General features: G+C 40.4%; 4 protein-coding genes across 7 annotated transcripts; 2 read left to right on the forward strand and 2 right to left on the reverse strand.

Annotated features, from left to right (window-relative positions):
* The first annotated feature begins 1,774 nt into the window (after positions 1-1,774).
* Positions 1,775-8,810, forward strand: znf710a (zinc finger protein 710a). 2 transcript variants are annotated; one of them, XM_005729950.2, is made up of 5 exons: positions 1,775-1,819; positions 3,864-5,390; positions 6,145-6,336; positions 6,431-6,605; positions 7,012-8,810. In XM_005729950.2, the coding sequence occupies exons 1-5, from the start codon at positions 1,775-1,777 to the stop codon at positions 7,179-7,181; spliced, it is 2,109 nt and encodes a 702-aa protein (XP_005730007.1). In that variant the 3' UTR covers positions 7,182-8,810. The 2 variants fall into 2 exon arrangements, with proteins under 2 accessions (XP_005730007.1, XP_005730008.1); XM_005729951.2 differs by having other exon boundaries at positions 3,864-5,360.
* Positions 8,811-8,840: 30 nt separating this feature from the next.
* Positions 8,841-26,825, reverse strand: idh2 (isocitrate dehydrogenase (NADP(+)) 2). Its single transcript, XM_005729949.2, has 11 exons — positions 26,628-26,825; positions 21,766-21,857; positions 17,528-17,693; positions 14,557-14,717; positions 14,321-14,464; positions 11,806-11,942; positions 11,426-11,577; positions 11,198-11,310; positions 10,889-10,986; positions 10,710-10,802; positions 8,841-9,244 (listed from the first exon to the last, which is right to left on the reverse strand). Exons 1-11 carry the CDS (start codon positions 26,743-26,745, stop codon positions 9,160-9,162), a joined length of 1,359 nt encoding a protein of 452 aa, XP_005730006.1. The 5' UTR covers positions 26,746-26,825; the 3' UTR covers positions 8,841-9,159.
* A 103-nt stretch (positions 26,826-26,928) lies between these two features.
* On the forward strand, positions 26,929-41,038 carry LOC102199639 (retinol dehydrogenase 13-like). Of its 3 annotated transcripts, none has more exons than XM_005729948.1 (7): positions 26,929-26,992; positions 31,176-31,316; positions 31,400-31,591; positions 31,939-32,100; positions 32,245-32,361; positions 32,454-32,658; positions 36,804-37,555. In XM_005729948.1, the coding sequence occupies exons 2-7, from the start codon at positions 31,205-31,207 to the stop codon at positions 36,898-36,900; spliced, it is 885 nt and encodes a 294-aa protein (XP_005730005.1). In that variant the 5' UTR covers positions 26,929-26,992; positions 31,176-31,204; the 3' UTR covers positions 36,901-37,555. The 3 variants fall into 3 exon arrangements, with proteins under 3 accessions (XP_005730005.1, XP_005730004.1, XP_005730003.1); XM_005729947.1 differs by lacking the exons at positions 26,929-26,992; positions 36,804-37,555 and adding exons at positions 29,727-29,939; positions 40,791-41,038; XM_005729946.1 differs by lacking the exon at positions 26,929-26,992 and adding an exon at positions 29,727-29,939.
* On the reverse strand, positions 37,851-39,817 carry ankrd34c (ankyrin repeat domain 34C). Its single transcript, XM_005729945.1, has one exon. It carries the CDS (start codon positions 39,712-39,714, stop codon positions 38,125-38,127), a length of 1,590 nt encoding a protein of 529 aa, XP_005730002.1. The 5' UTR covers positions 39,715-39,817; the 3' UTR covers positions 37,851-38,124.
* Positions 41,039-71,807: the final 30,769 nt, after the last annotated feature.

The raw sequence follows: 71,807 nt of genomic DNA on the forward strand, positions 1-71,807 counted from the left end.
ACACACGTGTTTACTAGTAACAAAAAGAAAAAAAAAAGGTAAGGTAAGCACTGGAATAACAGAATACCTGTCTAATTATCAGGATCATCTTTAGTGAAGACTACTTAAGCACACAACCTGTACTCAGCCCGCAGGTACTCTGCCGCACTGTTTCTCAACACAGCCTGAAAGAAATCTGGAAGTTCAATAGTTAATGTCTTCCCTTGCTGTTTTTCCTTTTCCTCACTCTCTCCGTCTCTCTATCTCCTTTCCTCTCTCCATTCCCTTTGCTCTCACCCTCCCCTCCCCACCCCACCACCCACACCCTCCTCCACCTCCTCCTCTCCTCCTTCATTCTGTTCTGCACCCCCCCCTCCCCAACACCCCCACCCACCCCTTCTCTTTTCTCTTGCTGATGGACTCTTCTTTTTTATTTTCACACTCCACCATCCCCCCTTTTTTTTCTTCTCTCTTTTTCTCTCTCCTTTCCTCCAGCACACCACCCCCCCCACTCTTTTCTTTCACTGCGTTTTCTTTCAACCCTCCCTCTATCTCTCTTCCCATCCCCACCCCCTCTCCACCACTCCCCCTCCCCTCTTTCTTTTTCTCTCTTTTATTCTTTCTCTTTCTTTTGCCACATCCTTTCTTATGCCCCTGCCTCCAACCCCCCACCACCCCCACCACCCCCAGTTCTCCTTTCCCTTCTTCCTCCTTTTTTTTGCTGCATTCTCTCCTTCCCTCCCCCACCCCAGCTCTCTTTCCTCTCTCCCTTTTTCTTTCTGTCTCTTTCACCCCCCCAACACCAACACCACCACCACCACTCCCTCCCTGTTCTTCCTCTCCCAGCTTCACTCCCCCTCCCTCTGCTTCTTTCTTCCTTATTCTTTCTCCCCCACGTCTGTCTCCCTCCCTCCCTCTCTCCTTAATGTTTTTTCTCTCCTTTTCTTTCTCCTTCTCTTTTCTTTTGTCACTCTTTTTTTTTGTTTCTGAATTTCTCAGACAGTATACTTCAGGCTGTCTCAATAGTTAATTAGTTTGAATCTAGAAACAACGGCAGCAAACTACACATTCTCTGGAAAGTTACAAATTTGAACATTTCTCAGACATTATCTGTCTGACTGTTTTGCCACTGACAGACACACCTCCACCCATAGTGTCTCTGAGTGGTTTGTGTGTTGCTGTGAAAGTGTGCACATGCCTCTATCTGTGCACGCTTACACACGCGCGCATCTATAAACATGTCTCTGTGTGTGTTTTTCCACGTATATCTGTGTGCATGCACAGAGAGGAACTGCTGATTAGATTTTATAATTGTTTGTGCGCTTGAGCACATACTCATAAAAAAAAAAAAGAAAGAAGGAAATGCAAAGTATGAAGTGTGATCAAGAAACGATAGAGCCCGTGTCTCTGGGTGCCTTAAACAGAAATGTGTGTTGAAGGGTCATGCTGAATTGTACGTAGTGAGAAAGGGAGATAAGATGTGTGTGTGTGTGTGTTTGTAAGAGAAAAGAGGAGAGAAAGAGAAGTGAGATGGGAAGGAGAGGGTGGGAGGAAGAGAAAGAAATGGGGTGATGCTGTGTGTGTGTTGTGTGCATGTGTGTGTGTGTGTGTGTGTGTGTGTGTGTGTGTGTGTGTGTGTGTGTGGGGTGGAGGGCTGTTGGAAGTGAGGGGGGGCAGGCACAGTCAGTTCTGATAACAGCAACAGTAGGAGGAGGATGAGCCGTGGGACCGCCCCACTCTCCCACAGATATAAATAGGAGGTGGATTTTTTTACTCCACTCATTTCTCCTGAAGGATGAGATCCCTGAAACACCTTAAACATCACTCAAGGAACAATGTGGTGAGTTTGTAACCGAAAGATAGGGGAAGATTTTAGAGGGGAGAGGGGTGGCGGGGGGGAGGAGGAGGTGGCGATTACTTGTTTTGCAGTTTGTTAGTGAGCTGTTTGCACTCTTGTCTGTCTTTGTGTGTTTTGAGGGGAAGCAAGATTACTTTTCCCCCTCCACATTCACATGAGTGCTGCAGTAGGAACATCCTTCTTTTTTTAAAAAAAATATCATAATAATAGTTGTGTTTCTATCTCTGTGCTGCACGCTTCTGCTTCTGCTTCTGCTCTGTTTGTCCTTAGGTGTCTTTCAGTTGCAACTTTAAATGTGAAAGTACGGACTCTTGCAATTATTACCCTACCTTCTCTGTCTACTTGTCATTTGTCTTTTTCTCTTTCATTTTGTCAGCCTTTCATTTTGCTGTGCTTTTTCTTCTCTCTACAGCTCCCCCCCGCTCCTCCTCCTTCCCCTCTTTCTCTCTCACTCACTCACTCTGTCTTTCTGTCTTTCTCCGGCTCCCCCCTCGCACACACCCCCTCCCTATCCTTTTCCTTTCTCTCTTCCCTCCTCTCACATGCTCACTCAATCTCTCGTTACCCTTCCCTCCCCTCCCTCCCCTCCCCTCTTTCTTTATCTTTCAGCCCCTCCATCTCATTTCTCTCTCTGTCTCCCTCCCTCCACTCCTCCCCCGCCCACAGCTCTTTCTCCTTCTCTTCAAACCTCCCTCCCTCTTTTCTCTCTCTCTTTCACACACACACACACACACACACACACACACACACACACACACACACACACACACACACACACACACGCGCGCTTTCAAATACACACCCAGTCTCTTTCCTTTTCTTCCTCACAAACACACAGTCTGTCTCTGTCTGACTACTTTAAAAGCAGTAATTATAAATGACGTGGTTATCAGGGCATCCAGGTCTACTCCCCTCTCCCAACACACACTCACTCACACATACACCTTTATTCCTGCTCTCTATCTCCTCTTCCTTTCTCCATCCACTCTTTTCTTTTCTCTCAGTATTGTGTCAGGAAAGGAAGCAGCTCTTATTTATATGGCAGTGTGAAGGCTAGAGTGCTGTCTGCAAAGAAACCAGGGGTCAGCTTCTCACTATACATTTTCCTACTCGTCGGAGCCATGCTGAGAAATAACCTGAAACTAGTGGCATGCAATACCCGCTTCTCTTTTACCACAGAGGGCCAATTCTGGTCATACCACAATTTCTTCCCCATAGTTTCACTGTTCTGCTTTTACAGGCGGCAGGATAAACATGCACGTCTGGGTCTGAAACACATCCGAACCATACAATTAAGTTAGCGAATCTTATGCATTGGTCTGGAATACAGAATGAGCTCTAAGCTCAATCGAATGTCTGTTATGGATATGAGACTGCCTGCCGGCATATATCATCTTGTTAAAGAAGCCCAGTGTGGCAGGCATTATAAAGTTGGCTACGGCGGGATCTCTTAGTATAGAGTTGAGATACTTTTCAGCTTTATGAATGGCAGAGATAGCTCCAGTGATGAGCTAACTTTGGTCAGCAAGGCTGTCCCAGGACCCCACAGGAAGTGCTGAGGACTGTCCACGGAAGTCAACATCCTGGCTGGACCTGCATCCCTTGTTGTGTTCTTTGTTATTCTAAAGCCTGTCAAGGAAGGAAGCCGGGTGCTAACACAGATCTGTCTTATCTCCTCAATCTAATGTTCTCTGGATTCAGAGCAAAGACACAAGGCGTAGTCCGAACGCAGCTTTCACGGAGTAGCACTGAATCCTTCTCTTAATACTCTCCCCTAATTCCCAGCTAAGGAAGACTCTATAGCTGCTGGGGTCAGTCTGACATGCTGAACCTTAAAGGCTAAATTGTATGGTTGCGTTACCTTTGACCTGATAGATTGCAAATGAGGAAGCGAGAATATGCGAGGAGAAATTGTGCAACAGGTTTTGTAACAACGGAATAATAGAAAGCACACAGAGACACAGATGCAGTTTTGCCTCTAGTTCATTTTGACTTATGGTGTATGTCTGTGTGTGTTTTCTTCCAGGAGGAGGAGAGTGGCCGCTTGGTGCGGACATACCCAAAGATGACTGAGGGCCAAGTAGATGTGGGCACACAGACGGAGCCTGTGGTCGTGCTATCTCTGGCTCAGGCTGCCGTTCTTGGCCTCATCTCCCAGAATGAAATATTTGGGGCGACTATTGCTCCTAATGGCTTTTACACAGGGGAACCCAGAGAATGCCCCCCTCCACCACCAGAGTCAGTGGAGTATGAGTATGCTGACCAGCTGATAGGGGCCAATGGGGACTACCTGGCTGAGCCTGCTGGGGAGCTAGAGCCGCAGCCCCACTGCAGTGAGAGAAGACGGCCCGGGCCCCGTGGGAGAACCAAAAGGCCCAGGATTGATGGGGAATTAGAGGGTCATCCGCACAATGTACCCAGTCCACAGCCTCAGGTTAAAGGTGAAAGACTTGACTCTGATACCCCTCCTTCGTGTATTCACATGAACAGCAGGGGTAGTCCTGGCAAGTCAGATGATCCAGTCATCCAGCAAGGTACTCTGAAAGAGGAGCAAGCCTGTGGAAACTGTCCTTCATGTGTGAGAGACACATCCAGGCCACAAACAGATGGACAGCCAGAGGCTGAACAAGATGAAAGCTCTGGTAGGGAAAGAGTGAGGAAGGAAGAAGAGTTAGTAGTAGAGGAAGAAGAAGAAGAGGAGGAGGCACTGAACCTTAAGACCACCGGAGAAACAAGCAGTCCTGTGCAGAATCGTTATTATGATTCCAGTGAGGTGGCCTATGAGTCTGCAGATATGGCAATGCCAACAGAGTATGAGGAGAACAACCAAGCCATGCTGTGGTCAGACCCAGAGGGTCTCGCAAGACGAATGCAGATTGACCGACTGGACATCAACGTGCAGATCGATGAGTCTTACTGCGTAGACGTAGGCGAGGGCTTGAAGCGCTGGAAGTGCCGCATGTGCGAGAAGTCATACACATCCAAATACAACCTGGTAACACATATCTTGGGCCACAATGGAATTAAGCCTCATGAATGTATACACTGCGGAAAACTTTTCAAGCAGCCAAGTCACCTCCAGACTCACCTGCTCACGCACCAGGGAACTCGACCGCACAAGTGTACCGTCTGTGAGAAGGCCTTCACGCAGACGAGCCACCTGAAGAGGCACATGCTGCAACATTCAGACGTGAAACCCTACAGCTGTCGTTTCTGTGGCCGTGGCTTTGCCTACCCCAGTGAACTGAGGACCCACGAGAACAAACACGAGAACGGCCAGTGCCATGTCTGCACTCAGTGCGGCCTCGAGTTTCCAACCTATGCGCACCTGAAGCGTCACCTGACCAGCCATCAGGGACCCACGACGTACCAGTGCACAGAGTGCAACAAGTCCTTCGCCTACCGCAGCCAGCTGCAGAACCACTTGATGAAGCACCAGAACGTGCGGCCTTACGTTTGCCCCGAGTGCGGCATGGAGTTCGTCCAGATCCACCACCTCCGACAGCACGCTCTCACTCACAAGGTACTGGCAGCGCACGCCCTCCCACTTAAGGTACTGAAACCCAATGATGTGCCTTTGTCTACCAGTTGATGTGTTCAAAATACACTCAGGAGTATGCTAGCTTCATGCAGCAACACATCACTATTTAAAAGCAGAAAAATGTGATTATCAACATGAGCACAAAAGAGATTTATGGGTTAATAGGGAAGTATTTTGGACTCTTTCAATAAGAGTCTGCAGTATGAATTCTCATGGAAAAAAACAGGGTATATGGCATCACATCCTTTTCTCCAAAACCAGTTGCTTTGTAAACATAGCCTTCAAAGACCTTGAGTTTTTGTATGCGTCTCAACCCCCCACTAGCATGTGTTTTGTGTCGTGTGTCATTCGCAAAGCTACTTCCCTTTGTGTCAGATGAATCACTCTAGTCTTTCTCTCCATTTCATTGTATAGTCTACTTTAGACTAAATTTTAAAAAAAAAAAAGCCCTTCTATTCATAAAACACGCTTTGTTGAATATTAAAATAAAAGTCAAAAACATGGTGAAAAACTTTTAGTTTATTCTTCCCATTGCCAGGGTTTTTCATCTTTGTCACTCAACAAGTGGGGGTGGGGAGAAATATAATCTACACGAGTAGGATCAAAAAGCCAGAATACAAATGCTCAATTGCAGCAAACAGGCACACATGTGAGCGCCTTGTGATTTTTTTTTTCCTCTCTGTGACTCATTATTTATTTTCCACCCGACCATATATTTAAGCCAAATTAATTAAAAGGACGCAAACACTTTTTTTTGTGTCCCCAGGGCATGAAAGAATTCAAGTGTGATGTCTGTGCCAGAGAATTCACCCTGTCTGCCAACCTGAAGAGACACATGTTGATCCACGCCAGCGTGAGGCCCTTCCAGTGCCATGTCTGCTTCAAGACCTTTGTCCAGAAGCAGACCCTGAAAACGCATATGATTGTCCACCTGCCGGTGAAGCCTTTCAAATGCAAGGTGGGGGAAGCAAGTGGCACCTTTCGCAAAATCACCTGGATCTCGCTGGGATGAAGCACGGAGCGATACTCACTGTTGTACTCGTGTCTTTCAGGTATGCGGGAAGTCATTTAACAGAATGTACAACCTCCTCGGCCACATGCATCTCCACGCTGGCAGCAAGCCCTTCAAGTGCCCTTACTGCACCAGCAAGTTCAACCTGAAGGGCAACCTGAGTCGACACATGAAAGTCAAACACGGCATCATGGACACCACGATAGATGGACACGGTGAGTGGCTTGGTGACTTTAATTAAACTCTGAATTAAAACAGATGCTATTTGAATTTGTTGATGGGTGATGTGTGGCAAATTTCCCAGTGGGACTGTTTGGGGTGAGCTTCATGTCGCATTATTGTCACTCAGTCTGTCCCTAATGCACTTTGACTCAGCATGTACTATAATCTAGTATTCGAGCATTTTGATGTTTCTGTCACTCTCTCCTCGTGTGCTCAGTAAATATAGCAGTGCCTGGATTAGACATGCCTGTCTCTATCAGTAGAGACTGATACCGAGGAGGGGCAATCTACAGGCTGTCCTAAATGTGGCCATATGTCTTTAGGAAGAGCTCCGCGTGTGTGTGTATGTATGTGGTGAAACTAGAATTATATTTGTATCCTCCTTTGTCCCTTCTTCAGAGCCCCCCCAAGAGACAGAAGGCCAGGAGGACTACGAAGAGGAGAGCTTTGAATTCAGTGAGCGAGAAAACCGGGCCAACAACACCAACACACCTGACATCTCTAAACTCTCTCAAATGGAGTATTACAGCACCTTCGGAAAGGGCGCCGGACGCTTCAACACTGCGTGAATTATTAAAAATGACCCAAATTTTTAATATAGGTGTGACCTAATGAAAATAGGATTGCTTTTTGTTTTGTTTTGTTTTGTTTTTTTGCTGTTAAAGGCAAAGTGCTTGGGCTCCTCTTCAAGGACGTGAAGAAGCCTAGCAAAGCTGCACATCAGTATGCACTGGAATCTAAAAAAATATATACTTTTTTAATCTAATTACATATTTTTCATCTCTAAAACATTTAAAAATAATTACAGATAAATATATTTGAAGGAAATGGACAGCCTAAAATAGGAGCAAAGGATTTAAAAAATATATATATATCTACACACATTTGTATGTGTTGTGAGTTGTTTAACAACAGCTAAACATCATCTGAGCCCAATTTGAAAAGCACAAGCTTAGCTACAGGCATAGGTGCATATGTTGATGTCTCACTGCACGTCCTCATTCAGACAATCCCGGTCCCCCTCTCTGTGGTCAGCTCATGGGTTAAAGAAGGAAACAGGTGTTGCTGTTCATTTCACTTGCCAAAGCTAATAAAGTTGCAGAACTTAATGATTCACTTTGATTTAAACTGTGACAAACTGCAAAACGACTGAAAATGCCACTGGATTTGCAATCTGTGTTTTATTGTATATTATTGTACAGAATGTATCAGCCCTCTAGTACGCTGGCTGGTACTGCAATCAGTGCGTTGCACTGAGGACCACTGTGTCTACTTTTTACATTACTGCATTAACAAGCGTCACCCTGTATTGATCTCTAGTCTATGAATGTAACTGTTTATGTGGAATGTTTTAAGATGCTAATAAAAACGTGAAGAAAAACACTTTTTTAAAAAATGGTTGGATCCCTTTTACCAAAGAATTAGATCAAAATCTCAGAGCTACTGGTGCCATTGGATTCCTTTCCTTGCTGCTGTGTTGAGCTGGGACATTGAATTTCTAGGGGTCCAATCACAGACCTCCAGAAATTACATTCAGGTTTCCCTCCCACCCATCTGTAGATCTTTTCAAAAGATTACCACAGAGAACAGACTGTGGTGCAGCATCTCTTTCAGCAAAACCTCACCGTTTTCCCTGATCCAAGCCTTCACAGGACTGCAGCATTTTTCAAAAGCAAGCCCCGCATTTGTATTGCAGTTGTGTGGTTTTTTTTGTTTTTTAAATGGATGAATCTCAACAAGAATTGTCCTCCCAAAAAACTCGGACAGAAATATTAAGTGCCCTAGTGTGTCTGCACGAGCATGCCATCCATCATGCTGTACACTGGTCTCGAGTGATGAACGACAACCTCCCAACATGTGACAGGGCCACGGACCTTGTGCAAAATGATTTGGAAATGCTCAATATATTCAGTTTCTCCAGTGTTTAGCTTTTCAAACTTGTAACCTGCGAATAAGGTATCCATTTGCAATGTTGATATAGTGCATTTAAAAGAAGAAGAAAGCTCATTTTTGAGTTTTTCAGCTGCTGTGTTCACTCCATCACTTTTTTGTGATGACACAAGTAAGACGCTCATCTTAAATGGCTTTCTGTATTAGACATTAGTGTGGAGATAATGTTGATAGAGTTGTATGTACAATGTTGTGTACCAGGCAATACTGTAAGATAATAAATTTATTTACCTTTAAAGTGGCAGAGCTCTCGTTTGTACAGACGCAAAACACAAACAGTGGTTTAAAAGATTTATTGGCAAATGTGTGTGACACAGGCTTCAGTCTTGCCCAAGGCATTACATAGTACTGAATACTTCACATTACAAAAATAAAACCCTGCAAGTAATGGGACAGACAGTAAGGGAGGCATGAGGTTCAAAGGACAATTCTCAACGATTTAAAAACCTAAGAGAACTACGTAATCCTATAGACAGTACTTTCTTCTCCTTCTGATTAAGTTGCGAGTGGATTTATTGACCTTTAAGTTAAAAATGAGGTACAAAAACAGAAGAGTGACATTGCCATCTTCGTGCTTATCATATTCTTTCAAGTCCTTCACTTTCCGAGGGCCTTATCCAGATTTGTCTTGATGGCGTCGAGGAAGTCTGTAGTATTGACGTAATGCTCGTTCAGCTTGACACTGAAAAGACAGGACGCGGCACATCAGAAAAGTCAACAGAAAAACAAAAGCGTAAAAACATGCAAGCAACACAAACAAGATAATGCTGTTGGTTAGTTACACAGGGATTATTAAAATAATACATTTTACATATCATGATTAAACAGACTACAACTGAGTACTACAAGGTTGTGCCCGTTTCATTTTGCATGTAGCTTTTAGACAACAGCGTATTATATGAAGCATTCATTCAGCGGCAGATGAGAAAACCGCAATGCCTTCAAGCAAACAAATGAGTCAATGCAACAAACAGATAAGTATATACACTAAATGTGCACAAAAGCGTGGAGGAACTAGATGACAAGGCTACAGAAGTCTTGAGTAAACATTTTACAAGCTCGACATAAATCATTCTTAAGCAGATGCACTTGGAAAATCCTGCGTTACATGTGAAGTTTATTTTATTCATTACAAATCAGAAACGTTCACTCAATTAAAACACACTTAATATTCCCTTGATTGACTTTAAAAGCCATCCTAGAAAAAATAAATAAATCTTGCTTTTTGTCAACCTTGAAAGTGAAATTTAAATTGTGTTTTTCTTTTTAAATAAGTTGCTGAAAAATATATAGTAATGAAAACTGGCAGAGGCCTAAAACCTCGCAAATATTCCGGAAGATGAGGACAAGTTTATATAAAGTGCAGGTCAGAATCAGGGCAAAGATTAAATGCTGTCTTGGGTTTAACTTGAGGTTAAATCCACATGATTATCAATAATTAAAGATTAAAGCCATAGCGTCAAACCTTATTCATTTTCTGGCTGCCATCATAGGCTTAATGTCCCAAAACATAAAGATGCACCAAGGCCTGAATGGCAGCATCCTTCAAAATCAATGCAGCAACTGATGACTTTTTGTATGACTGATGAATCTGCAAATTCTCCTGTGAAAATTTGTGTGTTTTATAAAAATGTCATCCAGCGGTGAAAAATGGATGCCACTAGTTCTCAAAGCTCAAGATGATATCTTCAAATTATTTGATGCAATAATAAAAATAACAAGCAGCAAGTCCTTAGATGCTGAAGATGATACACGTTTGGCATTTTTGATTTAACAAAATTAAAAATGGCTACAGATTACTTTTGTTGATCAACTATTTGTTAGGGTAATCAAGACTTCCTTCAATCCTATTCCGTTGTTACATAATAAATGTAAAGGTTAAGCAGTAAACCCTTAATGTCACAAGGTTAAAGTAAAACTAGTTGATTAGATTGGTTGAGTTTAAAATGATTTATCAATTAAATGTGTTCTGCAGTGAACGTGGTAATGTTCATATATATTACTTAATATTTCCAGTGTTCTGAAGCAAAGCAGAACTCCAGCAGCAAAAACTATCTAACAAAATGATTATTGAGTATATATACTGTGATTTCAGTAAGTCTGCAACTACATTGCAAACTAAGGTGTCAGCAGGGAAATAAACTTACTTGGACAGGCCGTGGATGCAACCTGCCAGGTCCTTGGTCATAGTACCACTCTCTACAGTCGCGACACACACCTGCTCCAGTGTCTGGGCGAACCTGCAGAAAAATGCAGACATTTATTAAAAAAGGTCACATTTCACATTAGCATGAGTAAGTTTCCTGAAATATTAAACCTCTCTTACTTTATGAGGTCAGGGTTGCCATCAAGTTTCCCTCTGTGCTCCAGGCCTCGGGTCCAGGCAAAGATGCTGGCAATGGGGTTAGTGCTGGTTGGCCTACCCTGAAAGCAGAGATGGAGACACTGTGTGCATTAAAAACTACTAAACATATCAACTGCAGCATCAAATATTTAATAGATCTGAGCGTCTGCAGACACTTGTCATTACATTCTTCACCACAAGATGGCAATGTAGCTCTACAGATGACACTGCCTATGCAAGCAGAAACTTGAGATTACTAACACAGACCCCACAGGGTTGGTGGTTACTAACCTTCTGGTGCTCACGATAGTGCCTGGTCACAGTGCCGTGGGCTGCCTCAGCCTCAATAGTCTTGCCATCAGGACAGACAAGAACTGATGTCATGAGTCCCAGAGAGCCAAAGCCTAAAACAGGAAACACACCATCTTCTTTTAGTGCAACTACCCAAAAACTGGCACGCGCCTCATATGCTTGCAGGTTTCAGTGTTTTATAACAGTGATGTTTTCCGAATATCTCACCCTGCGCAAGGATGTCGGACTGAACGTCTCCGTCATAGTTCTTGCAAGCCCACACAAAGGCTCCGGAAGACTTCAGCACCTGGGCGACCATATCGTCGATAAGCCTGTGCTCATACCAGATCTTCAGTTTGTCAAACTCTGGCTTGTAATTCCTGCAGAAGACAACACAATAAGATAGTTTTTTTTCTTTTTCTTAAAAAGAACATTAAAGTGATAAAATGGTTATAAATGTTGGACCAAATACTAATTAGATTAATACTAATTAATTTGAGCTTAAATTAAATGCATTTGTTGATTTAACAATAATTGTGCAAATGACACTGGACAAATGGGTCATTGATAAATGTGCACACATAAGCAGAAAGCTAGAAGACACTCACTTTTCAAAGATATCCTGGAAGATGTCTTTAAATCTGCCATCGTAGGCTTTAAGAATGGTGTTCTTTGTGCTCATGTACAGGGGCCACTTCTTGCCAATAGCGTACTGGAAGCAGCTGTGTGCAAAGCCTGTAATAGACTGATGAAGGGAATAAAGAAACAAACAGTTCATGACTGCTGAAGGCTTTATCAGTTGAACAGGGGCTAACAACCTTCCCCTTATCAAGTTGAAAGTCATCTGCGATGACCTCTGATGTTGTAAAATCAAACAGACCCGTGCTGATGAAGGCAAACAAAACAGTAGCAAAGAGAGTTGAAACGACGATAGAGGACTGCAGAGACTGCGGTGTGCATTTTACAACTCAATAGCAGCTTATTTGAGAGTTCAGACAATATGAGGACAATAATACACACAACCCAGATGTTAAATAACTATGGCGTAGAATTAAGCAAATCTTTTAACACCATCTGGATGTTGCAATACCAAATTTTATACAAATTCTATTTTTTAAGAGACCAATGAAAAAAAATATTTGAAGCCTACACCAAAGAGGAAGCAAAGTTTAACCCCTTAGCAGTCCAATTAGTCCCCTAAACCATCCAATGTACCGTGGGCGGTACGTCCGACTGCTAACAGGTTAAAAACCAGACCTGTACTCGCATTTGCTTACACGCCACCCTAAATAGACCCGTGTTCTAAGATATCATCCACAATAATGCTGGTATACATTTTTACATCCCATAAAAAAATCATGTTGCGATATTATTGTATAACCAGTCAAGCCCAGACAGGTCTGACACGCGAGAGCCACGTGTTAGGCTCCAGTAGCAATTGTGCACCTAAAAGGAGCTACTTTAACAAAGTACAGTACTTTGTTGAAATAGTAGCATTGCTACCTTTAGGGGGAACACTCTCTGGCATATTTTACAAACGTGTTTCACTACTTAAGGGGAAAAAAATCCCCAATATGATCAGTAAGGAGTAACTCGTTTCAACTCGATCAACTTACTGCAGTTGTTGTTTAACCGGTGCTTTAAGCAGGCATCTCACACTACTGCTTACATTTTTCAGGGAAAAACACTACTTCTGCTACTCGTGTGTTTATATTTGACTTGTTTCACTAACATGGTACTATAATGCTGCTTTTTTAAAGAGTCGCACTTCAAATTAGGTAGTGTGTCATCAATGACAGTAGCTCATTGAAAATGCTGCTCATTTAAGCCTACAATGCTTAATTTCAAGAACCAATCAAATGTTGTTCTGTATTTTTTCTCTGTAACGTTAGAAATATTGCTATTGGACACTTTCTTAAAATCTAGTGACATTATTGAGGTTATATTGCCTCCAATTTGAAACACCGTCAGCTGTTCTTTTCACTATATGAAAATGTCCATGTATTTACATTGTTTACCTTTTATATTATATTCTTAAAAATAATTAAAGGTTCTCATTTATATGTATATGTTTTATATGTTCCTTTTAGAACTTCTGGGAAAATGTTTAAGAATGTAAAAATATTAAAATGGTAAACATTTCAGTAACATAAAACACTTTACAGGCCAAACATATAATATTGCTTTATAACACCAAATGTAAACATTGTATTTTAAAGTTTATGGTATAGCAGTATTTCTAATATTTTGAACATTTGATGGTTCTACTCTTTCTTTGCATGTCCCCGTGGTTCTCACGTAGGTGTTAGAAGAAGTTCATAGTGTTTAAGCCCATTGTGGAGACCGATGCGCTGTATAATTTACAAAAATGCAGTTTCCAGGTCCGTGCAAGAAGGTTCAAAACCACATTCATGTAACAGAGGCCTTTTTCTAGGAACAAGCTCTTTCCTTTGTCCTTCTTCAGTTTGGACTTTCCTAGTTCTGTCACAACTTCACTCGTCCTGCTGGTATTCACATTTCTGCCTGAACCCATGTGTAAGATTGCAATTGGTCGCCCAAAATATTCAAAAAAATGTTGCCATAAGCAGTACATTTTGCTAACCAAAAGAGCATAATATGACATTGTATTTTGCCACATAAATCTAATATTTTATAGCTCCAATTTAAATTTCCTGCTCAGTCAAACTCAGGGCACAACGTTTGGTAGCCCCTGGCCATCAACAGCAATGTTTCATTAACAGGCAGGAATTCATTAACACCAAGATCTTACTCACATGAAGAAGCTTTTCTCTTTTGTTACTAGTTATGGACACTTGATCTGTTAAAGTTGTTTGTTGTTGTTGTTGATGATTATTTAGCCACACTGGCACGAGTTGGCTGGGTCATTTTTCAAGATAAATGTGGGAACTGTTGTTTATTGTGAATTTTTTAAACACACAACAGGGTACTACTACTGTAAATATTAGCCAGTGGAAAACAGCCCTCAAACAAAACACACATGAATAGAAACAAATGTGGGCTCGTACCGACAGGCCGACTACAGTTTTGTTGTGATTTTCTAAGAATTTAAACAACAAAAACAACCAAAATCTGCGTTTTCTTTAAGTAGAAGTATCTGCTAACCTCATCTGTGTTGTACATGCCCATTCCACAGCCACCTGCAGGGAAGTCAAAGACCTCCCATTCCTTGTTTGAACTGCCATCAGCAGGTGAGAAGATTATCTTGAATTTGCCGGGCTGGTCGACAACAAAGTCTGTTGCTCTGTACTGTAGAAGAAACACAGAAAGTTAGACAGAAAGATATTTAGTACTTCTGGCTCAAAATGTGGGAAAAACAAATAAACAAAATCAAGCCCCACCTGATCACCGAAGGCGTGTCTGCCAATGGTAATGGGCTGTGTCCAGCCAGGAACAAGCCGGGGAATGTTCTTGCAGATGATTGGCTCACGGAAGACTGTGCCGCCCAGGATGTTCCTGATGGTGCCGTTGGGACTCTTCCACATCTTCTTCAGGCTAAACTCTTTATATAAAAAACAAACAAAAATTATAGGTAAGTCAATCATTCACGCATGTGCAGTGTTGGTAAACACCTATTTAGCTTTGCAGTTTACAAGATCATAGCTGCATTCATATGGGGAAAACACCTGTTGCTACCTTTTTACAAAGGGTACTTGTGGAAAACATGCATTAATAAACAATTTAACTGAATTTGTAGCCATCCTGTAGGGGATGATTTTTCTTTTTAATTTTATTAATCCTCTAAAAGGCATACAGGTATGCAAAGTGAAACAGGAGATGCTTGACATTTTAGTCTGTGAAGGCTTTTTTTTTTTTTCAAAGTAATCTGCCTTCTGTCAAAGGAAGGTTTTAATAATTCAACGGCTTTAAAATTAATCACTTAACGTGCCTTATTAAACAACGTGTGCCCATTCACACTGCTTTTAATCTATATCTACTAAGCCCAAAATTGCCACTTTAAAAAGTCATCGACGCAGAATTGTATTGTCAATGCATTATACACTAATACCACGTAAATGTGTTTTTGTACACAGGAAGCTATGGGGGCAGTATCACCTATATCGTCTGCAAAGACTGCACTCAATACTAACGAAGGAGAATGTAGTGGAACGGCAAAAAACAGGGACAGAAGAAAATGGAAATGGAGATTTTTTTATTATTATTTTTTGAACGTGAAAGCATTTCACAGAAAACAAATAAAGTGCAAAGTTTAGCTTTCCTTCCACGACAGCACAACTGCAGTGCACGAGCATTTACAGCGCCGGCAACCTAGAGCTGTTACATTAACACTGAATGGATCAGTTTTAGGGTGTTAAGTGCGTTGGGTTGATACCTTATTTTAATGTTTGTTCAGTAATGCTTATGTTAGCTTACCTGTTGGAAACTCCTCAGGATGATGCTTGCTAAGCAAACACCGTTTCAGTTTTGTTAGCTAATGAGTGAAATGAGTAAACCATTAAATAGGAGTATCTACACCGTCTTCTAGTCCCCCCACCCGCATTATATTAGGGTTTATTCCGAGTACTAAACCTCTTCCACTAATGTTAGATTTTTAATCTGTGGGTTGGAGCATATCAATAATTAATTATTTACTTAGTCATTTATTATTTAATTACTTAAACTTTTTGATTGTCATTGAACACAACACCATCTAAGAAACAATGATATAGAACCAAATTTGTGATTAGTAATTCTGCTTTGTTCTGTTTTACTAGTATTACGGCATACAGATGAGTTTGTGCTGTAAAGACGCTCATGCGCCTCTCAAATGGCTGGAGTCATGACAGAGAGCATCTTTAGCATTGTTATGAACAGCTGATAACATATTCTCAAAGATAAGAGCAAGCTTCACTCCAGAGCATGTCCACTGCAATCATGAATTCATGAACTGAACCATCTGTAAACTTTTTTTTGGACTGGGAAAAAAAATCTTTTTGATTTCATTTGAAGCTTTATTTGAACTTAGACCTCAGCCAACTTTGCTTTCCTACTATCACATTGTTTTTTGTTTAAAATACTACTAGCACAAATACTATTATTTAATAATATTACTTGATATTTTTTATTTATTTCATTTTTATTTTGACAGTCTTATTGAGTGATGTTAAAAACATATCTAATTACTAGGGGTGCAATGATACTCGTATCGAGATTGAACCGTTCGATACAGTGCTTTCGGTTTGGTACGCATATGTATCGAACAATACAAAATTTTTAATTTACTTTATCAACTTTTCTTCTGAAGATGCTGTCTGTGTTGAGAGCTCAGTGGATCTGCACTGTCGAGCGCAGATCCACTGAGCGCAGGGCAAGCTAGCGAGACAGAAGCTAAGCTTGTTGCAACACGGCAAATTGAACCTCCCCCACCCTCATTCAGATCTGGCCTTTGGAACTATTTTGGTCTTCATGTGAAGTATGACCCTGAAGGTAAGCACGTCATGGACTAAAGTAAAACAGTATGTTGGATGAGCCACGCAATGCTCAATTACATGGGTGGGAAGTGGGAACTAGTGTGTTAGCGCAGTTTGCTCGTTAACGTGTTGACACCGTCCAGCCCCACGCACGGGGCGATCTGCGGTAGCTCGTTAACGGAGATTTGCCATGTTGTGGCGTTAACGTCATTTCAGATTAACGCTGACAGCACTAGTGGGAACACAATAAATATGACTGCACATTTACGCTGACATCATCCTAGTGCAGGTGGAAGCAGACAAAAACAACAAGCACGCATGCTACAAACTTTACCAGAGTCATTTAGACAGCCGTTAGCACATGATTCTCCTTATGGGGACCTGATATGTTTAATATGCTGCTGAGAATATAGCCCAGAAGAAGCGTATAGTACAGCTTTTATTTTGGAAAGAGCCATTTCTCTGTAATAAACTCTCTTTTCCAAAGATGAGTGATTTCTCGATCAGATAGATTTATTATTTTATCCCTTTGTTGTTTCAGCAACATTAAATTTAAAAACTTTTTAATTTGTCATTTTAATAAATGACAAATTAAAAAAAGCATGAACATTTTTGTATCGAAAAAAATATCGAACCGTGACACCAAAGTATCGAACCAAACCGTGAATTTTGTGTATCGTTGCACCCCTACTAATTACTACAACAAACAATTGTTGACTAATCGAAGAAAAATTGGCAGATTAATCGACTACAAAAATAATCTTGAGTTGCAGCCCTACAGCGCTCTATTCAAAAATATGCAGAATTAATGTAGCAATCACTTTGAGAGAATGAAAATCTTAAGTCTAAAGTGCTCTGAAACTAGAAATTAATAATTGGCGATTAAAGATTTGGTAAAGACCTTCAACTCTGGCTTCGTCAGGTGTGATGGTGGCACACTTAACCGCCACGCTGTACTTCTTGGTAGCCAGGGCGGAGTCGATGGTGACCTGGTCATCAGTCTGGTCACGGTATGGCAGACCCAGGTCGAAGTACTTCAGCTCAACATCAACATTGGTCAGGATGAGCTAAACAATCAAAAATTTAAATTAATTAATTAAAAGGCCCCCCCCAAGAAAAAAAAAAAAAGCCACCAACAATGCAAAACCAGGTACGGACAGAGTAATGTCTGAACAGAAATGCAGCCTTGCAAATGTGTCACAAAAGATCTTACCACCTGCTTGTAAACACTGATGCATAACAGATACTGTTATAACAATAATGCATTAGTGTACTGTACTGTAAAGTGATGCATTAGGTCAGGGGTCGGCAACCTGTGGCTCCGGAGACGCAGTATTTAGCTGAAGTGAGTTTTATTTATGTTAGTTCTTTTTTTTTTTAAAAAACAAAAACAAAAAACTTGTAGTTCTAAATTGGAAGATTGTGATGTTGAAATATAGAAATAAAATTATATTTTATTATTTTTTCATTGCTCAAAATAAGCGTCACACTCGCGGAAGCTGGTGTACCCGCCGAAACGCCGTGCATTTCAGGTAGGCCAAATATGGATCTTCAGATCCACATTATGTCAGCAGCTATTCTCCTCCGTGAACTATGTTAAAAATAAACACCGCTCACGCCTCACAGATGACAGCTTACAGTCCTGCGTAAAGATGAAAGCGACTTCGTACAGCCCCGATTTGCAGACGCTGTGCTCATATGGGATATGCGCAGAGGTTCAGGAGCAGAAGTCCCATTGTAAACATATCATGGCAGACCCGACGAGGTTACCATGAACATGCTTTTCAGCATCTCCTTATTGACCACTTTTCACACACGGTTGCTGTAGCTCACAGCCCGACATATACCAACAGCAGCAGAGATAGCGCAGACGTTAAGGTGTCGAGGCGTGATTGCGGGTGCCGCTCAGGTGCTTCCGCCTCCCCTGCAGCGGCGCTGCAGACCACGCCCCGCCACACACATTAACCTAGTAAAATACATATTTAGGCAGAATTTTGCAAATATCTACTTTTCATTTTTTAGCAACATAGTGCTTTTTTTCAATTATTTTTTAAAAGTCAGGTCAAGGCTCCAAAAGCGATATAAGGGTGGCAGCTCAAAACAGTTTTTGTTTGCTACATGGATCATTTTAGTTCAGGTTGGTGTCTTTCCTTTTGTTATATTTCTTTAAGAGTTCAAAATGTGTTAATTACATAAATAAAATGTAATTTTCTCAGTAGCACTTCATGGATTTCATAAGCAACACACCTTAGTTGTTCACACAAAGCATAAAGGTAAAAAACAATATATACAGTTTTATCTTCATTTTAGATGTCAAAAAGTATTTGCGGCTCCCAGTGTTTTCTTTTGCGTGGAAACCAGATCCAAATGGCTCTTTGGGTCTTAAAGGTTGCTGACCCCTGCATTAGGTGTTCAAGACTTCAAAATTTTCAGACCACTAAAAGCATATCGTTAGCTTCATAGCATAAGTGCCTAAGTCATTTTTTTGTGATGACATAGGCAGACGGACAGGATGATGCAGCAGTGGTAGGGGAGTAAAGTTAGGCAAAAATCTCAATTTGACCAAAAAATGACTTAGGCACTTATGCTATGAAGCTAACGATATAGAAGTTAGAGGTGGGAATCACGAAGTACTCCACAATACAATATCGCAATACTTCACTCACAATATGATAGTAATGTTTAACATTTTGCAATATGCAAAATATTGTGGAATGTTAAAAATCACAAAGTATTGCAACAACATATCAAAGTTAAACATTGTCAGTATCAGTTTTATCCAATAAGATTATATCAGTTATTTTTTTCCTGCAAAATGAGATCATCAAGCACACCAACACTGTCACTAAAACCTGCAAAATGCAAAATAAGAAAGAGTCAGTCTGCCATCAATCTATAACTGAATGGGGTCATGTTTCTGATAATACAGCAGCTAATTGTAAATATACAGCTAATACCGTGAAAACTGCAATTAACTGTAAATAACTATTCCCCAGTAAAATCACCAGGCAGCCACCAATTTATTTATTTTTTATAGAAGCAAGGAGTTTGCTCATGTGACTGAGCCATTGCACTGATTTAGAAGGTAGCTTTGTCAAGCAAAGCGTGCCCAGTGTTGGATGGGTTTTCAGTTGAGCCAATTAAATGCAAGTTTGGTCAGCTAACATTGTGTCAGGGTGGTGCTGCATGAGATGAGCCCGCTTGTTTTGTAGTCTTGCCAGAGTATTTTAATTTAGTCAATAAAATATAAATCTTATCAAGTATGAAATATCAATTTGGTGCCCCTGTAGCAATACAATATTGTCTCAAAAAAAGCAATATCACGCTGTATCAATTCCCCAAGCCTAATTGAAATTATTATGTTCCAGGGTGTGTTTGTTTTCTCTAGATAGTGAAAACTGCTGTACAAACATAGCCCTGTTTGCTATATTAATAAAATGATCAGAATGAAATCAGCAAACTATCAGGCAGCCTTAAGAACATATTTAACGTGGAAATCATCCAGGTTACTTAACAGAAAACATTCTTAGAATCTTAGAAAGAACCCATTAAAAATTTTTTTTAAAAAAGATAGGCTTGGGAGCCAGTAAGTGGAAGCATCATCATATAACGGGCTCCTATCACAAAGTTTTACAGCCTCCTCCAGAGTAAATAGATGCAGACACCTGGCATATTGACAACCGACATAAACACCAGACTGCCAGGCTCCACTCCCTATAGTTACAGTGTAGACAGACTTGTTTGTCCTACCATAGCTAGGATTATGCATTTGAATTGAAGAAGACAGAATTCAGATTTCTAGTGGCGATATTTTACACACTGAACCAACAACAGTTTTCTGTCATAGGATCAACACATGGATCCGGAGGGCAAAAGACTGTTACAACACACCAGCCAATCGTGGACATGCCAGAGAACTAAAGTACAATCCTATAAAATTTCCATCAATTTCTAGCCATGGGTATTTAGAGCACCTTCCAAGAAAAAGAAATATATGCGGACAAACTGCAAGTTGTGAGAAACTGTAATCCATATTCAACACTCACTGCAGTGAGTCTTCTCACACTGCGCCTAGGATGACAGTGTACAGAGATGCATACAGTTAAATTCACTTTAAACCTGGACGGGTCGTTTGTGCTGCTGTGGTGGAGATTAATGATATTGTCAGAGCAAAGGTGAGGGCAAATAAGCCAATGTTTGCTGACAAACATCAATCTTTGAGTCATTAGCTTCAGGGCTGCTGTAGTCATCTTTCAGTGACAGCAGCAAAAAAAATCTGTGACATTCTGGTTAGCTAAGATAAACAATATTTAATGGCATTAATATATATCTCATAACTTGAATCAAATGGCAGGTAAACCTGTCCTGTAGCTAACATCAACTACAATTAACAACCTGGGGTGCTGTTGATGAAGGTGGGTTTGGTGTGACTGACTGCATGCATGTATGTATGGCATGGTGAGACAAGGTTTTCTTGCAAGCATTGCCATTCACATGAGCAACTACCCATCAGTTTGGCTACACAAATGCAGTAAAACTGAGTCGCATTAACCCTGGTTTTGCAATCCTGACAGATATTTCTGCAAGTATGTGACATCTTTTAGAAACTATGAATAGAATTGGCTTTGATTGGACCAAACAGCCAATTAACTGTCATATTCAGCACCCCATCAAAATCTTAAAAGACAACTTGACAAGCAAGCGAGCGTTGTGTAAACAGCCAGAAATGTTCTGCCCCAAAGATATTTTTTCACCAGCATTTTAAAGATCCCCTAGCCTGTATCACAAAGACCTGAGTTTTAATTTGCATGACTTTAGGGAATAATTAAATGTACCATTTTCCCTTTGAGAGTACCTAAAAAACCCATAAAATGTACTTTGGGATCACTGATTGTTAACAAGACAAAACTGCTCATCAGCTGTCAAAAACATTCAATGATTGAACCTCATGCTATTCTGCGTTTTCTTCCTGAGCCAACAACATCTGCTCTCTCTGGAGAAAATCAGCCACTGAATTACCAAAGCCCCTCCCCAACACACATACATAATCCTCTACATAACACTTCCCACACAGCCACCTGCCAGTCAGGCTGCATGGGCTCAGTTTTCCCCCTTCAACCTTGGATGCCACTTTATCACCTTCTCTTTAATGAACTCCCAGATGATCCTGGTCATCTCGTCTCCGTCCATCTCCACCACTGGGTTCGCCACTTTGATGCGTTTGTCGGCATCTGTCAAAAATAAAACGTGAAGTACAAAAAACATGAGACTGCTGTGTGCCAATCATAGAATAAATGCATTGATTAAGGGAAAAAAGAAAAGGAAATGAATTATACTCAAGAGGATGAAAACCCATCTGGTCAGACCAACATTTAAAAATTTAATGTTTAATCCTAAATGTGTTTAAAAGCTACAAAAAGCTGGAATCAATTTGGACCCAAGGCTATTTCTATTTTGCATCCACAAGAGCAGACTCCTTGCACCAACCACAGCTCAAATTTCCATCCAAAACATGCATGAAGAGAGTCCCTGGATCTGGAAGCATGACATCTCTCATTTGTGCTTATTTAGATTTGGTATGTTATGTTGAAGGTTATTTCTAAAAATCCATGGCTCCAGATTTATACTGACTCTAAATGCAACTCCCTTCTAAACTGGGCCAAGTGAACCACAAAAAGGAACTTTTTTTTTTTAAGTTAAAAATGTAACTGGCAATTTCTGGCAAGAAAACTTATAAAAATCTTTGCATGTAACAGAGTGTGAATCTAAACTGTTTATTTTAAACTAGAGCATAAGGTTCGGTGTATCTTTTGGATCAATGAGATTTTTTAGTTTAATGTTTAGTTTGCTATATAGATAATATATAAAGATTATATAGGAAGTCATCCAGGAGCCTGGTTCTGCTGGAGGTTTCTTCCTGTTAAAAGGGAGGTTTCCCTTCCCACTGTTTTCAAGTGCTTGCTCAAAGGGCGTCATTTGATTCTTGGAGTTTTCTCGCATTATTGTAGCATCATTACCTTATGATATAAAGCGCCTTAGGGTGACTACTGTGATTTGGGGCTATGTAAATAAAACAAAATTACTGAAAAATTTGGACATTTTATTTTCTATGAGCTAATCACTACAGCTCCATTCAATACTTCTTGACACATCCTTGTTTGTAGTTAGCATGAATAGCCAACTGACCACACGGTAAATAGCCATTTTAGAGAAACACCACTTCAATAAAAGACCAAATATTATTGATTAGAGCAAGTTTTGGTTTACTCTAAAGCCATTCTTTATTTTGAGAAATGCATATGTTCTTACAGGTAAAAATAATAATTTATTTGTAGGTTTTCTTAAAACCATCAAACCTCATTAGAAAACAAAGTGCTTTATTTTTACACTGACTTTTTAAGACTGTCTCTTTACTTCTTTTCTGTCCACTAGGACTGATATGGATTAGTATGTTTAATCATATCTCCTCTCAGCCTACTCAGTGTGCGAGTGCTGCCAGCAGGAACATTTCAGTGAATAGGAAAGTACAGGGGGGAGGTGCAGAGGATCAAGTGACTCAAATTTCCCAAGCCAAGCTTATGCTCCCCCACTGCCCTAAGAGTAATTCAAGTAAACACAAGGTGTCCTATGGAAACAGGGTACAGCCAACATTTTTAAGAGTGGAAGATATTATATCCATTTAAAACTCAAGCATTAGTCTGAGACTGAAGACATCTGATGTAGCTGGGATTTTGAAGCCATGGTAGCACCTGTCAAAACAGCCTCTGCTCTTATCCTCCGCACCCTGCTGACTACAGAAACATGGCGACCGTGCACTGAAAATGACCTCTAAGGAAGAACAGTTGTGGCTTTGTGTTATGTTACAACTATGTTTATAGGATAGCATATTACACAGACAGAAACGAATGCAATGTCTGTAAAAGAATGGTGAAAAAGTGATTATGTTCTGCTAACTTGCTGTTGTTTTGGCTCTGACACACAACTGTATCACACAATCCTTAACCTATCGGAAATTGAAGAAGGAAATATGTTCAGTTTTGGCACATAACAAAGGAAACTAGGATGATGACTTGTCAGCAGTTTTATTTTAAAACAAATCCATCAATATGACTTCGGTTACTTCCCAACAATAAGCTGGCAGCGATGTTAAAACGAACAGAAAAGCTTTTTATGGATTTCCAAGTTCTGTTTGAAAATTGCATGCCGGAAATTACTTTTACAGCAATTTGAGCTGAAACAGTCTGCTGGCAAAATAAACAAGCTATTGCAATAAATCACTTAAGTGATTCTTTCAGAAAAATGGGGAAAACTATAGGCTGTATATGAGAAAGAGCTGCTTTCTTTCCAAGAGACAGAGGGCACAGTCAAGTAATCTGATGTCTTAATGGTTGGTTAGGAAATTGCAAATAATTTAACCATTTTCTCACATTTCATAAGCAAATCAAGATTAGATTTTTTTAAAAATCAATTCCATAACAGACTTTACCCTCATCCATCTGCTTTTGGAAGAGTACAGACTCTTCCAGCATTGTTTCGTTAACACATTAACTACTGTCAGGCATAATTTCTGACTTGTTCAACCTAAAACTGCAATATCAAGACTTTCCTCTCACAATGCGGAGGGAGGGGAGCCCAGGAGAGAGCTGAGCAGGTTATGTAATTTATGAGCGTATCAACAAACTGGAGGCTGAAGGGCGAGCTGAAGCACAGTCATGTGGGCCTGCATGCCACATCACTCGCGCATGCATCGGGGACAGATCTGCAGGATTTGTTCGACCACTTGTAGCTAAAGTCAAAGGCAGGTGTTTGGAGAAATATGCAACCAAGATAATCATTTGAAAACGTGCACAATGACTTGGCTCTTCTGTCGATTCAAAATAAGCACATAAGGCTTTTTTAATGCTAAAAATGCACTTGAGAAGGCTCAGAGTTTTTTTTTTAATTATTTCTCTTTCTTGAAGGACAAAGAAATCAGTTGGAGAAGAATTTGTTTACAGGTGATAAAAGAAATCTTTAAACTGTGACTTTAAACCAGAAGACGTTCAATAGTGGAAAGGAGGGAAACAATAAGACTAATGACCTCACCTAGCCTGCAGTGTGGGACTGGAGTATTTAGAGCTTTTAAATACCCTTCATTTTTAGCACAGTGTACTAATTTTAAATTGAACTGTGAGGTGCCTTGTGGAAATTACGGTCAAGCAGTCAAGGACAATCCAAAATGATGTGTGTCTTAAGGAGATCAACAGAATAAGCATTGATTAGGTGTCCCGCCTGGTTAACTTTCAACACAGTAGGACAAGCCTTAGCCCACATCAAGTTTTAATCCAATACTTGGAAAAGGCATTTACGAGGCTCGGGTAATGAACTTTTCATTCACTATCACGATAGTAAACAGTGGTCAATGCAAAAGCTTTGAAGCTTACAAATAAAGCAGCATTACACGGGATTGTGAAATTCAAATCAAGTTTAACGACATGTTGGGTCAGCTTTATAAGAGCTGTTAAAATTTTAAAAAGTGCATACCAGCAAAGAGGTGCTACTAAACCACAATGCAATTTGTGGCTGGAACAAAAGAAACCAATCAACACTGTCAATCTTCCACTTTTAGTGTGTCACGCAGGTTTTACACCTCGGAAAAACGAAACACGATTCTATCATACTGTGGAAGTGTTATCAAATCATGCGATCACTTTATAAGAATCCTCGTGATAAAGAGCGTTTGGAGGCGTTGCTGTAACAAACAGTCCTGGGGTATGATCCCTAACCACCATCAAAGAGGTACATGCCGGTGATTCAATCGGATCTGAGCCACAGCGTCCTTCAGCTGACCCACTATTTTATGAACGGTAGCTGGTCATGCTAGTGCGCTTTTGTTCTTTTATCTTATATATCTTATAATTTCAGCCGCATTTAATCTGGGATTGCTGCAGAGCGCACGTCATAAAACAGGATTCCTCTCCGAATCGCAAAAACACAAATCCATTCAGCCTGATCTCCCTTTTTATTTATTTTTAGAGTCTTGTTTGTTAACATTTAGAGGGAACATAAAAGTAACAAGCCGCACAGTGTTTTACAGTCTAAATAGCAGGGTGAGATGTGGTCTTTATGAGCAGCAGCCTGGATGCAACCCAGATGAGAAGCGTAATGTAGGACAGAGAGCGCCATACGGCAGCAGCGGCGGCAGCCATTGCTCTCCATAGCGGAGACTCGTATGCGGTAACTGACCTTGGGAAAAGTTTCACCCAAGTAAATCACGCACTGACGATCTCACGGCTGACGGGCAGCTCATCCTTTAAGACAACAGAATTTAACCGGGTTCCTCTCGTGGTTATTTTATTATCCACCTCAGAGATTAGCAGCTTTGGAAAAAAAATAAATAAATCCGCAAACACGGCTAAAAACGGAAGATTCGCTTAATTCATCAACTGCCAGCTTTTGCACTGCACCGCCACTTTTATTATGAATCTTATATTCTAGGTCAGAGTAGAAGGTATGTAAGCCTGCCAGGGTTTATCCGTTTTAATTCATTCGAGTCCGCATATCTTTACATTGTCCTCCACGGTTCCTCAAAGTTTGAATGGAGGAAGACAAAGACGGGTCGTCTCGCTGAGGCTGCACGCATCTTTTTTTCGACGTTTACATTTTTTATCATTAAACAGCCTCCGTTAACTCAAACATGTTAACGGCCATTTAACGGTCGTGGGCATTTAAAGTATCGGTGCCCTGCGCTCAGGAAACCATTAAAGGTATTAACCGCATCCTACTTGGCTAGCAGCACAGTCAGCTAGCACGGCTTCGTTAGCTCCGTAAGAATAGCCGGCTAACCTGATATCGGCTTTTTGTACGCTGACATTGCATTAGCTCACCTAAATGCAACCAGAGCTACATGTTTGTTTGTTTTTTTTTTTTTAAAGAGGCCACGTTAACACCAGGCCAGGTCAAGCTGCAGTTAACGGTCAACATAATGATGCTCGGGATGAACCGGCTATCTCTCCACTTACAGTTTCTTTGTTGCAAAGTCTGACAATTTGCAGCCGGCGCAAGCACCGCCGGGTTTCTGGAAAAAGCAGCTCCAGCAGATCTCGAAAGGGAGCTGAGGACTTTCAAGTATCCAGCCATATCTTCCCGGGACCGAAAACACTTTGCGGTGAACGCTCGACGAAACAGAGCTAAAGAGGGGGGCAAACGCTCCGCGGCTCGCTGCAATATAGTCACCAGCAGCAGCACCGCCCTTCTCCCCTCCCCGGCGGGAGACGCTGAGTGCTACGTCAGAGTCACACATACCCAGAGGAGGGACCGCAACAAAACGGCGGTTAAACACCACAGAGGCTCGTTATAGAGACCGGATAACCCCGACTGAATCAAGGTGAAATACGGGGTAATCCACACAAAGGTCACAGCCTGCAAGCAAGATAAATATTGAGTATATGCGGGCTTTCTTTTCTGTACAAACCATAATAACCCAAACAAAGTCATCAGGCTCATTTACTCAAAGCTTAATGCGGAGTTTAAAAGTTTTTTACAGTTGTTACAAAATAGTTCCAATCTAATGGCCATTGTAGAAATATTACCTGTTTGTTTTCTAAATATATTAAATTAATTTCTGAAGCTCTACGCATTTACAGTCACCCAATATTCATTAAGATCTAGCTAATGTAGGCCTGTAATTTATTATGTAGAATACATGCGGGATCATATCTTCATATTAGAGGAAACCCACTGAAATAATCAGCAACAATGTAATGTCCTAATAACTAAATCAGAATAAATCTGCTTGGTTTTAAGGCAAAAGTACTACGTCATTAACACAAATCGCAATGACTGAGATATATAATGCTTTAAACAAACTCAATCATAACAGATTTATCTTTGATATTTTCTATTTGACAATTTTCATGACAAATCATTGGTAATTTAGCAGTCACGACATAAGGTAAAAACACAGTCATTATGAAAATTTATTAAGGTCCTGATTTGTCTCCAGGATGGGTACAGGAAAGATACATTCCACAATGTCTCAGCAGAGGGCCCTCTAATTTTAGCAGGGGAAGGTTACCATACTCGGAGATAGGTCTGCAGAGGAGTCACATGACGGGCTTAGTAGTGAGCCAGTAAAAGAGACAGCCAGGTCACCTCTAAAGTGCTCTTTAGATTATAGCAGGCCTCCGCTGGTTGAAAAAACCTCTAAAGCCTTAACAATAATGTATTTACCCAAGCAGCATGGCTTAAACTGTGTGTAATAACAATGTCGAGAAGGTCAGTGCAATAAGAATGTCATTCAGTCGTCCCTGAAATACAAAACTTTGACCTGCATATTCAATGAGAGGCTGCAATAAAGAGCATGGTCACTGCAGTCAGGTGGCTGTTAGCTAATCCTCTCACTTTATACAGCCACTTCAGAACACCTCTAGGTTTTCACATGTACTTTGTGGCCTGTGCTTCCCCGATTTACAGACACTCCGCAGCTCTCCACAGTGAAAACATTCACTCTCAGGTGTCACAAGAATTACAAGGTCAAATCTCTCTATATTGTCCCTGTCTAGACTCATTGTGTTATGCTTTAAAGTTCAGAGAAAGCACGCCTTATTGATCTGACACAGTAAAATTTTATTCCAGAGTCAGTTGCTCCACTGCAGCTCTGATTAGGCTTTAATTGAGATCTGATAGTGTAGGCTGATGCTGTTATTACTGTCATCTCGGTGCTTCTGGTGGGTTTCCTCTTTTGTCTGCTCACTCAACAGCACAGACAGTTCTTAATGTGCTCGTAGGAGTTTGGGATATCATGTGATTCTTAGGTGTTTTATATAGCTTCAAAACACGTCTTGTTGTGCTTGACTGGCAACTGTGACTAAAACAGAAATGAAATATAGGCCTAGTTTAAGGGCAAATGTGATGTATGTGTCTCATCTGCTAGAATCACGTAAAAATACACCAAGACAGCGTTGATGAGCCTACAGCGACATCTGCTGTACAATTTATGAGTATTCCTTGTAGATGATAGATTTGTCTGTTTATTAAGCTTAAATCACGAGTGCTTTATTGCATACCAGCTGTGCTTCACTGCATAATAACTGCACATATTATATCTTGAGCCCAGCATACATTGACCTTGCATATTTTATGAGTTGATGATACCTAAATAAAGCTGAAATGGAAATGCAGCTTTAAGAGATGCAGTTGGCTTTATTTTAGAACAAAAATGTATTTTGTAAAAACAAAACAAAACAAAAAACAGCTGACATTCAGTGTAAAAAAACATCTTATTTACACCTTATTTATTTTTATTTGATTATTAAATTTTATTACTGCCATAGAAAGATGTGGATCATCATGTCTGATTTACACCCTTTTTGATTTTTACACCCTTTCAGGAAAGAGACTCCATGGACTATGATATTCACAAATGACACTGAGAAAAAGAAATAAAGTTCAAGTAAGACATAATACATGCGTGTGAATGAGAGGGAGACCGGTGGAAAGGTAAAGATGCAAGGAGCAGAAGTAGTGAAAGTAGATGAGTTTAAATACCTGGTGTGGCAGTGGACAGTGCACAAGAGAGGTGAAGAAGAGAGTGTGGGCAGGGTGGGTGTCGGTGGAGACAAGTGTCTGAGGGGATGTGAGAGAGAAAGATAGCAGCAAGATTGAAGAGGATGTTTAACAGCCTGTTATGATACAGATATGTAGAAGGTTGGTGTCAAAGGAGGATGCTGGCAGGGTGAGATGGAGGCAGATGATCCACTGTGGTGACCTCTAGAGGGAGCAGATGAAACGAGAAGATGGAAAGTTGTGAGATGATAATAGTTTCAGCAAAGATGTTTTTACTAAATCCTAAAGATACCACTACAGTTTGATTTGATTGCATTTTGTTATATTGGAGTTTGTTTGTTTTTAGTTTAATAGCATTGAACTTTTTCAGATTTGTTAAAAATCTAAAAAAAAAAAAAGTTCTAAAATAGCCAAAATGTACTTTACTAGCTGCTTTCTTTGGCAATAGCTTTTAAAAAATTGCATAAAAATATTATTAACACAATTGACAAAAATGAACCAATAGGATTCCCGTGTAGGGCGGCGATGGGCGGTACTTCCTGGGCAAAGGCTCCGCTTGTTATGTAGCTGTTATTGACGCGGTTTACTTTGTAGCAGGCAGTAAGGTCTCGCTTGCAGGAAAGTTCGCCGGCGTTTCTCCAACCGGACTTTAAGAGAAGCAGATTCATAAACAGTAACAGGGTCAGCAGGGACAATGCGGACCTCCTCGGCTGCACGCTCATTTGTTTCCCAGTATCCTAAAACTACTGCATTGGTCACAGTAGCAGGTATGAAGTGACCCGACGCAGGCTCTTTTTCACAAAAGCAGGTGTTGTGTGTTAAAAGAAAAACAAAGTAACTCATATAATAGCTAATCACTGATTTACATTAATGGTCTGATCATACGTGTAGACTGTAAACAGCACACGGATGGCTGTCTTAGCTCATGCTCTTTTACAGACTCTGTGACGTTTACTTGACGTTGCATAAGCATGTAGGCCTTTTGCGCACGGACCCACGTGCTCGTTAAAATGACAAGTGCCTTTGATTTTGCATCACGTTTATAAGAATATAGTTAAAGTGAATTTGTTAAGCTACAGCTTATTAACATCTTAACTAAATATTCACTAACACACTGTTCTAGGTGTGCCTGGTGCTTTACAGTGCAGTTTGAATGAGCTTTCACACGTTTGATGTGCCTATATTGTTTATATTTGTTTTTTAGGTGGTTTGCTAGCTTGTTTTATTTATTACAAAAAAAGGTAGGGAACCTGATATTTTCACGGTCACGGTCTGCCATCATAGCTTTATAGTTACTAATTTGTTTTTATTTTTTATTTCGTTTTGACTTTTGCTTTTAATTCTGTTTAATTTCAGTTCGTTTCCAGTAGGTTTGCTCATTTCAGTTTATTTTGTAAATGCTTCAAATTAATAACATAGGTGCATCTACTAAATACCTCGGATGAGTTTAAATCTCAGTGAACTCAACCTAAAGGTTAGCGGAATAGTTTTCTGAAAATGTTATTAATTTGAGAAGGAAGTCACCTAGGATTCTCAAATCGATGCTATAGGTGTGTCTACTGGTTTGCCGGTATTTTTATTGTTTGAAAGTGTTGACTTTTATTTGAGTTTTTATTAGTTTAGATGTTAAAAAACACTTTTTTACACAATCACCATCCCAAAACCCAAACTTGTTCAATTTGTAGTTATGTAAAATAGAGAGACAATGTTTTAAAAAAATATTTATGCACATTTGGACAAAGAAAAAAGCAGTTTTAATTATTTTCAGATTATTTTAAGGCACTTTAAGGCTTTTTCTGTTAAACTCATTCAAGTGTATTTTCTTCAGGGTGTGGAAGAAGGGGTCAGAAATTTATATTTGAGAAAATCTTGGTCCTAAAACATCTGTTGAATCTGTGCAGTTGTGTTTTGTTTTGGGTGGGTGGGGGTTTCCTTTTCTAGAAGGTGAAGATGGCTCTGATCAGTGGAGATTTAGAGCTGTCACTATGCGGACATTTTTACAGGAGTGGGACTTTTTGGTTTGAAGAAGTGGATGGCAGGTGGTGTGTGTCACAGCAAAGCCCGCTTAGATGGAAAGACAGTCCTGATCACTGGAGCCAACACTGGGATTGGCAAAGAAACTGCTGTTGACATGGCTAGAAGAGGTTGGTGATTTGCCTGGATTTATATATCCAATTTTATAATCTAATATCTGTTCAGGTGTAATGACTTTGCTCCCGCATTGCAGGCGCGAGGGTTATTCTGGCTTGTAGGGACATGGAAAGAGCTAATAAAGCTGCAGAAGAAGTGAAAAAGAGAAGCGGAAATGACAGCGTGATTGTCAGAAAGTTGGATTTGGCATCTCTACAGTCAATACGCCAACTTGCCAAAGATGTCCTAGCAAGTGAGGAGCGCCTGGATGTTCTCATCAATAATGCAGGTGGATGTATAAATCACATCAGACCCACTATGGTGTGATGTAGCATATTATGCCAGCTTTGTGACTGTGCATTCGTGTTTAACAGGCAGGGATAGCTCAGTAGGTAGAGTGGTGGCCCCATGATCGGAAGGTCGGGGGTTCGACTCCACTGAATGGCTTCCCTGAGGTACCCCTGAGGTACCGTCCCTACACACTGCTCCCTGGGCGCTGCACTGGCGGCTGCCCACTGCTTCACTGGGTGAATGGGTTAAATGCAGAGGAACTATTTCCCTATGGGGACTAACACGCACACTTTACTTTACTTTAACAGGCAGTAAATACATTTCCTTTGATATTCCTACCTTTAGGCATAATGAGCTGTCCAAAATGGAAGACTGAAGATGGCTTTGAAATGCAATTTGGTGTGAACCACCTGGGCCACTTCCTTTTAACGAACTGTCTGTTAGATCTCCTGAAGAAGTCAGCGCCGAGCCGCATTGTGAATGTCTCCAGCTTAGCGCATGAGAGAGGTGCAGTTTTTCCTCATTTTTCTCTAGTTCATATAAAGAGAATTAGTTGTTTTTTTTAAATCTCTCAAGAATGTGATCCTTTTATATTCATTTAATGTTAAATACCACATCTGTGAATAAGGATGAAGTGCTTTCTCTCAACAGGTCAAATCCATTTTGATGACATAAATCAGGACAAAGATTACCGGCCTTGGAGAAGCTACGCTCAAAGTAAACTAGCTAATGTCCTCTTTACAAGAGAGCTGGCCAACAGGCTGCAAGGTGCTGCGTCTGTTTTATATCTATATTTCTATGTGTCGTTACACATTGAATGGGATTTCATGACTTGTGTCCTGCATCTTGTCATTTTGCAGGTACTGGCGTAACAGCATATAGCCTCCACCCTGGAGTCATCCGCACCGAGCTTGGCCGACACTTCTGGCCCACAGTGCCCCTGTGGAAGAGGGTTTTTTATGTGCCCTTCGTGTTTTTCATCAAGAATCCGACAGAAGGAGCTCAGACCACCATCTACTGCGCTGTGGAGGAAAGCCTGCAAAATGAGAGTGGACTCTATTACAGGTCAGTCTGTGTAATTCAACAGATGGGCTCTTTATTGATAGACAGCCAAAAGGGATATTGCTCGGCTCGCCCATGTGGGGGAAATGGATCATATTGAGAACAACACTAACATACTCTACTGAGACTGGTATTGTGAATGTGTAATGAAGCATATTAGTAATGAAACAGCTGGACTCTTCTTTCTCAGTGCAGTCTAATGCAATATCTTCCCTCAGTGGATGTGCAGACACAGGAAATGAATCTGATACCAGTTCTTTATTTTCTTCAAAATTATACTCTGAATACGTCATTGCACGGGAGTCATTGGATTCATTTTGATGATAGGGAATGTGAGTTAGGGATTGCTTTTGCACTTTAAAAAACTACAAGTAGCTGATAGTAAAAGCAGAAAATTTTTCTAATAACACTGATAAAGAAACTACTTAGTGCCAGTCAGTCATGTCTAGTAGGATTCTCCAACCTCTCAATGGGCCTTTTAAAGGTGACAACAGGGAGCACAGTTGATCTGCGTACAGTAAAATAAATGTTCTTGTGATTTGTTGAATATAATTAAGTCCAGTTAACACAACAGTTTAAAAACCTAATGTGTTAACATGCTGTGGGTTTTTCCACAGCATGATAATTCCTCTATGCATGAAAAATGTTGTCCAAGTCCAGTAAATGATGTCAGCATGAACACTGATTCAAATCCAGTGAATTAGACGGACACATCTAAAACATAACGAGCAGACACATTAACGTTCATTTGGGGTCGTGTACTTAACCTTTTCGTGAATGTTAAATAATTATTCACTCTCATTTTAACTCTGGTCTTACTCCTGGGGGACAATTCTGTGTTTTTAGCTGCTGAATCCTAAATTCTGAACACCATCTAATCTGGTCTATTAACTGTCATCTGTTTGTTTCTGGGCTGGTAGAGCAGTGTAGAGCAGGCTCATCGAGGCTTTTATGCAGGAAATAGCTGTGTGCTACAGGTGAAAGCTTAGCTGATGAGACCAGAACTGTGGGTTGGAAAATCAGAGCAATTATCTAAGGAGACTTAAAGGCTTTGTAGAGGTGAGGGGTGTTTGGTGAGTGACTCATTTGCAACTACAAGCGACCCCTTTTACATTGTAAGCATACTATAGTAGCAATTTAGCACTAATATAAAAATGTGGATTAGCACAATATAAAATGAGATTCTGATACAAGGAATCTTTTTGAGACAGAAAGTCAAGATCATATGATAAATAAAGGAATCATCATGTCAGCAGGGTCGCTGCGTCAGTGTGCATGCCCAGAAAAAAAATGCCTAGACAAAATCACAGTCAATATAAATGCCACAAACCAGCTGCAATACACTGACAGCTTTCCACCTTTTGCAGATTTCCAGTATTTCATTACTGCTGACATTATCTTATCAGGCATTTCAGCCATTCACCAGTGAATGACTGACATTTAAGTGGTGCTGCATATGTTCAAGATTTTAAAAATGGCAAGAGCTGATTGCATGCTCACACACACACACACATATTTATATTCATAGATAGATAGACAGATAGATAGATATACCAGAGGCCTGGCGGCTTGAGGGTCCTGCGCAGTATCTTAGCTGTTCCTAGGACTGCGCTCTTCTGGACAGAGAACTCCGAAGTTGTTCCCGGGATCTGCTGGAGCCACTCGCCTAGCTTGGGAGTCGCTGCACCTAATACTCCGATTACCACTGGGACCACCGTTACCTTCACCCTCCACATCTTCTCGAGCTCTTCTCTCGAGAAGATGTGGAGGGTGTGTGTGTATATATATATATATATATTGGGAAGATGGCCCCAACTGACCGAGTGCTCAGTGAATACCTCAGGCAGCAGAAACCCAAGAAAGAGGAGGGAGACGAGGAACCATCATGGAAGGACAGGCCCCTGCACGGTATGTACCACCGGCAGATAGAGGAGGTGGCTGATATCCAGAAATCCTACCAGTGGCTGGACAAAGCTGGACTGAAAGACAGCACAGAGGCACTAATCATGGCAGCACAAGAACAAGCTCTGAGCACAAGATCCATAGAGGCTGGGGTCTATCACACCAGGCAAGACCCCAGGTGCAGGCTGTGTAAAGATGCCCCAGAGACAATCCAGCACATAACAGCTGGGTGCAAGATGCTAGCAGGCAAGGCATACATGGAACGCCATAACCAAGTGGCCGGCATAGTGTACAGGAACATCTGTGCCGAGTATAACCTGGAAGTCCCGAGGTCAAAATGGGAGATGCCCCCAAGGGTGGTGGAGAATGACCGAGCTAAGATCCTGTGGGACTTCCAGATACAGACGGACAAAATGGTGGTGGCTAACCAACCGGACATAGTGGTGGTAGACAAACAGAAGAAGACGGCCGTAGTGATCGATGTAGCGGTTCTGAATGACAGCAACATCAGGAAGAAGGAACACGAGAAGCTGGAGAAATACCAAGGGCTCAGAGAAGAGCTCGAGAGGATGTGGAGGGTGAAGGTAACGGTGGTCCCCGTGGTAATCGGAGCACTAGGTGCAGTGACTCCCAAGCTAGGCGAGTGGCTCCAGCAGATCCCGGGAATAACATCGGAGATCTCTGTCCAGAAGAGCGCAGTCCTGGGAACAGCTAAGATACTGCGCAGAACCCTCAAGCTCCCAGGCCTCTGGTAGAGGACCCGAGCTTGAAGGATAAACCGCCCGCAGGGGCGTGCTGGGTGTTTTATATGGAGGGTATATATAAATGCTGGCAGCACATTTTAAAGTATCTGAGGCCTGATGAGGATCACTTTCCATTAACTCTTCACATCACAATGACCAGATCATTCTATTCATTTATTGTATTATTGTGTACCTAACACTGTACCTAACACACTGTGTAACAAACAGTTTAGCATTTATCTACTAAAGAGTCATGCTCACATCTAGAACTGTTTTGCTAAAATAAGCAGGGCTTTCCCTAAAAATAGATTGTCTTGATGTTTCTCCACAGTCTGTGTATTTATTAATTCTCCCCCTGAAGTGAGCGAGTCTGTAATCTGTTCTGTTTGTTTGTTTGTCTGTCTGTTTGTTAGCAGTCTACAACAGCTCGAGCTGATTTAATTTAGGTGAAAATCGAGTCAATGTCGTACCAAATGTGAAAATCAGTAAAAACTTTATATTACCCCCAATGTTTTATGGATCAACTTCAAACAATATACAAAGTCTTGGTGGGCATGAGTACCTGGGTTGGCTAAACATTTGACCTTGACCTTTATTGTTGGTGCCCAAGGTCAAAGTTGACCTTGGAAAAAAATACAATATAATAAGTATTATGTTCCATATGAAAGGGAACATGAAGAGTGCTCTACAACACACCTCTTTTTTTTTCCCCACTATGATACCCTATGATGTCAGAATGAACCTATAACAGGCTGAGATTAGGATGTTGTAATAAAATGATGATGATGATAATAATAATAATAATAATAATAATAATAATAATAATAATAATTTAAAAACATCAAAGTTTTAGTATAGCCTTTGCCCTTTAAAGGAAGTCCCGTTTTCTGAGTGTTCTTGTTTGAAATGAGAACATTTTAAGATTTTCCTTAATAGTTTTTTTTAGCAATTACAAAGCATATGATTTAATCTTAATTTAAACTGCTGATACTAGAACCTGACTGATATTAGACTTTTATGACCAATACCCATATTTGGAATGTTGCTTTGTTGTCACCACAAGTCATGGGTTACTCATTTACACTTCTCCTATCGATGCCAACAGGGAAGTTGCGGAGTGCCATCTGGTGGAATATCTGTGTAACATCAACATTTATAACATAATTGGAGGTTTTAGTTGTCAACCATACCGATATATCGCCACATAACAAATATCGGTTTGGCTCTACTTGATGTTATTTTTGTATATAAAGTGAAAACTGACTCTTTTGGTCTTTGTATGAAATTATATGGGTAATAACATAACTAATAAATATCTAAATTCCTATAATTATCTTTAAGAAAACAGTATAAAATATTAAGACATTGTTGCCTTGTAAATTATCCTTTGATTGCATATCTTGCCTTTTTTATCTGACTGATTAACTTGTTCTTGTGACTTAATCAACTCAGTATGAACAGATCAAGTTGTGTGTTTAACACTAAAGTCTGCACTGATTACAGCGACTGCGCCCCTAAAACAGCAGCCCCTCAGGGTCTGGATGATGAAGCTGCCAAGAAGCTGTGGGAGCTGAGTGCCTCTGTGGTCGGTCTGACATAGTCACAGCGACGATGATGATGATTTTGATGATGATTGTCATCATCACGGTGCCACTGGACTGCCAGGTGGCCTGAGGAAAGAACTGGTACTCTTTCTAGTGAACATCTGCGCTGCTAGTAGCAGCTGAGCTCCTGCTTAAGGACAACAAATGAACAAAAGACAGAAATTCACAAGTGATAGACATTTATTTAGAATATACAACAAACTAATTGGAAAAATACTATGAATTAAATTAAGTTTTTTCTTAAACAGAAGCAATGCTTCACAGGTCAGTTACATGGAAGCTGTATGATCTTTAGCATTGATTGCCTTTAGCTTGAAATGACATTTTAATTGATGGGTTTCACCAATATCTGTGTGGACTAAGGGTTAAAATGTCATTTATTGTTGCTTGGGTTTATCATATAAGAATTATATATGAATGTGCTTTAGCTTTTTGTAACACTGCTAATAGTGGTATTCAGTTTCTTTCTCGTGGGCATTAAAGTGCTCTTATACATAGCCCATTGTTATACCTGTCTTTTAAGGCATACTGTTTATCCACATCCTATGTATTCATCACGAGTCTTCATTTTGATCCATGTGAGACCAGCAGTGCTGAGACAAAACACATGTTGGTTACATCACCATGAATTAAAGTTTTCTTTATACAAAATTTGTATCTGCTCATCACTTTTTTCAGTTTCTTTTTAAAGGCACTTTGTACAGAATTGCTACAAACAGTCCAATTTCATCTTATCCAAAGCTACATCTCAGACAAATGCATCACCTTTTTTTTTTCTTTTTCTTTTTTTCTTTTTTTTCGTGAGACAGAATGTCCATTATGGTGCTAATTACATATGCACAAAGTGCACCCTATCTGCCACCAGCTACAAATGTACCCTGTGTGTTCCTTTAATGTTACATGATCAGCTAGTTCAGAGGAAAAGTACCATATCTTGGCATTTACATTCAAAACTGTAAAACATATACAGCAGATGTTGTGAAGTCAAAAGATAGTTATCCTTAAGGTTGAGTGTGACACGGGGAGGAAATCTACCTATATTGCTCAGTTTTAATATCTATATCTATATTTTTTAATTACACATAATTCAACAACTAGATGGCTCTGAGTCTACACAAATGACACAAATGACTCGTGTAGACTATGGATGTACTTCCTCACAATCTATGGTGTTAACATCTCTACTTCCACAATATTTGCTGCATAAACTTCATAACTAACTAATGCTCTTCAAAATCAGAAAGCTGTTTCATCTGTTCCACTTGCATAGAGTGCCTTCTCACAAGTTTCTTCTTCAACTTGAGGCCACCTCTCTTTGGTGTGTTTGGTGCTACTGGAGCTATAGATCTAATACCTGTGGCCAGAGGTGAGGAGGGCTTGTTGCTAGCCCCGATATCGGGAATGGGAGGGTTTGGGTTTATGTTAAGAGGGGGGAGGTGGCCAGGCCTGGTGTGGGAGATGTGATCCAGCAGAAGTGTGCCTGAGCCTCTTCTCTCCAGGAGACCAGGTGCACGCCTGCGTGCTGTGCTGGGAGAGGATGTGCTGGCATTGCTGTCTAGAGATTCTCTGGAGCTGGTTAACATCACAAGTGGAGAGGTGTTTAGTTTCCTGCGCTCCACCGGGACCTTAGGAGAATCTAACATGGCAGAGTCTGAATAGAGCTGTGAGTCTGAGTCATAGTGATCATTCCCCAGGTGTCTCCTATGCATTGTGTCTCTCAGACTGGCTAGTCCACTGCTGCAGCTGCTGCTCTCCTGCTCTGTAGGCACCGTGCTGCGCCGTGCCAGTGGCTGGTGTTGGCCTAGCGTTCTCTCATATGATGGTTTAGATGTTGGAGGAACTGATAATGAGGTGGTCATTTTGCAGGGCTGTTCTCCCACTAGTGGGAATAAGCTGTCCTTCCCGTCTACACTGTTCTGTCGAGATAAAGCCGACCTCTTACTCAGAGAGAGTCCGTTTACCCCTGCAACAACATCCTCATCAGAACTAGCTTTCTTACTCTCATCATGGGCGGCGGCGGCAGCAGCAGCCAGGACAGAGGGTGCAATCAACCCCCAAGGCTCTGATTGCAGCCGCTTCAGCTGAGGCAAACGTGCACGTTTGGGGTTTGCAGGCCGCCGCGTCGGCGACGTGGGCCCATTGGCAAGTTTCGAAGCTGAGCTGGAGGTTTTTAGCTTTGTCTGGAAACTGAAGACTGTGTTTTGTTGCTCTTGCTCAGGTGAGGGCGATGCTGTGACGTTAATATCAGAGGGAGAAGTGCAGTACGCCGGGGAAGATCTCTCAACCAGCTCTGGTGATGGAGGGACATTTAGATACTGTTTGGTAGTCTTAGTGCCAGATGGTGACTTGTCTGTGGTGATTATGATCACCTCCTTGCCTTTAGCTTTGCATGCATCCAAGAGCAGTTTAAGTGTCTCCTTGTCATCTGCGTTTATGGCATAGACCAGCGCTGAGGCCCCGCTCCTGTCTTCCAGGCTGGGATCAGCACCGTTGCTAAGTAGGTGATCCACCACTTTGTGTCCAGCCTTGTGAATGCAGGCGTGCATTAAAGCTGTCCGACCTCCTTTGTCCTGTATGTTGGGGTCCGCTTGGTTGTCCAGCAGATATTTTACGAGCTTTGCCTTACTTACACTCTGCTGGTCGGTGTGTGTGGACATGCAGGCCACCATGAGAGGTGTTTCCCCACGTTCATTGCTCTCGTTGATGTAGGCACCTCCTTCCAACAAGAGCCTGGTGAGTCTCAAGCGTCTGAGCCACACTGCCTTCAGGAGTGAGTTTCCATCTGTCCGCAGTTCCAGAATATCTGCCATTACCCAGCCAATCACAGATCTTCTCAGTACTGAACTCACAGCTCGCAGCCCTTTGAACAAATTTGTGGAATTAGTTCAGCTTACATAGTAAAATGAGTGATTAATACCCACTTTGTTTGTCTGCTTTTCTATTTGTTATCACTGCCAGCAGGTGGCAGTCTGTTACAACCTAAAGAAAATAAAAATAAAACTTACTCTTATAGATCTGTGAAATATAGTGGATATATTGTTTGTTTAATTATTGAAATTGAATCAGTGTTGTACAAAAAATTGGCAGTTTTCCTAAAATGCTCATGCACGTCCTCAAAGATCACGTATATCCATGCAGAAGTCAGCGTGGTAACACACCTGTTAGAGTCATAAACACTACTGATAGATGTGTCATGATGTCATAATCAAAGTTGATTTTTTTTTTCTAAACCTCTATCTAGACAGCAGTGCCCCCCACCCCCCACCCAACATACTGATACTGACACAAAAGCCTCCAGTATTCACTACAAGTAAGCATAAACATCATTTTTCCACCTTTCTGGGACGAATATACGAGAGACTGCGCGTAAATGCGATGTTTGTTATATAAATTTCAAATAGTGATCCAAACATCTGTTCAAGCTCTTTAACTGGCGACATTAAATAACGTCACGCTAAGCTCAAAGAGTCGCTGTCCGCGGTTCTCATTTTGGGTAACTTGGCTCGAAAGACGCGCTCCATTACACGTTGCGGTGTTCGTCGTCTTATTCTGCTTCAAATCCCAAATGTAAACATTTTATCTGCAGTTTGAATATTAATTTGCCAACATTAGACACACATTTGATTTCACATGCAACACAAGCTGTCGATCTAATTTAACAGCCTCCGCCTTCACCGATACAAGATAGCGAGGTAAAGTTGAATTAATTAACCTTCACGTGTAATATTGTTTGTGTGACAGTTGTTTCCTTACCTGGTCAAAGAGGAGATTTTCCATGTTCAAAGTAACCAGTGCTCTGCCATCTGCGAGGGCGAAATTAAAGATTCAAAACAGAAAGTTTGTTGAAGTTCTCCACAATAATCCTATTTTCTTTTTTGTTTTGCAGCCGTGACTGTTCCCATCAATGCGTCTTGGTTTAGGTTACAGTGTGCCGTGCCTCTCTGGCACCATAACGCATGAGCTGTGTGGCTTTTGTTATGGAGGCACACCACATCAGTCCAATGGGGAGTATTCCTTTCACTGCGCACTCAAGGATCACAACCTGGAGATGCTGCGGGTTATAAATAACTTACTTTCTTGCTGGTTGAATGAAACGTGTATTCTCTTGACGTCAGAGTCGACCAAAATAAATTGCGTCTGATGAAAAACCTCTGTCTCGGTCTTTATATCTGCTGGACACAAACAAAACGAGTGCTGCCTCCTAAAGACATGCAAATGATCTGCGCGCGCGTGTTATTTTAATTATGTCAAAAGAGCAGTATGAAAATGAAAACGGTGGGCACAGTTTGGCCTACACGTGATGAAGATGAGAAGGCTGCTTTTTCTCCTAGAGCCTAGTGCTTAGGCTGCTTTTTGAATTTTCCTCAGATAGTAAGTCTGCGCTATAAATACGATTTAATCTTTCTGCAGGGTGGAACAGGAATAAAGGCAGGTTGTCTGTCTGCCATGTATGAAAGGGCACAGAGAAAACAATTCAGTTGTAAAATGTGCCTGGACCACCATCACGCTGCTTCTTGCAGGGAATTCCAATAGGATATATTCACCAGCTATCTTTCTTTTCTTATTTTCATTTTTTTTAAAAAGCAGAAATCATATTTTTAAGCAGTGACACTTTGATACAAAGCATTAGTTAATATTTAATGTTTATGCATATCTGCAGCGCTTCTTTCTCTCATTGTCATGTACTCAACAAATTATGTGAGAGAGCAAAAATATTTTGCACCTATATATTTACAGTACAATTAAAGAAGCCAAAACTTGTAGCAGCCATCGCAGCTATACAGCCTAATAGGGACATTTCTATTTTTAGGTTGCTATGAGACAGCACAGAAGCAGTTTCTAATGAGAACAGTGATGTTCTCAGCCCTGCAAAGAACAGGTAAATCAGACACATTCCTCCACGGACAGACAGGATTATATGGCATTTTTTATGCAGTTATTTTTGGATCTGTTTTCCACTCATGAGTAAGTCACCACCACCACAATCAATCATTAATCCTTTGACCCCTGCTCCTTTTTTTCTTTTCTTTTTTTCTGACTCTAAGACTAATCACTTTATTACCTATCCAAAGGCTTGACGTCTCAGGACTTCAGCTGTCAATGTTGCCAGTGATTTCTCACCTGTGATTGCCTTCTCAGTCCCAGAGGAAGTGTTGTTTACAAGGCACATGGAGAAGGCAGTTTCATAAAGCAGCTCATGCTGTAGTCACCACCTCAAAAGAGTATGCCCCTCCTGTTCAAGAGGCATTAACAGTCTGGCTAAATATTGTCATTTCTTCACCAGAAATGACTAAAAGAGTTGTGTAAAATATTGGTTTATATGTAGATGAGTAAAAACTGTTCTTCTAAGTGTCAAACTTGATTCTAAGAATAGGAAGTTCTAAGAAGTTTTTTTTTTTTTTGTCAAACACAAACTGAAATTGTTATTCAGATGCTATTATGTATATTTCACATTTTATACTGTTGAGTAAAAATTATATGGGTCTGTATTATAGACAGACTTCAGAGAATCATGATGATCCAAGGATCAAAGGCCAAAGCTGACTAGTTTAGACACATTCATTATCACTGGGAGCCAAAAGGACGTCAGTGGCCCTCACAGAGGGTGATCTTTGCCCCGATGATGCTGTCGTCTGCAGTATATAGAGGAAAAATAAATAATTAAAGTGAAGAGAATAAGCGCCATCACCCCTGGGAGCACTTTCCATTTTCAGATATCTTACACCACAGCTGCTGCTCTCCCTCCCCTCCGTTCTAAATATAACCTTTTCTTCTGTCTGAATTGTGACATTTTTTACTCATCAGACTACAGTAGCTCAAAAACTATTTATATATTCTGACAAAGGACACATAAAAGTTATCAGCAGTTTTCAAATTTAGAGTCTGATCACAATTTTTCCAGGAGACGGGAAGAACAGAGCACTTCATGTCTAACCTTAATTTCAAATAATGCCTCAGTTTTGAGAAAACAAGAAAGGAAATTGTTTTTGTAAACTGCAAATAGAAATATGCTCAGTTTTTTTTTATTGCACTGAAAAAGAAAGTTGCTGTTGTCAAAGCCAGTAAAATTTGAAAGTCAGATACAGCCAAGTGATACAGGAAAGTCTAAAAAATATATAGTGCAACATGTCAGCACATATTTATTCTTCGCTGTGATTACTGTTTAATTTTCATCCTCCTCTGAAATGTCAGGTGACAACTCATTACAGAACACTAATTTAAATAATTATGAAAGATATTTAATTATAACAAATAAATATTCTTAAGTGTTGTTAAAGTTACATTTATTCTGTTTAAAGTGTCTTTTTTAATTTCATCACTTTCATGAGTTCAGCACATAGACTGTAAACAGGTTACAAATGTCTCATAACCATACACTGTATATAAAAGATGGCTGGAACTAGCCAACGCATTTAACCTGCACTTTCTCTGACTTCTAGCAGAGCTACTGAGCTGCCATATCTGTGACCTCAGTAAACACATTCCTGATCTCAGTCACTGGTTTTCTTCTTGTACATAAATATGGTCACATTACATTAAAATAACAACAAAAACAACAAAGCCAAAACAAGGATAAAGCAGGGCATGCTTTACTGTGTTACTGACAAGCTGCTAGGCAAGAAATATGTGTTATCCTTTGATTTCTTGTAGGCTGAACATGGCTATCTGTTGGCAATCGACTGGCAGACCATAGGGTACAACCGTCAGCCCTTCTACCTGCAGAGAGCATCTGATGCTAGATGTAGGCAGTGTCCAAACCAAGACTTTTTTCTAGTCTTGCTTGTGATGTTGCCAGCCCCAGAGAAGAGAGAAGTTCTAACATGTAAAGTGATGAACTGAAACAGAGTTTTAAAAACAGTGAAAAGTGTCCAGTGCTGCCACTCTCTGTACTTTTAATACTGTATCATTTCATTTCTGATGTTTTTTCCACGCTGCTCCTGTTCTTTTTAAGCTCCACTATCACAGCCAATCAGCATTTAGCATTCAACAGTTACATGCTGTTCGGTTTTTGGAATACTGTGCGTTTTTTGTAGGTTGAAAACCTCTCTCTGAAGGCTCTCCACAGGTGCATACCTATGCAAATGGCCAATCCCGTGGTACCATAAAACAAGCGTCAATCAGAGCCTCCCCTGGCTTGTGGTGTAGGTTTATGAAATACCGACCTCTGCCAGTTTGAAGCTTCATAACTACATTAATCACAGTGTTTATATCCATCTTTTATATACAGGCTATGATTATGACAAAAGTGAACCCAGATTGTTCAAGAGAATCTGATCGGACTGCTTTCAAGCACATCACGTGAAGAACATTATATCTTTTTATGTATACATAAGTAATCTTGAACACTAGCATTAGCCAACTGATGCCAACTATAACGTGAGTTAAATTTAAGGTTAGCATTAGGGTGTGAATTGTTTTGGATAATTGAGGAAATGGGGAAAGCACTTAAGGAGACCGGGATATTATGGCTGTTATGGGAGTCAAAGAAAATTCCTTGACCCCCGTAACAGCCTGTTAATTATGTAAATAAATAATTAACTGAACACAGTTTACCTGGCGCTCTCCAGTGGCAACAAAAGTCACATCTGAGAAGCTGCTAGTTTCTTTACAAATACCTAATTGTAAAAAAAAAAAAAAAAAAAGCAAACTGCTGTTTTATTGGGAATACTTGGTTGGGAACAATAATCTCCCGGAGTCACCACTGGTTGCTGGGAAACTGCTCAGCCAAGAAATAGTCTGATACATAACACCCTCCAAAACTGTTGATTTGCTGTTTTCGCACTTTGATTTGTGTAGCTGTTTGATCCTGTTTTTAGTCTTTGTGGAAGACTAAGTTAGCCAGCTGCAGATGAACGCATCACATTTTGCATATGGACACATAAACAATAAAGGAAATGACATAAAGGATACAGATACGATTGGAGAGCTGCCTCTACAGAAATTTCAATTAAGCCCAAAGTCACAACAATTCTGCCATAACAATTACGTCCACGGTCTGAACACAGGAATTCCGAATAACATTTGCCTTTTCTAAAATAAACCCATAAATCTTTTTTTTTTAAAAACATATATATATCTCACTTATCCATTCCTTCCTGATAACTCCATTTGCATTAAGACACCGAAGCCTGCATGTGTGTTTTTTTCTAGCACATATATCGCCTGTTGTTGTGCTGATGTTGTGCTTCTAGCTCTGTGGTGGTTGTCTCTTTAAAGACTGAGTTTGACATTCTCATGGCATTTGGTGTCTCAGCGATTGTATCAAGCGAATGTGTGGGCTGCGACAGCATTAACTCGCACGAACCCTGCTGCAGCTTTGGACTGGACTGCTCCTTGTCTCCCTCCTACCTTGGCAGATTTAAGGAAATGCCTCCAGTGCAGCTTAAAAACCTGCCACCCCTCACATATGCTGCGAGTGATTTTTTTTTCTTTCCCCTCGTCCACTCATGATTATAGCCCGTGAAGTATAACACATTTTCAGACACTTTGATCTTTTCATATTGAAAAGTGCTACTTTCTCATAGTTGAAATCTTGAAATGGTTCCACTCCTCCTCTGCCTCCTTCTCCTTCACCAGTCCTTCTGTTCTTTCTCATCTCGCATTGCAAACCAACACCTGCCCTTCTGGCAAGCAGTAATTGAGTTGAGCATTATTCAAGAGCATTATACAGGCAACAATTTTGCTGGGTGATCATTGTGTACGTTGGCTGTATCCTAGGAGATTGGTGCATATCTAATAAGGAGTTTGTTACTCATTTTGCAGAGTGGGCACTTTGATGTCCGCCGTGTTGAATTTTCTATTTTAGCTCAACATCCTCCTAATGAAGCAGAGGGCTTGAAGCCTCAGAATTGGTTGCTTATCAACTCTACACTCCACTTATTAGTAGTTGTTGTGAAGCCTTTAATTGGATACTGGAACAGGAGGCACCTTAATGGTCTGTCAGTAAAAAGTGGTCATGATATATAGCTACGGATGACAGTTTTGTTAACATGGTTAAAAATGTGAAAGGCGAACGCTCGCAAAAAACTCTCACTTTCCCCTCGTGTTTCGTGGCTTTCTTTCCTTTCGCCCTCTAAATCAACAAGTGTTAGGAGAATTTCATTAGGTGCAGTTTCAGGTGGAGTTTCAAATTCTGTGTAGCTGCCTCACTAACTACAAAAGTAATTAGTGGCAAAATTGATGTTTTGGTAGGATCTGTCACACCTCTCTTAACACCACCAAATCAAAAGCTTAACAGTGTGTCTTGCCTCCCACTGGGTAGAGAGCAGAAACTCTTCCTGCCATAAGTTATCTAATGAAAGACAACAGAAAAATACAGCCATCAATAGAAGTCCAGGAATATGGCCTACCTACCATTACACTGAGGTAATCGTGTCTTAAATATCTTTTCTAATCTTTAGTATCATGTACAGTGTTTTACTTTTGTAGGAGTATCTTTATCCTTCTCAGAATAAGGTAAAAGCAAATATTGATATGGGGTTAAATGAATTTCTGTGAAAAACTGAGTTTTCCACTACGAATTCATCACAGACTGTTTCATAGCTGCATCTGTCAGAGGTTTGGGCTCGTCAGAGTATGTGGGTACATCAGTGTGGATGAGTGGATGTTCTGACAGTGAGTTAGAGAACTCTGCTCGCGGTTCACACCCCTGAGACTGTGACGTCTTTGACACTATGAGGCACTCTGACCAAAATACACCTCCTCTGCAGCACAAGGTGAAGAAAGAGCTTTTTCTGTCTATGTTGCTGGTAGTGACGTCAGATCACTCCTTTCTATCCTTGAGGGTGTCTGCAGATGAGCAGAATCAGACATGACAGGACCGAACAGGACCAGCCTGGCCTCAGTTAAAAAAAAAGAAAAGAAAGATAATTGTCAGGTCACAGATCTTAGAGTAGATTAAGAAGCCTTAGAAACATGGCGGAAACGCAGGACGACCGCCTCCTTTATTGAAGAGTCAATCCAGGGGTTCACCCATGACTAATGTGGATGAATTTGAAGACTATAAATCCAGAACAACATAGCAGGATAAAGGTGGTGGAAAGAGATGCACCATTTGTTTGACTGTTTGCTTCTCCGTTTACACAAAAAACTAAAGACCAGCTTCCTGAAACTTTTCCCAGACCTTTGTTGGAGCTGCAGATTCGTTTTTAGAAAAAAATCCAAAATAGTGTGTGAACCTTTCAAAGGATGCACTTTTCACAAAATCCTATACTGTGTAAAGAATTTGTGCTTAGCCTTAATCTTTGTCCAGCAATAAAAGGCTAATTGAGTTTCATTTTTAAATAGCTAACTGTCCTTTTAGTTCTGCTACAAGAATCTGGCAAGTCTAAGATGGCACAAGCTTGTTGCAGCTGGGTTTAATCAGCTGTGCTAGAAGGTGGGATGAGCTGGCAATATATGAGCTGGCAGTATATGAGGACAAACACAAGTCAGTAATTATTGCTGGGTGCTGTGAAAAAAAAGGAGCTGTAAGACAATGAAAACTGTCAGATGTAATACTTTAAAACTCCTTAGAAAGTTTGGCAAACAGATACTCTAATTTGAAAATGTCTGAGAAGGTGATGCCACGATTACAAAAAAATGTACAGATGAGAGAGGAAAGTTCTGCAGGTGATCTACTAACAATACTGTAATTTGGAAGAACAGATGCGACCAGTTGATTTCATTAATGACTAACACAATCTACCAAGAGGAGCACAAATTAGCCTGTCGCAAACAAGCAGACATGATGAGGGAGCATGTTACCTACTAAAAAAAATAAACACTACATGCACAGGTTTTACACATGTATTTCCCCCCCCCCCCCAGAAACAGCATGGCAATTAAGCTCAATCAGAGGTAGCAACATGTGAACAGATATGTTCTGGTACAAGAGTGTGTGTGGAGAATGAGTCTGTATCAGATTGTTCTTTTCTGCAAGGCTATTTTTTAATAGGGACTTCCCGCAAAATCCTGAATTACGATCAGTAATTCACTGTCGATCTTATACAGCAGGGGTCCCCAATCCCAGTCCGCAAGGGCCGGTGTCCCTGCAGGTTTTAGATCTCACCCTGGGTCAACACACCTGAATCACATGATTAGTTCATTACCAGGCCTCTGAAGAACTTCAAGACATGTTGAGAAGGTAATTTATCCATTTAAATCATCTGTGATGGATCAAGGACACAAAATCTGCAGGGACACCAGCCCTCGTGGACTGGGATTGGGGACCCTGTTATACAGTATAAGTAAACAAATCGAAATCTAAAGGTATAAAACAAAAAAGAAATGTTGAATATATAGAATATAGGAAAAATTGCATTTATATTTATTAGTAAAAGAAAAGCTATTCAGAATCTTGGAACTTCTATATGATCTGGAACAGGATGTTGCAGAGCTCTGTGTGTAAACTGCTGAGTAATTGCAAGATGAGGTTTTTGGATGTCATGCAGTTGTAATTTTGCACCAGTGTATTGAGAGCACAAAGCTTGAAACACTGAAAACAGGTGTGCTTACATCCACTGTAAGTTTGGCAGTTATGCAGGCACAATTTGTTGGGATGTTTACATTCAGATCAGCATTACAAAATAGATGTTTATCATGGTAGATTTGTTGGTATTTTGTGACGAATTTGCGGTTACTATGGACAAAATTCCTCACAGCAAGAGGATCTTCACCACCTTTCCAGCTGATGTATATAACCAGGAGGTCACCCCCGCCCCTACCTGCTGGGACAAAACGGCCCCCAACCCTCTGTTCAAGGCATCCATCCAAGGTGTCCAGGTGTCACTATGGATGATGACATCATCCAAGTAGGCAGTAGCAAATCAAATGCAGACGCTGCATCTGCACCCTGCACCCACTTTCCATGAGGCTTTGGAAAGTGGCTGGGGCTCCAAACAAGCTGAACGATAGGGTGACAAATTGGTACAACCCTTACGAAGTGGAGAAGGCCGTTTTTCCTTGGATTCTGCAGAGAAGGAAATCTGCCCGTAGCCCTTGGTAAAATCCATTGTCATGAAAAAATGAGCACTGTCTAACCAGTCAAGAAGCTGGTTGACCCAGGGTATGGGATAAGCATCAAACTGTGACACCTCATTCACCTTCTGGTAGTCAACCAGGTTTTGGTGGACCAGGGTCTGTGTGTAGCCTGAGTTCACCATTGCCTGGCATACACCCCCTTGGTACCTTACTGGTAAGCTATACATCCCTCCTGGACCGGGGTAAGAGGTCGGACCTCCGTCAGCGGGCACTCCTGATGCCAGTGTCCCAGCCTACAGCACCTCCAACGCACCTGCCTCCTGCCTCAGCATTTGCACGGCTGCCTTACCAGGGGGTTCTTGGCCAGTGATGCAGCCACGTCAAGGCTCACTGACCGGGGGCAGCAGACCTGTTCCACCGCTCAAGGATGATCAGATGCAGCAGCCAATCCTCTGCCTTTGTGTGGCCAGGCTGTAGCCACATGGCCGCTATATTGCTAGGCCACCTGGCGTAGGCAAAGAGCCAAATCCCCCCCATTCAGAACTCCTGAAAGAGTCAGTGGTACTCCTCGGAGCCCAGGCAGTCCATGTTCGACGGTCATGCGTCCTCAAAATGACAACAGAGGCAGTAGCCACAGCTTCCATTCATCTTCAGGCCACCGGCATGCCTCTGCTGTGTCCCAGAGGACCTGTAGGAATGCCCGGGGGTCATCTCCCTCCACCATCTGGTGGAACATCACTACAGGGGGAGCTGCAGCGGTGCGGTGGGGAAGGCAGACAGAGCAACCAAGTACTCCAACACTCTCGTCTGGCTCACAGACAGTAGCCATTGATCTTGATCCACTGACGCCTGCTCCTGGTTCATGGCGGCCATCTCCGCCAGCATCATTGCAGCGCACATTTGTTAACATCTGCTTGCACTGACTCAGCTTTCACTGAAACATGAATGGTAACCAACTAACTCAGAGGCTGAGAGGCCACCAGGGTGTTTTTGATGCCCCAAATCATTATTGTCTCTTCATTAACAGAAATAAGAATAGCTTGGCGTGCACTGGCTGCACTGATTGAGGTACTTTATGTTTTATTTGCCCCACCACTCCTTTGTAGCGGAGCTACAAACCACACCCCCACCACACGCCTAGCTTCCTATTTTAATGCAATGAAAGCTAATAAAATATAAATATTTCAGTGATCTATTTATTGCAATTTGTTGTGTGATTAATACCACTAATAGCTGACACACTGATCTTATAGCACTTCTTACATTTTTCTAGTCATTGGGAATTATTTCTGCTTATATATACTTATCGCTCTTGACCCATCTATCCCTCCTGTCTAACATTAAAAGATAACATCCTGCATTTGAAGCCTACTTCCTGCACACTGGACATTCTGCTTCCATGCCTCTATAAAGAAGCCTTTGATACAATCAGGCCAAATATTGTTGCAGTAATCAATAGTAATCTTGGTTCAGGAAATGTCCCAAGTGCCTTAAAACATGCCATAGTGCAGCCTTTTCATAAAAACCAAACCTAATCTGTCTGTCTCATCTAACTTTAGGTCCATTTTCAAGATATATTTTTATCTAAGATCATAGAGAAAGTTGTTTTCCACCTACTAGGACAAATTTCAATGACCATGGGACCAAGTCTGTCCTTTTCAGGGTTTTAATTGAATTTATGTTCAGTGACAATGAATCCATTGTCATATATACACGTGTTCTTTTAATACAAAGTAGGGCTACTACTGTTGCTTACATCGAAAGAACTGGTGCTCACTACTGCTTTAACACTGCCTCTCACCCTCTTGCTCATCGGTCGGTCATGAAAGTACACAGAAAAAAAGATGCAATTCAAAGGTTTTACACATGAATGTGCTATAATCATCCTCCAAACAAGTTTGTCATCTGTCTGTGCTTTCTTGGTGTCTGCTTTAAACGCTGTGATGTATCTTCCACTGTGCAGACGGTCGTCAGAATAGCCAGACAAGCATGCTGGCTTGTAAACTGCAAAGTGCTACTGGATGCAATAGGACATCATGGTGTTTTTGTCATACTCTACTTGATATAGCTGTTAATGGTGCACAATAAATCTTTATCTGGCAGGCTAGTCGACCGTTTTTAAGCTAGGTGTTATTTTTCATGCGGATCATTTTCTATCATGATGCTACCAATCTATAATTCTATATAATATGATATATTCAATATTCTATACTCATTATTATCATTCATCCTATCATTTTACAGTTGTTGTTGTTTTTTAAATCATCTACCTAATGGGAAATCGACTTGTCAAGCTATGTTCTCAAGTTAAATACAAAATGTAGTTTTCTACTATTTTTAAGGGTGATTTTATCTAGATTTTTGTGATTGCTTAATTGGTATTGTTTCTAAAGTGTTGTGTCATTCTCTTGCATGTGTACCAGCTCAAAAGCATAAAGCATATAGATTTAGCTTTACTACGCTCACATTTTTCTGATTTGCCAGATCTCCATCTGATCTGGACCCACCCTGACTAACCAGATTTAGCTGAACACAGTCGTGTGAACTGTAGTTATTACATTCAGCTTAACTCCTTCTGTACCAAGAACAATGTATGGCGGTATCGTAAAGGTAAGTTCACCTTCATGATAGTTATATATATATATAAATGACTACGTAACCCTGCAAACAAGAAGTCTTGTTAAAGTATTAGATCAGCATAACTGTGCTGAAAGCATAGTGCCACCTGTGCATCTCTCACTTTCTGAATCCGACTGATTTAGCTGACACACTTGGCTGAGCTGCCCGTGTTTGTGTCCTGCTGTTTACTCACACAGACTAGGCAGAACTTGTATCAGAGGAGGCACAGTGAGTGAGGCTCTCTCTGCTTGAATCACAACTGTGCAGGTAATAATCAGTTTTCCTGTCTGATTTCAATTCAAAACAGGCATGACTATAATACGCCACCAGGGTGATCTGGCTGCCAGCCTGCTTGTAAGAAAGACTGACGATACTCAATATAAATATAATGCTCGACTCTCTCTTAAAGGTAAGGAAAATTCATCTGCATTCTGGTTCCCACTGTGCTCGTGAGACCCATTGCTAGTGTTCCCCTGGGCCAGGAGCTCTCATACCTGACTGAGCAGATCGAGATAAGAACCAGTTATCTTTGCCTCACAGCACTCCACATCCCAGAGGGAGATCACCTCTCTAAGCAGACGCAGCAGCCTGGGATTCAGTGAAACCAGAATATCACCATTTACTGTGTCTTTCCAACTTCCACCTACAAGGACTTCAAAAGCATAAAATGCAATTAATAGTTAACCATTTTTCAATGCTCCCTGCTTAAATCTTAAGTTGGCCTAAATCAATTGAATGTACGATCTGTAATGTTAAACTAAGTGAAGCACACTTGTCAATCGAGGGCTTTGACTCCTTTTTCAGAGGATCAGAAAGTGTACAATTATCGTGCAGCGATGCGATGTAAAGAAGATTTCTCTAGATTCTCTAAATCTTTAAATGATTTTATGTACTGGATGAGGAGATTTTCAAAGTCTTCCCAATTTTATGTTGAGGCTCCTTATTCTGAAATTGTTCCACAATTTGTACTCATCTCTACTCTGCCTCTCCTTTTCTATCCAATCATGCTACCGACCTGTTGCTAATTAACCTAACGAGTTGCAAAATGCTCCTCCAGCTGTTTCTATTTAGTACCACTTACTTTTCCAGCCTTTTGTTGCCCCCTTCCCAACTTTCATTTATTATGTGCACTGCTGCCATCAAATTCAAAATCATCAAAATGAGCTAAATGTTTTTCATGAAATAGTAAAGCTTCACCAATCACTGCTTTTTCCTTGTTCAGTGACAGTTCACCTGTCTGCATGTAAATAATATATGATGATATATAGTCATTTGTCTCACCCATAGCTTCTGTTTCATCCTTGTCACTCTATATTCTCTGTTTTGATGCCTGCCTCTTCATGTGCCTGGTTCTGCCAGAGGTTTCTTCCTGTTTACAAGGAGTTTTTTCTTCCCACTGTCACCACGTGCTGCCCATAGGGGATCAGGGTTTTCTCTAATATTGTAGGGTACGTAACTTACATTATGAATAAGTTGAAGTGACGGTTGTTGTCAGTTTGCACTGTGTTAATAAAACTAAACTGAGTGAACTCTATTTGATTCAATGTCAATAAAAATATTGATCTCTGTAGGTTTATATTAGTTTTAATGACTCAGTCTTTGAGCAGCTGGAGGATGAACCGGTGTAAGCCCTTTTTATTGCTCCAGGCGCTCCCAGCCTTTGTGTAAAGTGGATTCAGTTTAGTTTGGCTGCGAACTCAAAGACGGCACTCCAGCTGGCACATTTTGAGAACAATATCTTGTGTGGTAGGATGACGGAATTGTATCTTGGTTTGGAAGGCTTTCAGAGGTGCAACTGTCCAGATAAAGACTTCCTGTGTGCTCAGTGTGGAGTACTGCCTCGGTCTGCAGGGTAAGACAGGGCAAGTGTTGGATCAGCCTCTTCTCTGCTTTGACATCAAAACTAGCGAAAGGAGAGAAGGAGAAATGTAAAATGAAGATATTCTTCTCAAATAAAGGTCTCGTCGATATCATACGCATCTCTGTCTGTTCTGCTTTTTTCACGTTATATCCTTTATGACTCATCAAATTCTAATTTTAAACATAACAAAGACGCACTTATTTTGGGGGATTCCCAATCTCCTTTTTCTTCTAAGCCACACTGCAAATGGCACACATCCCTTGGAGCTGGAGACGCCCAGGATGCTGCTGGGATGTTTTCCATGGCACGATTGTGTCAGTATCACAATGTAGTGAGTCATGTTTATCATCTTCTCGCCTGTTGTGCCTCCTCCTCGTGTGAGTTTTGAAGAACATGGCCAAAATCATGAGTGTACATGTCAATATCTTTGTCAGTGTTTGTGTTTACGTTAGAACTCTGTGTCTTTAATCAGTCCATTTTAATAAAAATTGAATGTCATGATCTTTTCACTGCTGGGAACACATTAGCTGTGTGCTGTCCTCTGACTAAGCCTGCGATGTTGTTCTCTATTCAGTAGGACTCGATGAACGCTAAATGGAGAGGGAACCTGATTTAATTAGTGCTGATCAAAGGTTTCATTTCATCGCATTTCATTGTGCGAGTGTGCCTTGACAAAATGGTCACAGAGCATAATCGGTAGCAGCTGTGATATCACAGCAACAGATCTGATCTGAGTGAGAGCACAATGAACTGTGTTTCCAAGGAAATGATGCAGCAGTTAAGACATTACTGAACACAGAAGATAATCTTCGTCATTTATTTAGCCTTGCATACACTCCTGTACATCCAAAATATCTCCACAAGCATGCATGCACAGGCATTTAAACTAAGCACAGTTCTGAGAGGTGTACATCTGGACAAAGCATCGGGGTTTTAGTAGATATAAGGGAGTACATTTGGGGGCAGTGACAACAAAACAGCTTCCAACCTGTGATTTATCACATCATAGGAGCTCCACTTTGGTGCTACTGCAGAATTAACTGGATTCACATCTGCTGTGATTTTGAGTGCTGCACTATGTACACCAGAAGGTTGGCAAAATTGGCAGAAAACCCCCCCATAAATGTTTTGATGCATCACTGGTTAAAAGCTGTTTTATGTGTCAGCTTAAAATCTGTATCATAAGTGTTGCTCCTTGACGGCAACGAGATATGTCTGTTCCTGTCACCGGTTTACAGTGTCCATGTTAATACAGGCACAGATGAAGGGGATGTGCCCTAAATAAATATGTAAGTAGCCATGCTGGGTTCCTGCTCCTCCTGCTGCTTCTGCTGATGCTATTGATCTAATTGCTCATTTAAGCCCAAATGCCTCAATTGAAATGTTCCTAGTGCAAACTAGTCAGCACGAAGAGGTTTCTGGTGCGAGCTGCGAACAGTTCATGTATTTCAATGCACAACTCTTCTCTCCAGCACGCAACTGTCCTCGCAGGCAAAGGAAGAAGCTGCTGAAACATGAAGTTAGAAAGAAAAGGGGGCTCATATTCATTCTTCACTTAAAATAAAAAATAAATACATAAAAATCAGGTCCGCAGAGTTGGGTGTATTTGTGCTGATTACAAAAATAACTTTTCACACCAGCAGAAGGAACACCAGCAAGAGTAATGTCTTTGTGTATTTTTAGGGATGATTAATGTGATTCCCAATCCAGGACAGCCGACTAGAGAACACAATCCTTAAGGGACTGTGGCTAGAACTGAATGGGGTCATCCAAAAGAAAAAATCGTGTGTTTGGTGTATGCGCCGCGGTGAATATGCGTTTATGTTTTTAGATTTTAAATGAATCAAATATGTTTGTCTTTTTTTTTTTTCCTTATGTAAATTTTAAGGGTTACAGTTAAGGTTAGAGACTGTCACCGCTGGTAAGTCGTGAATTAATTATTTATTTTTGCTGTTGTTTTTCCTCTCCACTAGCTCCAAAGGGAAATATAAGGCACTTTAGCTACTCAGTGCTCCAATATGTTAACCCGTAGTGTCTGCGTCTGTCTTCTTTTTGGTGCTGAGCAGGCTGCTTAACAGCGTTAACTCAGAAAACAGCTGCCTGCTGACACCAAAAACTATGCTATAAATAAACTGAACAAGATGTATAAATAAACCAAGCTGAAACTTAGCTTACCTTGTTAGAGTTGCGCGATCACAGGTTTTCTGTGGAACAAACCATCTGGTGCATCAGATGTGAAGCTCTGTAATAAAGTTGCAGAATCAGTGGACAGCTGTGTCTAGGATTATAAGTATGGCCTGTGACTTTCACTTATCTACTGAAACTTCCATAATCCAAATTTTCACAAACAGTATTATGCATCTTGTTTCCATTTGAGCAGTCAGTGGTGTTTAGATGAGTAACTGCCTGTGTTTTGTTGCCTATCCCACCTCTCTCTGATCATTTTGTAGCTCTTTGATGTCTCCAAACTTCACCTTTGCTGTTTTTTCTTCCCCCTCTGGCTCGGACAGTCAGACAGAAGCCTGCTGCGTGTTATTGTGCACTTCAGGAAACAATGGATGCAGCTAAAATAAAAGAATCACACCTTCCCCTTGGTTTTGGTTTTTACAACACGTTTTTACCTGGACCCATAATTTAGTGGAAGTTAAAGGAAATCCTGTAGCTTCCTTCCAGACGAGTTCTTCTAGAGCTGCGGGACAGGCTGGCTTTAGCCAAAAATGTGGCCTGGCATATAACACTCAAGAAATGTGCCACTGACATTTTTAATAAACAGCTATTATTGACGTTTTGTGTGCAGACATATAAAAAAAAAGAAATAAGACGCTGGATTTGAAGTGCTCGGTGTATGCTGCTGGTGCTGCTGTTGTTGTTTAGTGCTCGTTCTTATTAGAGGTTTGACTTGATCAATGTGATCAGCCATGCACAGCCAGGTGTGTGGTGAAGCTCAGTGAGGCACAGGGACAGGGTTTATAAATAAACCAAATAAAGAAACGGTTGTGTCAGTGACCCCTGAGATGTGGCTTTGGAAAGGCTGGAAAGGCAGACGTTTATCCTGAAGAAACTAATAAAGCACTGTCTGTCAACTGGGAGGTGAGTCAGCCCAGCATCATTAGAGAGAAGCATCGTTCTGATCATGTCTCTGAGGGGAGATGACCATGCAGCACCACGCATCCAGGCAAGACCACCAAGAAACACACAGAGCCAGCAGCCAAGCAAAACAATCTGTTTCTGCAAACAGAAACCCAGGCATGTATGCAGGCTTTAAAATAGGAAAAAAAAAAAACCACGTACTGTATTGTGTTACAGTCAATTGTCATGGTGACAATCTCAGGGAAAAAAGAGAAAAAAAACATCTATCAGCCATCTATTGTTGGTTAATGATGTGTTAGCTTGCCAAAGCTATCATTACCCCTCTCTCGCACAAATAGTCATCTAGAGCCATTTTACACAAGGATATTACAGCATCCACGATAACTGTTGGATCAGAAAACGCAACAAATCATTAGCTATTATTGATTTGGACAATGTGTGTGTTCATACATAATCACAACAGAATTTTCAAAATTGTAAATTGGGAAATTAAAAGAAACCGGTGTTTAATGTTTAATATGAAATACTTTGATATTTCGGTAATTTTGTTTTCATTGAGATTCCTGCCAAGCATCAGATTTGTAGATGCATACCTCTCTTATGTCTATATGGTAAGTTTCAAGCTCCCAGCAGTTAGTGTTCTTCATTTCAGCCTCTCGCAACTGGGAAAAGTCAATTGCGATTGCAAGTAGCTGCAGCATCCACTTGCGAAATCGTAGCCCAACTAGGCCTGTTGATTGGTGAAGGTCTGCAGATGATTTTTATGTAATTTAAAAAATAGACAGACTGCCAACATGTTGCAATCAGTGTGGGTCAGTCTGCACTGATGTTATACATTGTGCTAGACATTTCGCAGTTAAATCCTGCAGCAACTACATCGATATTTGTGGAGGAATTTCTGAAGTTCTGTTTCAAATTTATGAGGTTCTGGCTGGACTCTGACTGTAAGTAGTTTATGTGAATTTCTGTGTTTTTAAACAACAGATTTGCAGAAAAGAGCAACAAACTGCATTTCAAATACCAACATGAACTCATTCAGCCACACATTGACTGCAGACTGGTAGCAGACTGACTCTGTGTTGTTGCAGTTTTATCTCCATCTTTGCAGATGGAAGTTTTTTGAAAGGAGAAAATAACTGCACCACGTAGAGGGCATAAGTGAGAGCAATTACAACTTAACATAATCATCCATCTATCCATTCTCCTCCACTTACCCAATTCAGGGTTGCAGGAGGGTGGAACCTATCCCAGGTACCATAGGGTGAGAGGCAAGGTACACATAGCATACATACATATCTATTTCCAAATGATTTTTTATCAATGATTTTACAAAAGAAAAACCTTCATAGAGGAAAACTGCTGTCTGTTTCTCTGCATATGTCAGCAATCTATCGGCTCCGATAGACAATGCTCATTTTTCCAAAATGTAAAAAAAAAAAATCCTTAAAAAGACAAGAGATTTTTTTTAGTTTTTTTCAATCATTGCTGTTTTTGTGTGCAAGTCTGCCATTTTTCCAAGTTTTTTTTATCCACAATCATTGAGTGTCGATATATTTTTCAGAGCTGATGATCATGTTTTTGTGCTACCGCAAGTATTGGGTAAGAAAAAAAAGTAAAAACAGGAGCATTAAGAATGCAGGGCTGTAGATCTAAGATCCAGAAAGGATTATTAACAGCAGGAGTTTAAATGCTGCAAAAATTGAACACATGCTACTTTATTGATGAGATGCATTAGTCAGTATTGACTAAAAGAAATGAGAGTCTTTTAGACCTGATGGTAAATTATGGAGAATCTATATTTATAGGCTAGTTAATGTTGAGAAGCGAGAGAGGTGGCAGCCCTGTGTTGTGCTGACACTGATCCCTCAGAGATGCTTCACACCCAGCTGTGACATCAAGCACTTTCGTTACTGGAACTGCAGCTGATTTCCTCCTAATCAGCTCATTTTTGGTTAAATTAAACACAAAGTCGTTGTGCTCTTTTATTGTTGGTGTAAAACAGACTATATAGACAATAACACAGGACAGCAAGCTGTAGCAAGCTAAGGATATGAATGGAATTTAATATGAGTTTGGGTGCTTTGGTAATATACTGTAGTCATAAACATCCAGTTGTACATTTCTGATGCAGTTTTAGTGCTTTTCACTATTCTCGTGCTTTTTTTTAACGAAACATCTATATTTAATATCTTAGACATGTTTTTGGCTGATAGGAATGCATCCTATAAAAAGCAAAGAACCTGGTTTAAATAAAACAACTGGAGTAGTATTATACCGCTGGCCTCATCCTGCTGCAATTACTGTGCTTCTTCACTGTGTCATAACAGCAACCTTAAAACTTGAACTCCAACAATCTGACCAGAGGACCCAAGTGACCGAAAAAGAAAAAACAACAACAACGATACAAATGTAGTGAAAATTCCCATGAATCCCAACTGAGCGTCTAACAGTGATGCCTTCACTATGAAGACTTGGTCTCTGGGTCATAGCCATAGGTTCACCTCTTATCATCAGTCATAAAGATTTGGTCACCTCAGAGATGTTGACTGACATTCTAACAAACACTTCTGTTCTTTAATGCAAATTACACCAAGTCCTGTATAACGTACAGTTAGGTTGGGATGGGACTCAAGAAACCAGTTCATGCAGAGGTCATTAGCCTGGTTGCCTATCAGTCGGTTCCACAATGCTACAATCAGCTGATGTACAATCAGCTGTGGAGGAAAATGGTGGTGCAGTCTACATTGTAAATATTGACATTACTTTTATTTTTATTGCACAAATGGATAAGAGAATGATGGTAAAGTGCAAACTGCATCCAAGACAGAGACAACTATTCTTATACTGCTAACACAACTTCAGCTCTTTGCAAGCACTTGCGCAGAAAGCATGCTAATGCTAAGCTAGCCAAGAACCCAGGGTGATGCTGATCCCAGGCCAGCAGCCAGACCCTGAACGTCAACAGGTGAGAAACAGATGATTAGTCAGGTGTCTCTGTTTCTACCTGTTCATGTTTCTAAAGCACTGTGCTGATCATTTTGTCTTTTTTTAATGGTTTTTATTTATGCTTTGTGTTTATACCTAAATACTAAGAGAAAGATTGTAAAGGTGACCTTATTAGGATGACGGTTTGTGTGGGTGTGGGGCAGAGGTGGGAATAATGAAGTACAAGTACTCTGTTACTGTATTTTTTGGTATCTGTACTTTACTTAAGTATTTATTTTTCTGACAACTTTTACTTTTACTCCCTACGTTTTAAAACAAATATCTGTACTTTCTACTCCACAACTGTGTCATCTGTAGCATTTATACCCGGGGGTTAAAATTGGCCAGAATGAGTGCAGAAGAGGAATGAGTATAACAGGAGTAAGAGTTTGTGTACAGTTTGTGGCACAGTGTGTTGCTAGCTAAAGGTCCAGCTGCTGTATTTCACAGGGAGAGAAAAGAAAGAGGGAAAGTAAGATGGAATCTTATTTTCAGTTGCATTCTTTTGAGTGTGAATAGAAGTCGATTGAAAACACTTAGGTGTCGAGAGAGTGCTTGTATGAATGGGTCAATGAGGCAAGTTGAGTAGAAAAATGCTATAGAAGAATTAATTTAACCTGTTTTCATTATTCATTTATTCATTGTTGCCAGTTGTTATCAGTAAATGTCATCAGCAAACTGCCTTTTTAAACAGCTAGTAGGTTCAGTGTGCTGTTATCACCTCATCTAGTCATGATCAGTTCTGCGTTACTAAAAATAATAATTCAGAAGTCTTTCTACATCCAGACCTTTCAAAGATCTCTATGAGGACTGAAGCCTCCAACCTTCACCCAGGAGACTTAAGACATCTCAACTCTTACTTTTTTGGTTTTAAGTTTAGGCATAAAACTAAAAACTAGTTAGACGAGAAAAAGATCTTAGCCTCGATTCACATAAATACTTTCATATTCACCACATTTTAGAAACTACGTTATATTTTTCTGGCTACCAGAGGTCGTTGCAGATTTTCCACGAACTTATTTACACTACTGTAAGATGTGTGGAGTGAATATCTATGAGAGTGACTTCACTGATAACAGATACTAAAGGGGGGGTAACATTCAAAGCAAGTGCACAGTATGAAGCGTGGTCATCACTTTTACACAGCTGGGTTTGAAATGCCATTCATTAAATAACTTTATGGTTTGGAGCGAGTGTGCACGTGACAGCCATGTTCCTACACGTTAAGTGTTTATAACAACTGCGTCCTTTTAGTGACCATGAGGCTGCCTGTTTTTTTGATGTCTGTAAAAGAGGTTGTGACTCATGTCCTCTTATGAATCTCTAATTGACTCTAACGAACAGTAAATGGTCTGCTCTTATGTGGCACCTTTTAACCCTAGCTAGGTTCAGGAAAGTGCTTTGCAAAAAAATTTTCATTCACACGCATGCATTTACACACAAGAGCAGCTTAGGGTTCAGTGTCTTTGTCAATCACGTAGAGGGACCGTGGAGCTTGCACCACCAACCCAGTGGACAGCCTGCCTTAGAGTGCAGTTTGCCAGTTCGAATCATTATAACTAATTAAACTAAGACTATGCGCTGAAACTATGTTTCCTCTTCCAGATATAAGGTTAGCAAAGCGTGTTCGCTGACATCAGGGGCAGACTGCTTTGTAATGTGTGACAACTTTACTACTCTGCTTCACTCTCAAATGATGTTACAGCATTTCTCATTATCTGTGGCAGGCGTGAAAGGAAAGCCTGAATTCTGTTTACCTAAATTCAGTTTGCTAATTACAGCAAACACACACCTCTGTAGCATTACAGAAATGGTATATTTCACATTTTTTGTGTTGTGTTACACTGTGAGAATTTTGCCAGTTTGCAGACTTACAGAACTTCACCTGTGCCGTGTATGTCATATGGAGCTGTGGTTTTAGAAAGGTCATGAAGATAAATGGCAAATGCCCTGCATCCTGGTTTGTTTCCTTAACTAGTGGGAATCAGAGAGAACTGCCGTTTCAGTAGGGCCTTTGTGCTGGCTCATCATTGGGTGTGAATTTGTTTTCATTGCCTTATCACAGCTCATGGGCTTGTGGCAAACAGCAATATATAATAAGAACATCATTTGGCACCGTTTGTACAGCATCATATGTGGTGATACACTCATGGTATGTCATAAACCACCTTTTTACATCTTGTCAGCAGAGTCACGAGCCAACAGGGGACCACTGCGTGCATCCAGAAGAAACTGGAACAAATCACAGAAATGAATATGGAGCTACACGGGCCTCCAATTGTATTTAAAGTGAATAAAGTCATTCTAGTCTGGTGTTTATTCTACTCTCAGTTTGATTGCTCTGCAGATTCGTCTTCATCTTCATAGATCACCATCAGGAGCTCACGGCAATTAGTGTCGCCAGTCGCGTTGCTCCATGTCAAGCCGTAGTAACTGCTGAGCTCCTTATCAAGCACATGGAAACAAACTAGTCCTAACATGCAGTGTGGCACGCCAAGACAAAGCTGCCGGGCTCCTTCACCCAGGTGTCCTGAACCCATTTTGTTTCAAGGAGGCCCGTCAGTCAGCCGGTCCCCCGTGGTTTGCCGGTGTACAGATGGTGCAGGTCTGAGAAGCATCTGAGGTGCTGGATGCCTTGGTAAACAGTTGCCACATGGCAACAGATGGTGGCGTGGAGGTCCAAACAGGTCAGCTGTTAGTTTGGGCTGTGCGTTTCTCACTTCACTCGCTTAAAGGTGTGCTTCATCTCTCTACTGCTCTCTCTCTCTCCTCTTTTTCTCCACATGAAAATTGTGGGCAGGCTATTTTTCAGCTCTTCTATATCCCAGACATAATCATATCTCATTAGCTGTTTTACATCTTCACTAAGGGAGAACAGTCATCTATTCAAACGGACGTCAAGTGTCACGCTGAGCCCACAGACGATTTCACGTCTAAAATACATTAGCAGCAAATCTAAAAAAATGAAGCCAAGTTTGAAAAGAAAAATATATAGCCTGATGTATGGCAATATGCAGTGCCCTTTCTGCTTCTTAGAGACCAACCCGTCTTCATTCGCCTCTATCTCTTCATTGTGTCGTCATGGTGATGGGTTTTCGTCTTTGTGTCTAATTAAAGAGAGAGCTTTAGATGTATTGACTATTTCAGATCACAGAACACCTCTCTCCCAATAACTTTCCCCATGTCGTCGTCAAACGGTTAATCTTTAATTAGAAGCAAGCATGCAGCTACAACATACTGAGAGCATGCAGATGGAATAGAAGAGCATCAGAAACAGGGGCGGTCACATGCTGGCATTTATTCAAACTACTCTTGATTTGTTGCTTTCAGGGAAGATTCTTTGTCTTGTGATAAACTCTTTCATAGAGAAACTCTGCGTGACCCTTGCTGGCACATGCTGGCGTCAGTAAACAGTTTATTTATTTATTTTTAGCAATATAAATCTTTTTGGAAGTGTTAAAAAATACAAGGCTTTCCCAGATCATGTCAGCATAAGTCTTCACAGCTAGCAGGAAAATTGGAAATTGTATGGGAGTACTTCCCAGCCTTTCATGATTTCAATGAGTTCTATTCCATTTTCATAACATGTTACTGTTTTTCATGACATAGCACCTTTTTATTTTTTATTTGAGCCTACGCTTTTATTAGTTTTTAATACAATACAACAATTTGGAGAAACTTCACAATCCAAACTTGAGCTATAATTATGCAACTATAAACACAGTCCAAAAATAAAGTGTATAAAATATAATATTTCATAACGTAAGCAGAGACGTCATCGTTGTTTCTCCCATTAGAAGGGGTCTCACACTTTAATTATCGCTCTGCGGAGCTCACGGAGATTACATGAAAACACCCAAAAGCCGTGTCTTGACCATCGAGAATGACTGTTCCTTTAAAGATTTGTCAAACCAATCGGGTTGAACAGGCAACACAAAAGCAGAAGGGTCCTTTACGCGACAGGTGAGGATGCTTGAAACACAGGTTAATAATCTGTGTATCTAAAGTCTGCACAGCTCCACAGATCAGCTTCAGGCAGCATTTGCTGACCTTCACATTTGACGTGCTCGATAGTCATTTTGTTAGGTTTGGCTAATCTCATGCTGATTGCTTTCTCTCTTCTCAGGGATGTCATTAAATGTAGAGGTGTGGGTGTATCATCGGTGTGTCCTGCGTGTAGAAGATTCCCTCCACAGATATGTGACAACTGCAGCTGCTCAGCAAAAGTAGAGCAAGAATACCCTCTTGTGTTGGCTCATGCAGTCGCACTCTTTGTAATCTACACTGCAACACAAGTGCGATCGTGTTGTTTAAAATCAAAAGTTTCACACAGACTCACAACTCACTGAACGTGATGTTAGAGGTGATATTTGTTCTGTCTTATTTGTGTATCCCATCTTATCCCAGTATTTCAGTTCCTGAGAGTAACGTATGCCTGAAATACGTTAATAATAATGATAATATTTACATATGTTATTACACATTGTTATGACACAGTTGTTTTCGAATTCAAAGAAAAGTTTGGGGAATAAAATCAAAATTTCTTATTTGGCTTCTCTTTTTAGGGATCCTCCTTTCCGTAGCATCTTCCATGAAAACTGAACTCAGTATTTGAAAACAAAACAAAGAATTTTAAAAAAGTAAAGGCCTCAGAGAGTGATTTTGAACATATGAGGCCACACAGGGGATTTATGTATTGCTTTTCTAGTCTTTTCAGCCCTTCAGAGTGCTTTATGTTGCATTCACACCTTTTTTTAATCACACAAATACATGAAACACCAGAGGAAAATTTGGGTTTCGGTATCTAGACAAAGAGAAAAACGTTCACTTTTTTAAAACAAGCAACTATTTCAGCCTTTTTTCCCTTCAATCAGTTAAAATTATTACACTTTGTTATTATTATATCTACAACATTTGTGCTCTGCTTGACAAACCTGCCAAGCCTGATAGACAATATGCCTCCACAAAATTAAACATTTTTTTGTAAATCCTCACAGTTTGGAAAAGAAAACTGCATTTGCACATTTTTCTTGGGAGAAAAAATTAATCCAGTAGAAAAATTTTAAAAAAGAAGAAAAAGCATAAAATTAATATCATAGCACTGGTTAGAAATAGTGAAATATTAAAGAAATCATAAAAAAAATGCAAGACAGCCATAAAGATGTGGTCAAAATACATTTTTGATTATTAAAGAATATTTTGGCTGAAGGTTAAAATCTGTGAGGAACTTTTTGGCCCCAGTGGCAGCATATCGCTTCCACTTATCAGTGATGGAAAGTGTCAGACTCATACCCTTATCAGTTCTCCGTCCAACAAACATTTAATAGATAGCTGGGCTGGAAAAGTGATAAGGATATGTGCTTGACAATGTTAAAGCCTTTTTTGTAATAAAACAACACGATCGCATGAAAAAGTAAAGCAAAAGCAACTTAAACCTCAAGAAGGACTTACAAATGAAAAGAAGTGTGAAAGCAACAAAAAGGTCTCACATTGTTCCCTTATTGCCACGTAACTGTAATCCAGAGCTGTTATGAATTTTTTTTTGTCCACAGTTTAACGCAGAAAATCACAAACGTCTCCAGGGGGGAAAGCTGAGAGCTGCGTCACTGCATCAGAACCAAACCAGCAGTCCAACTTCAACTACTCCTGTTACCACTCTGTCCGTTTAGCATTCATCTGCATCCAACCGCTGAAGTAACTTTGAGAACATCGCTCATCAGCAGTTTTAAGGCCCGTCTGGCTCCACCTCATCCCTGGTGCTGTCCTGTTAAAAGTGAATACCCAGATTATCTTTGTAATCCCTAATGTTGTGCCTTCTCAGTCATTATCAGCCAGTGTTGTGGAAGGGGACTGGCCTCAGGTTCACACAAAAAAAGATCACAACTAATGTACAACTGAGTGTAGAGGTGCAGTAGTTATTCATCACTCTGTAATCTGAGGTTCAGGATGTCGGACTTTTGGGTAATTTAATGCCATCTATGTTTAACTGATTTTTTCCTAATACTTACACAGAAATGTGATCAGTTGTCGATATATTTCATACATGAAAGTTTTAACTCCATAACTTTAAGAGGACACTAAGTGTGTTGAGGTCATGTATAGCAGTGCACTGCTGGCAGTTCATCTGTGTTTATCAAAGCTTTATCCAGTTGCTGTCAGTGTAATCGCTGCATGGCACAAGTCGTCAGAAACAACCCTAAAGCCACATTTGGGAAAAACTAAAGAGGAAATGTGTGTGTTAACAAATTAATTTTGTGAATAAATATCAAAAATGACTTCCACATTTTGTACATAGATTATTTAAAATGAGCTGACAGTAGGTCATCGCAGCTCAGTCTTTTAAATCGGGATCAGTCGGGGTGAGTGAGCCAATATGTGACACGCTTTGACCCTTTTGGCTGTTATCTATAGTCACTCCTGGGGCATGCAGTTGGCAGGGGAAGGGGAGCAGACATCTCTGTATGCTTTGGTGCTGGTTATCTCTGCCTAGTTCCTCTCTTCAGCATGAAAGTCCCGCGCAAATTAAACACGGCTGACTCACTTTCTGATCCAGTTCCGGATTTCTTCTCCACACCAGCCGCCAACAGCAGTCACACGGATGAGGGGAGATCTGCCAAGCATCTCCTCTGCAGTGCTCTGTTCTCCTCTGGGATTAGCTGCGCTGCATTCCCAGTGTCAGCAGCACCAGGGCCATCATGCGCACGCACACACACACACAAAGACACACACATACACATTCATTGCAGGCAGCAGTAGTGTTGTCTGCACAAACAAACACATAAATTCCTTTGTTTTTCCTCTTTGTCTTTCTGTCTCTCGCAGACTCACGCCAGTCTGGTTTTACCTTTACTGTTTCTCACTAGGTCCCAAGCTTTATCTCTTTTACTCAAAAGCCTGTACACACTTAGGCCCAGAATCAGCTTACAGCGGCATCCACTGGTTCACTGCGATGCATATGGTGTTGCCTCAAAGAGACAGTGGGATTCTGTAGGACAACAAAACTTTTCAAAAGTTGCTACATTGTTGCAATGACAGGACAGAGGTATTGGTGGCACTGAAGTCAGCACACATGATACAAGAACGTAGCTTATGTTGAACAAATAAAAAAGTGTAAAAAAAAAAATACCGTTAATCTTTGTAAAAATGTTCTTAAAGGTCCCACTGTAAGTTTTTAATCCTCTTCTAATTGATGAAGTTGATCCTTTTGAAAATATTTCTACCACGTATGGTGAAATAAATTAGGCTTCCCTCCTTTATTCTACCATGATCAGCCAACTATCACTATTTATCTGAGCAAAGAAGTGGACAAATTCCAGTGGTTGTCTTGTACCTCCTCTCTCATTAAAAACCAAAAACCAAAAAAAAAAAAAACCCCAGAGGATTAGCTTAAATAAAACAAGCAGGCTTGATTGGGCTTTTTCTTGGAACACCAGGTAATTCCTACAACCTTGAACCCTGAGAGGAAGTAGAGGCAAGACAGTAGGACGATAAAGTCATGCACGAGAGAAAATCAGGCTATGGTGAGCAAACTGGCTTTCAGCATTGTCAGAAGACAGCAACAGTAGATCAGTGCTGCAGTAAAATTAGAGTTGCCAGCTCAATCAGCAAAGTCTTGTTTACATGGAAGAGTGAACAGTCACTGCGAAGAGCCCTGCAGCACTGCCTGATGCTCCAAAATAGAGTACAGTTCACATCAGCAGCTTGAATTAATCTCCAGCAGAGGGCACCATGGATGCTTTCTATTTTTAGTAGTTGACTAAGATTTCTAAAGGGGATTAGAGGCTTCCTGAGGATGCCTTGCTCTGCTTTCAGGGAAAATAAGCTATTTTCTATGACTGAGAACTAGCAGGAGATTTTACAATAGGCACGTATTCATTCCATATTATTGATCAGCAGCACTGATTGCAAAATTATCACCATTAAGAGCTTTAATCTGATCTTTCTGTTGGCTGTAGAATAGGTGCTTTTGAGTCTGGTCATTTTAAAACATAGCACGTGTTTGCTTTGTTTACTTGTAGTTCGCTGTAGCATGCAAGGTGCAGTCTGATGCACATATCTCACATCTCTGAGAAGATTTTTTTTTGCCTAAACCATTTTTGGCAGCACTAAACTTGACTCAGTTGCCATGGACACAGATGATGTTTTCCTTTTCGGGGTTTTTTTTTTTCCAACCTTTTTTTTCTGTCTGTGTCCATGACAACAAAATGGCTTTTACAGGAAATGGTATGCATTTTCAGATGCCGGGAAAAGAGGAAGGTTAATGACTTCATTAATTACACTATGTCAAGCCACCACTGGGAATGCATTTTGATATTAAAACAATTATTTAGATATCTGAAGGAAACTTCTAATCGTTTTATCCAAAAATGTCATATTATGTAAGATATTTGTTATGTCTCAAGATTCTGACAAGATCCCTTTTTAAGTGCTTTTATTTTGCTGTCAATTCAAATTGTAGAGAAGAAAACATCACAGTTATATTTCCTGTGACAGCTTTCTTTTGAAATCAGAGATTTTCTTCAGTGTTTTTGTTTTTTTTTTTTACAGATGATGGCTAAATATAGATGCATTTAACACAGGTGTGCATGCACTGACCTGTCACTGACTCTCTTGATCTCTAGAAACCTAAGCTCAGGATGAAGGTGGACAGAAGAGTGGAATATCTATTTAAAGTGATTTAAGGTGTTGTGTCAAATGAAATAATCACCTTTTGTAAAACTGAATAGAAATCATTCTCTCTGTTCTCTCTGTGTCCAAATAAGAAAACATAATATAGCTGCAAACACCATTATCACTAAGAACATAAAGAGAGTGTAGCAAATATAATTTTTATTCATGCATTTGTCAACACTTGTGTTTTTTTCCAAAACATTAAAATGGGTGCGTGCAACATAAAATGCAATCATATTACAGTTTATATTTTCATTGAATGTGAACACAGACAATTTTTAATGTATCCAGCTCTATTTTGTGCAGCTGTTCTAAAGATTAGAAGTAATATAGTACATTTAAAAAAAAAATCTGCACAGTTGTCCCAGAGGACACACTCAATCAACGCCAACAGTACAATATGGATAGCCCCATGCTTTTGAGTTAGTGTTTTTGCAGAAAATGTTAATGTCAAAATGAATTTAATCCCTTTAGAGATCATGTTTTCGTTCTGTTTTATTTTATTTATTTATTTATTTTTTACTTACAGGCAAAGCCAAGTTTAGCAGGTCACAGAAACCTTTGACCTTTAGGAACCAGATTCCAATCAATGCATTCTTCACTCCATTTGGATGGTGGCACCAGATATAACGTCCTTGTGAGAATGATTCAAACATAAAAACTGAACACTCCTTTTGATCATTTATAGATATAAATATGTAATATATGTAACACATGCAAGAATATGTTTATGGTGCTTGTTTGCATTTATAACGGTACGGAGCCCCGCAGGGGACATGGGAGAAAAAAAAATTAAGACGGACTTTTGCGAGATCTCGCAAAACTATCTCGGGATCTCGCAAAAGTTTTACGAGATCTCGCAAAACAAACTCGGGATCTCGCAAAGATTTTGCGAGATCTCGCAAAAGTTTTAGCTGCATTCTTCCCGTTAGCTCGAAGCTAACGGAGGTCAAGACCTCCCATTAGCTCGAAGCTAACGGGAGGTCTCGACCTACTACAGCCGGGAGGAACACCGCTTTCCCGGCACATCGTGCCTCGACCTCCCGGTCGGCTTCGAGCCGGCGTCCGAAGAATGTGGCTAAAGGTTTTGCGAGATCTCGCAAAAGTTTTGCGAGATCCCGAGTTTGTTTTGCGAGATCCCGAGTTAGTTTTGCGAGATCTCGCATAAGTCCGTCTTAATTTTTTTTTCTCCCATGTCCCCTGCGGGGCTCCGTAATAACGTGTTCATAAAGACTGAATATTTAATACCAAATATTTGATTAATTTTGTATTAAATTAATTTTATTGTCTATTAATACACATTTTAAAGTTCTTCACAAAGCCAGTTATAAATGCATTCAACACTCCTAAAAGTACAACATTATAAAATATAATTTAGTGTGAATTCATAACTGTTTGTGGTTGAGTTGTAGCTGCCAACACACAATGAGGAAATCTCTTTTGTCATTTAGATGTAACATGACTGAGTAAAAAAAAAAAAGGGAATAAAAAAAAGTTACCAATGATGAATCCTTTAAATGAAAAAGTAATAATAATTAATTAATTAAAAGCTCCTTTTGCACAACCACTAGATGGCAGTGTCAAGTTAACCATTACCTGATTGGGACTGTGTGGCCACCAGGCTCATTATTAGCACATGATGAGGCTGCACTTCTTCAGGGAAGCAAATGTAGGTTACTACATGAATATTTAAGAGGAATAAAAGAAACAAACTGAGAAGCAACAAATTCAAAAGAAGTGGACATCCAAGGTCACTGTGAAATAAGACAGCCACCCCTGAGGCTCTCAGCTCAGCAGCAGCTTTTGTATTCCTTTCAGATAAATTATAGATGGTTTCAAGGTGTGAATATGGTTTGTGTTTTGAGTGTTGTTCATTTTAACAGTGTCACATTTCTTGTGCAAAGATCTTGTCAGTGTATTTTCAGTTATCTCTTTGGTCTTTGAGCTGATCACACTTGAAATCACACAAGTTTTGCACATGACTACAAAGGAGGAAAGACCAGCTACAGACGTATCCAGCAACTAATCATTAACTACTAAATGAGACTCATGAAATAAACTTTTTTCAATGACATAAAGCATTTTGAAATCTATTTGAAATGATGAGTAGCAAATATATAAAAGAGGGAAAATGAAATAGAAAATATTAATTATACTTGCTCTATTGACTGGTCATCTCAGTACTCAAGGTTGGAATCAGCAAGGTTTAACTTATTGCAAACTATATTAAACTATATTAAATCATATCATTTAACCAGCACATCATGCTAATTTAATCTACACATCCCTGTATGTTAAACAGTCAAACAGCTTCATCTGAGGCAATTGTTCCATTTTAATGACCCTTTATGCATGATAGGTTAATGACAGCAGCAAATCAGCATAGGGCTAATTCTTATGCGTCAAGAACGAAGGCGGTGGGAACAAAAACACAGGGACAAATGCATTTCTACAACATACTGCATTAACAAAAAAGAAGGGGAAAAAAGGAGAGAAAAGGGGTATTAAAGATCACAACCTCAAATATCAACTCTGCACAGTGTTGCCAAGTCTTGTTGCTATGGAGATTGCATCCTACTGCAGGTGTGAGTAACGACAGAGGAAGTCAACTGTGCTTCCTTCTCTGTGTTGCTTTCTGCTCCTCTGTATCTTACATGGTCCCCACCGCTTGTGTCAATGCATGTTAGCGTGTGTCTGCCTTTCACACATGCTAAAAAAACAGCCTTAATGATTAACCCTGAGCTGCGTGTAAATACTCTTACACAGTGTGCACTTTTTAAAAAAAACTTTCTATGCATATGTGCATCGTCAGCAGCACATCAAAACAAGCCTGATTGTTCTCAGTTCTCACCACATTATTTTCTAATGCCATTGTGTCAGAGGAGTCTTTCAAAGGGCGACAATAGAAGACCTCAGAATTGTGTGAGTGTAATTAGCCCTGGGGCACGGTGTGCATGGTGCAAACCCATTAAATACATGCATGCATCCAAATACTGCAAGGAGATATTCAGTGAACCGAGATGGCATTGCTGTGCATCAGAGCCATTGGACGAAATCCAGTTTGAAAAGCTGAAAAGATCTGACCTGGCAAGATGTGATGTGACTACTTCCAAAAATGCAGGTTTGTTTTTCCAGTATATTCAAGAAGCACTTGGTTTTGGTAGGTGCATCATGCAAAAAGAAAGATCTAATATAATTACTTAATTTATAACCTTAAAAAAAACAGTCTTTACAGTATGTGGCTGCAGTATTGATTTTTGTGTTTAGATGCTCAGTACCACATTCACTGACCACAGCCTTGGGGGTTTTACAAGCACACATACTCAGTATTTTCAATGCATGTTACAAAGATTATGAAATGAATTTGCCTACAAAAGATTAATTGTTTAATATTTAAAAGCTCTGTTCTGATTTCAGTTGCTAATTCTGCTTTCCAGTTCTAAGCTTTGTGCTATGAAATGCTAAACCTAATTTCTGTGGTTGGGATTGATAGTATAATTAATCACGAGGTGCATTTTCAGCTTTTTTTAATTTCTTTTTTTAAAGCTTTGATTCCATCATTCAGTCATTATTTGTAACTGTGCAAAACTACCCATTTTTTTCTGCCACAGTGCATGAACATGTAAATGGAAGCAGATTTTTTTTACACCCTCACACTGACTTGTCCATTTCTATCAGATTTGGAGCCGTTGTTATGCACTGCAGGCGGCTGCTGCT

Source organism: Pundamilia nyererei, unplaced genomic scaffold, assembly GCF_000239375.1.
Source record: "Pundamilia nyererei isolate P.nyererei 1_Seehausen unplaced genomic scaffold, PunNye1.0 scaffold00035, whole genome shotgun sequence".
NCBI classification, from domain to species: Eukaryota; Metazoa; Chordata; class Actinopteri; order Cichliformes; family Cichlidae; genus Pundamilia; species Pundamilia nyererei.

Coding starts and splice junctions, on each gene's coding strand:
- ankrd34c (XM_005729945.1), bottom strand. CDS start 39,714: ATGGCAGATATTCTGGAACTGCGGACAGATGGAAACTCACTCCTGAAG.
- LOC102199639 (XM_005729946.1), top strand. CDS start 29,867: ATGCGGACCTCCTCGGCTGCACGCTCATTTGTTTCCCAGTATCCTAAA. Junction 31,317..31,399: donor TGTTGACATGGCTAGAAGAG/GTTGGTGATTTG, acceptor CCCGCATTGCAG/GCGCGAGGGTTATTCTGGCT. Junction 32,362..32,453: donor GCTGGCCAACAGGCTGCAAG/GTGCTGCGTCTG, acceptor GTCATTTTGCAG/GTACTGGCGTAACAGCATAT.
- znf710a (XM_005729950.2), top strand. CDS start 1,775: ATGAGATCCCTGAAACACCTTAAACATCACTCAAGGAACAATGTG. Junction 1,820..3,863: donor ATCACTCAAGGAACAATGTG/GTGAGTTTGTAA, acceptor GTTTTCTTCCAG/GAGGAGGAGAGTGGCCGCTT. Junction 5,391..6,144: donor CGCACGCCCTCCCACTTAAG/GTACTGAAACCC, acceptor TTGTGTCCCCAG/GGCATGAAAGAATTCAAGTG.
- idh2 (XM_005729949.2), bottom strand. CDS start 26,745: ATGGCTGGATACTTGAAAGTCCTCAGCTCCCTTTCGAGATCTGCTGGA. Junction 17,694..21,765: donor GGGAGTTCATTAAAGAGAAG/GTGATAAAGTGG, acceptor TTGATTGTTTAG/CTCATCCTGACCAATGTTGA. Junction 11,311..11,425: donor GTCCGACATCCTTGCGCAGG/GTGAGATATTCG, acceptor TTCCTGTTTTAG/GCTTTGGCTCTCTGGGACTC.